General features: G+C 49.3%; 2 protein-coding genes across 6 annotated transcripts; one reads left to right on the top strand and one right to left on the bottom strand.

Moving 5' to 3' along the window:
- Positions 1-21,552: 21,552 nt before the first annotated feature.
- On the bottom strand, positions 21,553-28,668 carry LOC138504896 (autotransporter adhesin BpaC-like). The gene is made up of 6 exons (XM_069625301.1): positions 28,565-28,668; positions 27,134-28,146; positions 25,616-26,523; positions 23,757-24,620; positions 22,361-22,951; positions 21,553-22,032 (listed from the first exon to the last, which is right to left on the bottom strand). Exons 1-6 carry the CDS (start codon positions 28,666-28,668, stop codon positions 21,553-21,555), a joined length of 3,960 nt encoding a protein of 1,319 aa, XP_069481402.1.
- Positions 28,669-42,294: 13,626 nt separating this feature from the next.
- Positions 42,295-50,944, top strand: KHDRBS1 (KH RNA binding domain containing, signal transduction associated 1). 5 transcript variants are annotated; one of them, XR_011279568.1, is made up of 12 exons: positions 42,398-42,727; positions 43,519-43,649; positions 43,742-43,858; positions 44,535-44,681; positions 45,136-45,177; positions 46,193-46,332; positions 46,426-46,636; positions 46,844-46,911; positions 47,222-47,283; positions 47,663-47,839; positions 50,118-50,162; positions 50,781-50,944. XR_011279568.1 is itself a non-coding variant. In XM_069622495.1 (10 exons), the coding sequence occupies exons 1-10, from the start codon at positions 42,529-42,531 to the stop codon at positions 47,755-47,757; spliced, it is 1,212 nt and encodes a 403-aa protein (XP_069478596.1). In that variant the 5' UTR covers positions 42,295-42,528; the 3' UTR covers positions 47,758-48,865. The 5 variants fall into 5 exon arrangements, 3 of the variants coding, with proteins under 3 accessions (XP_069478596.1, XP_069478597.1, XP_069478598.1); XR_011279569.1 differs by lacking the exon at positions 45,136-45,177 and having other exon boundaries at positions 42,399-42,727; XM_069622495.1 differs by lacking the exons at positions 50,118-50,162; positions 50,781-50,944 and having other exon boundaries at positions 42,295-42,727; positions 47,663-48,865.
- Positions 50,945-71,570: the final 20,626 nt, after the last annotated feature.

The raw sequence follows: 71,570 nt of genomic DNA, 5'->3' as shown, positions 1-71,570 counted from the left end.
TGCTATGTCTCTCAGTAGGATTTGATTTAGTCTCCAGGGTGGTTTACTTTTGTGGTCTCCCTCCCTCCAGGTTACACCCACTATCACTGGTGCATGGTCTGAATGATATTCCACCCCGATTTCCACCCCGGTTATTTGCGGGATTAGCGTAGTAGAGACAAGGATCATATCTATTCTAGAATAGCCCAGATGAACCGCTGAATAGTGAGTATACTCCCTACTGTCGCCTTGAAAGAATCGGCAAGTCTCTATGACTCCCATTTCCCTAAAGAAGTGCCCAGTGCCCGTCTATTTCCTTGATCTGCATTTGTGGGGGGGAGCGTTTTATCCAGAACTGGGTCCATAACACAGTTGAAGTCTCCTCCAACAATTAGTTGGCCCTCACACCAGCTGCCCAGTTTACCCAGTAAGTTTGTTATAAACACATCCTGGCGTTCATTGGGGGCATATAAGGCCAGGATTGTGTGCATTCTACCTTTGATCAGCGCCTTCAAACCCATATAACGACCCTCTTTGTCTCTGCAGAGATGGGTTTTTTGAAAGGTTAGGGCCCTACTAATTAATATGGCCACCCCTCTCTTTTTCTCCCCGCTGGAAGCAAAGTATTGTTGCGGGAAAGCTCGATGTGCCATACGCTTTTCATCTTTAGAAAGGAGGTGTGTCTCTTGCAGTATCCCTATTTCTGTCTGCATCTTTACCAGCCTATCAAGGATAACCCGACGCTTAATTGGAGAGTTCAATCCCTGAACATTCAAGGAGACTATATTTGATTCAGCCATGTATATTTAAAAGACGTGAATTTGCCCTTTTGCATTGTGCTAGATTGCACTGATGTCATCTTTCTCCTACCCATTAGGACCTTCCCGGAGCCTTTTGTTTCATCTCCTTGTGCTGATCTCTGATAACTTTTCCCCACCCCCTCCTTGTCCCCCCTGCCTCCCCCCTTTCCTCCCTCCCCCCCTCCCTCCCTTGCGTTCCCAACAACCCGGATTCCATAGAATCCCCCCACTAACTACTTGGGGCGTCAGGTCGGTCAACAATTCACAAGGGACGAGAAACCCAAAGTTGTCGGGTCTCGTATTGGATTCCATGACTTGGCATTGCCTGCCTCCGCACTGACTGCTTATAGAGGCTTGTATATGGTACAGCGTCTAGATCTACAAATCTCAGTCGGAATATGTTTACGGCTATAGTGTGATACTACTAGTGCTTCTGGTGGTCCTGACACATTTGTGGATCACCTAATTTCGGTTCTCTTCTCGGTCTGCCTCTGCGCGCCGTGGACCACTCCCACGGGCTGAGCCCTGTGTCCTGTAGCTTCCGTGTCATGCCTTTATCCGGACAATTCGGGACTTCTTTCAAATTTAGTAGAGCTTGGCCCTCCTCACATGTACTTATTCACCTCTGTTTGCCCTCCCAGTTGAACATCAGGCCAAATGGATACGCCCAACGATAGGGGATTTGTTTCTCCCGTAGGGTTTCAGTCACTGGGCGCATGAGCCTGCGCTTGTGGAGTGTAGAGAGGGCAAGATCCTGGAACAATTTAACCTCATGACCATTGATTGTCAGGCCAGTGCTAAATCTAGCGGCCTTCAGGATGCATTCTTTTGTTATGAATGAGGTGAAAGCCACCAGCACATCCCGTGGGCGGGCACCGGGGTCACTCCATCTAGGTCCAACTCTGTGTATTCTATCGAATTCGATTGATTCTGGTGCTGGATCTCTTAGTATGTTACAGAAGGCCAGTTGGATTGTCTCACGGAGTTCGCTGTCAGGAATCGATTCGGGTAGGCCTTTAACCCATATGTTTGATCGTCTTGACCTATTTTCAAGGTCTTCTGCCTGTAGTTCCATATTGTACGTAGCAGTGGCTAGTTGGTCCAGCAGAAGGCTAGACTGCTTGGACTCTTCAGATAGGGTAGAGAGGCCGTTTTCAACTGTGTCAACTCAGTCACCGAGTTTGTTTACCTCCTTTCGGATATCCTGCAGGGAGGCTTTTATTTCTTCCCTCAGTTGACCTATTTGGGCCTGAAATGCGGTTGTCATTCTAGCCTCCATACCCTTCAAACAAGCCAACAGTTCCTCTTTATCTGTGTCCATGGCTCTCTGAGGCGTTTCCGGGGGTAGCTCAGATGATTCCGGTGGTGCTTGTTGGGGAGTGTGATCTTGTTGCTTCGTCTGTCCCCAGTATTTGTCTAGCTGATGTTCCTGTCTCCTAGGCGAACCTTTCATCCTAGGCAGGGCGCTTTTGGTTCTAGTGCCCGGCATCTGAATTGGGGACCTATCCCAGATGAGTCGCTTTTGTCTTCTGGATTTGCCCTAATAGAAGGGGAACCAGATGACTTATACTTTTAAGGTGCCAGGCTAATTGAAGTTAAGGTCAAGGTGGTCCCAGTTCTGTGTTCTTGTGTTCATCTCAGACCCCTATTCTCTGAACCAGACAGGGGGATGCGCTGGGGGCAGTCCCCTCACATCTGCTTCATCAGACACTTGGCTCGCGAAAAACCTCGGTCGGCACTTAGGTTAAGACCAGTTGTTATTAGCCCAAGATGGACACTGCAAGTTTCACCTTGCTTGTAATGTCTGTTAATTCGAGTGTTCCCTCTGACCCCCCAGAAGCGAAGAAGTTCGCCGGAGTGAGCGCGGCTAGCTTATTGTCTCAGCCCAGTGGGTCGTGGCACTTGTTGGGTTGATTGCGCTCTCCCCTCGGGTTGTGTTCAGTGTCTGCGCTATCTGTTTCTCCACTTTATGGGGGTAAATATGCGCAGACAGATTGCTCTGGGTTGCAGCCCAGTCAGCGGGGCCTCTGTGAAGTGTATAAGGAGAGGGCAGGGGGAACAACTCTCACCTTGACTGTCGCGGTGGATACAGCGTACGGGCCTCCAGCGGCAGCGAGCCTCAGCTCCTGTGCTTGCGTGTTATGTGACAGGCAGCTCCACCACTATGCTGTTCCACGACACTCCGGGACCTTGCAGGATCTTCACCGCTGATCACTTCTCCAGGAGGGACTCGCGTCAGTTCTTGTGCTTTTTATTCCTTCAGCTCCAGCACCGGGGCCCCCAGCCACCGCAACCCAATGGCGGAAGGAGACCCACACCTCCGTGTCACGGGATTCAAATATGTCGGACTGCCAGGGGGGGGGTGGTGGGTAGCGCATGGGCTCAGTCCCCGTAACGCCGCTGCTGCAGCTCGGTAGCTTTGGTCCCCGCCGAGACCGCTTTACTTGTTGCCACGGGTCAGCCTTGCCTCGAGCATGAAGGTGCCCGCTGTCCGGCTGTGGAGGGGCAGGAAGCTCTGTGTAATTGTCCGGCAGCAGACAGAGCCAGCCAGAGATCCAGGGGGAGGGGCGGCCGCTCTCCACTATTACAGTCAGATCAGCTTCATTGCAGGTCGCAGTATATTTCCCCAGATTACACCTGCTGTCTCACATAATCTTATCAGCCTTGCCTCAAGCGTGGAGGGGCCTGCAGACCGGCACCTTAGTCTCCGCTGTGAAGGCTGGAAGCTCCGTGTGACAGCGCGGCAGCCGACGGAGCCCATCAGAGATTCGCCAGGTAGGGGGAGAGGCGGCTGCTCTCCGCGAATATCGGCAATCCAGCTCCGTTACAAGTCGCAGTATATGTTCAGATTGCACCCGCCGTCTCACGCGTTCTTTTTAGTGTACACCTTTGTAAGCTTTAGTTTTATCCGCCGGTGCAGAGTGCAGGGGACGTGCGTCCACTTCAGCGGGCGGCCATCTTGGAACCTCCTGGGCAAGCATATTTTAAGGTCTGCTCATTTGACACATAAAACGTTTTGCTTTTTGTATACAAGCCAAATGTTTTTCTGCATGTTTATGAATAACAATTTCACAAGCAATTGTTTTGAAAGTACTTGAAGCTTAAAAGTACAAAAGACATACCTAGATTAAATCTGTTAAATCACATCGATTGGTATGCTGGTACTTATATACTTCTGCTTATATACTTTCCTTGATGATGGAGAGAATGAAGCTAGAATCATTCCCATTTTGCCTAACACCCTTCTGTAATATTTTGTTTTTAAATGTGATTTATGTACTTTGCAAGTCAGTTTTATAAAAATGAGATTGTTTTAGTACATGGTAAGAGCTGGAAAAAAAGTGTTCAAATGCAGAAATTGCAGAATTGGCACAAATCCCAGCTTCATCCCTTAAGCAATGTGTGATCCTGAGCATCTGATTTAATCTTGTATTGCCTAACCGCTCAGAATTGCCAGTCCCTAAACCTTTTAAAATTGTCAGCCCTTCAGATTAATTTCCTTCTCAGGGTATGATCTTCATAAAAGCCTCACTCATGGTTTCACTGGCTATATGGTTGCTTCCACTATTATAGTGAGTATTGATATATTGCACACCACAGGCACTTGTCCCCTTGATCTCTAATGGCAACACTATTTGAAAACCATGTCCCACTTCTAATCTCAGTCTGTCTGGATGGAGACACCTTCCTGGTAGCTTCTAATCTGCATTCACTATCCATGCTATGGTATGCGTAGCTTTCTCCTTCCTTACAATTGGTCTACTCTATCCATGCTTGAACAATTTTGCATTCTCTGGGGCAGCTAATGTGAGTTCTCTGCATATTCTGGGTTACATGGACCTTTTACATACAGTCCTGCATTAATACCACAGGCTGTATTCCTTCCCGGATGCTATTGTTATAAAGTCTCCTGTTTCTATACTAGAAGAGAAGTAACCTCTTCGTAGATTGCTAATGTTGGCCTACAAATGGCGACCTAAGGGGAGTAAACATGCTTATTTTGAATGCTGCGAGGCAGCATATCAACCTATGGGTTATGCTCACGGGGGAGGGGAGAGGGATATTAGATATTCTTGATCAGTTCATTCCTTTGGTTTGGTGGAGGGGGGGCAAGGATGTCCATGCCCAGGGCCCATAAATGCTTACGATGGCCCTGGGCATGGCTGGCAGCTGCTCTGGCCCCCGTGTCTTCTCCCGGGCCATTTTACGAGCACTTTCCTGTTGATATACTGTTACCTCGCTGCTAACCTCTTTATGTAGAGGCACTTGGAGGTACACGCTTTGCTCCTATGTGGAGGCACTTGGAGGTACAGGCTTGGATCCTATGAGGAATAAAGCAGTGTTGTTGGGCACCCTGGGGGAGAAAGGGCAAAGAAAATGCAAATCATGACACCCTAATGATGATATGGAATACTTGCAAGCAGCGGGCAGACTTTTTGTCAATAAATAAAACATTGTCCTTCACAAGATTAGATATCATTGACACAGGTGGGGGCGGGAGGTGCGGGGGTGACTCTTTAATTGATGGGAGAGGGCTACCTAGACATCTAGCTCTTCGCACATACTAATGAGACTATTCTGGTGCAGCTTCAATCTTACAAGCAGTTTACTCTCTCCTTCAGGTCTTCAGGACTGCTGTGAGAATGAAATGTCTCCTGCCTCCCTACTCTTCCAGTCACTCTCCTGGCATGCAAGTACTAACACCCCATCACGATTTCAATTGCCTGTGCGTTAGTAATTGCTGGACCTTTGTTAACTGTGCAGTGTTAGCCCCAGGCTGTGAAATAAATAAAGGACATACACCAGCTCTATCGAAACACGTCTTCTTTATTTCAACTGCAACAGGATACTGCCCTTTCTTTTTCTCCTCCCTTCAACCTCCCCCTTTCTTCCCATGTCATGTCCGCTCGTGACCTCTGGGGAGCGCACCGTCTTAATGGGGACAGTACCTGGCAACATGCAGCAGTAGACACCGTTTATTGTCTGTGTCCTGTCCTGTCTAGACACGACTCAGTAGATCAGTCAAGTCAACATAATCCAAACCTTCGGGGGTTGGGAGGAGGTGCTGGCGCTGTAAAGCCCGATCTGACAATGGTCACTGCGCCACTGCTACGTAGTCAAATTAAGGGAACTGATGTTGGTTTGCAACTTTAAAGACAGGGTAGATGAGACGATGAGGAACATGCAACCTGTGCACAGTAACAGCAAGAAAAAACAAGAAAACTATATCCAAGAGAAAGAAATATCTTTTGACAAGGCGCTAAATGTTGCTGCATCACTGGTGGAATGGATATCCAGGCCAATAGAAATAAATGCAGCCATACATCTACTAGATACAGGTCATATGGTACTCCGAAACACATGATTCAAGCCACGAGTCGTCTAGTCTATGCAGAGAACACGACTTTGAGAGCAATCGACCTATGCGATCATCCTTCAAACAACAGTGTCACAGGTGTGGCAGTGAACATCTCTTGGCCAAGGGCCGCATGTGCCCAGTAAGAAAGAAAGACAGCGCAGTGTGTGGCCGATCAGGCCACTTCACCAAAATATGCCATCAAGGAGCTAAATGATTGAATGGGTTGCATCCTTTCCGTGTCCTGGCCTGATCTAGTTCATGTCCTCTGTCCTCTCCCATGTTTTGTTGATGACGCCTCTCTTGCTCCATCTCTGGCCTGATCTGGTTGATGTCCTCTCCCATGTTTTGTTGATGACTCCTCTCTTGCTCCATCTCTGGCCTGATCTGGTTGATGTCCTCTCCCATGTCTTGTTGTTGACTCCTCTCTTGCTCTATCCCTGGCCTGATCTGCTTGACTTACTCTCCCATGTCTTGTTGATGACTCCTCTCTTGCTCTATCTATGGCCTGATCTGCTTGACTTCCTCTCCCATGTCTTGTTGATGACTCCTCTCTTGCTCTATCTCTGGTCTGATCTAGTTCATGGCCTCTCCCATGTTGTGTTGATGACTCTTCTCTTGCTCCATCTCTGGCCTGATCTGCTTGATGTCCTCTCCCATGTCGTGTTGAGGACTCCTCTATTGCTCTGTCTCTGGCCTGATCTAGTTCATGTCCTCTCCCATGTTTTGTTGATGACTCATCCTCTATCGCTCGCCTGATCTGCTTGACGTCCTCTCCCATGTCTTGTTGATGACTCCTCTCTTGCTCTATCTCTGGCTTGATCTGGTTGATGTCCTCTCCCATGACTTGTTGATGACTCCTCTCTTGCTCCATCTCTCGCCTGATCTGCTTGATGTCCTCTTCCATGTCTTGTTGATGACTCCTCTCTTGCTCTATCTCTGGCCTGATCTGCGTGATGTCCTCTCCCATGTCTTGTTGATGACTCCTCTCTTGCTCTATCTCTGGCTTGATCTGGTTGATGTCCTCTCCCATGTCTTGTTGATGACTCCTCTCATGCTCCATCTCTCGCCTGATCTGCTTGATGTCCTCTCCCATGTCTTCTTGATGACTCCTCTCTTGCTCTATCTATGGCCTGATCTGCTTGATGTCCTCTCCCATGTCTTGTTGATGACTCCTCTCTTGCTCTATCTCTGGCCTGATTTGCTTGATGTCCTCTCCCGTATTTTGTTGATGACTCCTCTCTTGCTCTATCTTCTCTTCCTCTTCAGTGCTCGGAGGCCCAGGGGTGTGTGGCGATTTTACAAATAATGTATTATAATATTAATCAGTGGAAAGTGACCAACAGCACCTTGGTGAGTCCAATCAGGAAGATGTGACCAGGCTAGATTTGGAACATAGAGACACGCACTAAGAGGTCCAGCCCCCCTTGCACTGTCTAATCAGATGGCCATGCCGTAGACATAATGACAGCTTCCGGCTCTGGCCTAATGGTAATCCCCATCAAAACTTACAAGGGAACAATTGGCAAGAAGATGCATTGAAGTAAAAAGCTAAATCCCACTGTTTACAGTAGAAACACAGTTTACTTGATGGGATCCTTAAGATGCCTATTAGAATGACACACAGCTTCTACAAAAATGTATTTTTTAGGACATTGTTCAGCAGTCCTAGACTGGGGTGATCAAGCAAAGCTTAACATCACACTAGACCCCAACAACAAAGACCATGTCCTCTGTGTGAATGACACCGATTGGAAAAATATGATTGAGAAATACAAAGACCTGTTTGGTGGAAAGCTATAGTACGTCAAAAACTACATTCATAAGATGAAAGTATGCCCAGGAACAGTCCCTGCTATGTATAGAGTTTGCCCAATTCCAGGAACCACCAGAGAAGCGCTCAAATAGCTTTTGGAACACATAATAAAACATTTAAAAAAAACATGGAGCCCACAGAAGCCTCAGAATGACTGAGCCCCGTGGTCCCCATTAAAAACCCTCAACACACTACACTTGAGTGTGGATCTAGCAGTTCAAATGAAGACATCATCGCAATTACCCGGACAGAGCATATCAGTACTATTAATGATGCAGAGAGTATCAGGTGTATTCCCAAAGCTAGATATGCTTGATATATACCACCAAATAAGGCTCCAAGAAAACTGTAAACGCTGCACCGCACTCATCACACAATTGGCACACGGGTGCCACTTGATCATTCATTGACTCCATGCTTATGGGTGTGTTCAATGAGGCCTACTTTTAAGATGAGTACCTCCTATACAGGAAAAATATGCTCACACTCCAGTACAGTGCTGGAGACCGTAATAACAAGCCACAGGAATAAAGAAAGGCGAGTATTCCAAGCAGAATCTGTTAAAGGGGAAGTTCGGTCAGAAATGTTATTGGCCTAATGGATCGGGTATGTAGTACATAGCATACATCGATCGTTCTTAAATACATTTCCAACGCAATTTACCTGAGTTTTCCTCACTTTAACACATGTGAAAAACGACGGCTTGGGTACCGCCATCGTGTGCTATTCTTATCGGTTGATCTATCGCCCTAAGTTCAAGTGCCCTCGCGGCACTGATTCGGATCGCCCGCCCCTAACGCTTACATTACTAGATGCTTCAGATCAGCTCCACCTATTCCAATGACGTTAGTGGGCAGCATAGCCAAATGTACCCTGTCATCACCAACATCATAACGTTATGTAACGCAGAACCAGGAACTTAAATACACACATCCACAAAAAACATAACACTTTTGTATCTTTTTACAAAACTGATGGAAACATTTCATTTTGAAGAAAACAGCAATAGTCGGGAGTGTAATAAGTAGTTTTCATTTTGACAAAACAATGATAATAGTAAAGTCCACTAAAGGTTTGTTACATTTTTCAAACACTGTTCATCATAGCTAGCAGACTTTGCATCGTCTTCATTTTTGGTGTAATTGTTAGCGCTGATCTTCGTATACCGAAACCGATCATCGATCAATTAATCCTAGTCTTTCCATTCTTCACAGAAAGTTATGTTCCATGACCGACAAGTAATCTATGCGCATGGCGCTCCTTTACAGAGGAGAAGTTAGTGCTTTAAAATTGAATTAAATCCAACACTTTCACATCTGCACGTTTCTAGAACCTTTAGGCTGCCATGTTGCTCCTTGTTGCTGCAACCGGAAAACGACAGATTTTGTCTGGTGATCGTCGCAGATGATACTTAAAATATATTCGTAGTTGATCATTATTGTCCAAATACTGTTGAAGAAGCCGTCAGCCGGTAGGCTGTACCCATGACAGGTGCACATTGGGATCTGATAACTATGTAAAATCGAGAATGCAAAAACATATTTCAGTACCAACTTTATAATTGAATATACACAGTATATTCTTATGTTGGCTATAAATTTAAGTTACAATGAACACGCACAATGTCTATTCTATGCGTCACATTGAACATTCATCCATCACAACGCTCATCATGTAGCGCACAGCAGACTTTCCATCCACACTTGGATAAATATTGTTTAAAATGTTGCTTACATTGGGCCCCATTGCACGGATGGCGGTATGTATTTAACGTTACCGGTAATGGAATACCGGTAACGTTAAATTCCCATGCGGATTACGACCCGGCTCACCGCCATTAGCGGCACCGCTAATTACGGTGCCACTAATAGCGGTCAGTCCGCGTGCGCGCGCCCCGCCAACCTGTAAATAACGACATACCGCTAATAGCACACCATCACAAGGCCAGTGCACACGGCAATAGCGCCATGGTAAATACCCCAAAACCCCTTACCGGCATGGCGGCAATACCGCCATCGCAAACCACCCGTTAAAAGAACTAAGCAGTGTCAACACCTGCCACAGGTGGCCAAGATCAGCACAGGTGGAGGCAATGGAGAATGTGGCTGCTCAAAAGAAGCACACCACACCCTTTCCCACACCCCTTCCCACACCAAGATGGTTCCAATACAGGCAGCATTACATGGCCTGGAGGACCTGATTGCAGTGCTGCTGCTACAACAACAGGCTGCACAGAGGAGAGGCAGCAGGAGGAGGAGGGCCAGACAGGCACAGCAAGCACCACCACGCCACCTAATCATACCACAGAGGCACCCACCAATGCCCCGGATCAGAGCCAGTCCATTTAACCTAACACCTGAGCAGATACACACCCTGTAACGTCTGGACTGAGACACCATCACCAGCATCGTGGACATGATACACAACGACATTGTGAGCCTCATAGATATTCGAACTGCCATCCCCCCTCTACTCAAGGTGGTGACAGTGCTCCACTTCCTGGCCACAGGAACCTACCAGCATACAGTGGGGCACATGCATGGCATCTCCCAACCAGTATTCTCATGCATACTGAACCAGGTACTCAATGCCCTCCTGAAGCATGCACCCAAACACATATCCATGCCACGGACTGCCCAGGAGATTGCAAACACCAAAGTTGGGTTCTAATCACTGGCAGGCACCCCAAGTTGCATTGGGGCCATCGACTGTACACATGTGGAATTGGTCGTCCCACATCACAATGAAGTAGTCTTCCGAAACAGGAAACAATTCCACTCCATCAATGTCCAAATGGTATGTGACGCAAACAAGATAATCACACATTGCTGTGCCCGATTTCCAGGATCTACCCATGATTCCATGGTCCTGCGGAACTCAACTATCCCCCGCTACATGGAGCGACAAATGGGACAACGTTCGTGGCTACTTGGTGAGTTCCATGCTAAGCACATGGCAGTGTGATTGGTGGGGGGGATAGATAGATACTCCAACTGGGTGTGCATTGGGGGGGGGATAGATAGATACTCCAACTGGGTGTGCATTGGGGGGGATAGATAGATACTCCAACTGGGTGTGCATTGGGGGGGGATAGATAGATACTTCAAATGGGTCTGCATTGGGGGTGGTAGATAGATACTCCAACTGGGTGTAGCCTGTAGTCCGTCGCCCAAATGCACGTACAGATGTACACCAATGGGCATCTGTGAGGGCAGCAACGTACTTGGGATGAACGGGCATGCAAGTATATGCCACACGACAGAGCTGACAACCCAAATCTGGTGACATCAAACATCAATCCTCATCCACATAGCACGACACTCCACGCCACGAAATACACAAATGTCATCCATGCCGCCAACATAGTCATGCAGCATTCCTACAGCACAACATCAACAATGCATTGTGCCCTTGGATGCATGCAAAGGTATACCCCCTAGCTATGGCAATGCACCACAAACCCATGGCACCACTGAAGTGTTGCCTCTCAGCATGGCAACAGCAATGTCGGAAGGACAGTACACCACCAGTGTGGTACCAAATGTGCCTGCCCACAGGGACACCAATGACTTGGCCTCACCCAGGACATGGCAGTCACTGTTGGAGGCATCAATGGGGCATGTCTACTTGCATGCTTGTGCTCACCTTTGCACAAAGCAGTCACACAGACCATATTCATTGATGCAGTTGAATGTGTACATGAATCACAATGGTAGGCCAAAGTATGTGACATGAACAAGCCACACATGTGTCAAAAAGTAACAGGAACCCATTCCTCCCCCCATGTAGGTGATGCGGGCTAGCCCCTGAAGAGGTGGCTCCTCACACCTGTACGGAACCCACAGAACAGGCACGAAGAGGAATACAATCATGCACATACCCGTACCCGCCTCGTCATCGAGCAGACTTTCGGACTGCTGAAGTCACGGTTTAGGTGCATCAGCAGGTCTGGTGGCGCCCTCCTGTATGGCCATGAGAAGGTTGCAAAGATCACCACGGCATGTGTCATGCGGCACAATATGTGTATCAGACGGAATGTGCCACTGCCCCCTGACGTTGAAATGGAGGCACCTGATGAGGATGATGATGGGGATGAGGATGGAGGTGAAGGGGATGCAGGTCATGCAAGAGGGGATGGCCAGGAGGGACGTGCTGTGAGGCAGCATTTGATTAACCAAATATTCTGAGTGACATGTAGTCATACTGTCACCTGTATATGGCTGGTGATGCACTGGTGTCTGTTTGTTACCTCACAATGGACCTTGCCGTCAATAAATTGATCACACACAATGAAGGAGTCAAGGCCTGTGTTTTGCTCAAACAACATTGTATTAATGAACAGAAAAAGGAAAATGTGCAAGGCCCCAACCATCCCGCCACCCTTCCCCCTGCCCACAACTGTCCCATCACACCCTTCCCCCCACCCCCCACAACTGTCCCATCACACCCTTCCCCCCACCCCCACAACTGTCCCATCACACCCTTCCCCCCACCCCCCACAACTGTCCCATCACACCCTTCCCCCTACCCCCCACAACTGTCCCATCACACCCTTCCCCCAACCCCCCACAACTGTCCCATCACACCCCCCCCCAACTGTCCCTCATGAGTCTCCAACAATGTATGTGTCCAGGCATGCACAGAGGCCAATGGACATTCACGCCCTATTGTTCATTGCCAGGGCCAGCATTTGGGGGCTGGCTGGAGGTGCGCCTGGTGGTGCGTGTCGAGCCTCTGATTGGGCTTGTCTGCCGCGAACTGGTGGTCGAAGAGGTGGCAGACTGTCCTGGTGGAAATTGGCGCTCCATAGCATCTGCGATGCGTGTTAGTACCTCACGGACGCGTATCAGCTCCCCACACAGCCTGTCTGTGCACGACTCCATTCACTCCCTGGAGTGCCTGGATGTCTCCCCGAGGTCAGCCCTGAGACGGGCAACCTCCTCCACATGTTGACCTACGAGGTCTGTGAGAGCCTGCTGGCGCTGGATGACGCTGGCCAGGTCAGGGGAAGTGGCGGCCTGTGGTGGTGTGTCTGCTGCGCATCCTGATGCTGGCTGGTGTGCAGATGCCGCCTCTGTGGGGCTACTGAAGGCCTCCATAGACTTGTGAACGGTGACGTGCGAGCAAGGTGTGTGTAGGGGTGATTGCTCGGGGGTTACAGCAGGGCTTGGGGTGTGCATCGGCAGATCGATTTCCGTGGGCTCATCCACGTCGGACAATGGGGCAATGGCTGCTGCCTCCCCTGCCGAACTGGCAGCAGCTGAGGGTGGACCCTCAGTGGCAGTGATTTTGGGGGGGGAGTGGACCTCCAGAGGCGGGGCAGTAGGGTTTTGCGTGGCACTGGCAGTGGCGCACAGGAGTTGTTTTGGGCGCTGCAATAGGGGCCTTGGCCTTTTTCCACCTGATGTTGTTGGTGCGTCCTTGCTGGGCTGTGGCCTTTTCTTCTTTTGCACAGGGGGTGCCTGGGGTGCTCCCTCGCTGTCTGTATGCGACCCTGTCGGGGACAAGAAGGGGGATGTCATTGGTTATGGTCGCATGTACTCAATGCAGGCTACATCATGAATTAATTTGGGGCCGTTTGAACTTCATTGTGGATGAAGCAGGTGAGGTGTCATTTCAGTGCCTCATCCATGCAGTGTTGTGTGTGGTACTTGGCTCTGTTGATGTATGCATGTGTGTGTGTTGGGGTCTGGCGCTGACATGCGCAGGGTGGGATGCATGTGTGGATGCCGGGCCATCCATGCAGTGATCCAGGGCTGCCATTTGTGGGGACTTGTACATTCACATTGCATGCTTGCATCAGTGCACTTACCTCCATCAGAAGTGTCCGGCACGCCGTGCTCCATCCTCCCGACTCCCTCATAACATTCTACCCCGATGAGGTTTGCACATGTTTTCTCCCACTCCTTCAGCTTGATTGGTGACCCTGATCCTCCAGCGGTGGCAGTCTTGTGGTTCTCGGACAGGATCATCCTGACCCGGAGTCTCAGGTCGTCCCATCGTTTTCTGCACTCGCGTACAGTGCGCGTGCTGGTGCCTACAGCACTCACTTTTGTTGCCACTTCAGCCCAGATTGATTTCTTCTTTAGGAGGGTCTCCCGCCGCATGTCATTTGCGAAGACCACTTCTGCATTGTCCGCTAAGGTTTGAGTCAGCATAACTAACTCCTCGGTGGAGAACTTCTCCTTTCGCTGGCGGTCTGTTGTTTTTTTTAATGCCTTGGGCATGGTGACAGTGTAGAAATGGGTCTCAGGCAGCAAGGTAACACGAACAGGTCCAGGGGGCAGAGGATGGCAATGGATTGTGTTTTTAAAGATGGCCGCCGTGCTCTTTCCCGTTCCTGTGAAATGATGCTATTTCCGGTATTTAACGGTCACCGCTATTAGCGGTGGCCGCTATTTGCACGATGTGTCAAGGCGGAGTCGCTATCTGCACTGTCGTGGAAGGCGGTAAGTGACTTTTGGGGGAGATTAGCGGCAAGGCTGGAGGGGCATTACCGGCATGGCGCAAAGCTCGTGTCCGCGTACTCGTAATGGTACGCTATTAGCGCACTCCTACGGAGGCGGACACGTTAAGGGCGCCATGCCGGTAATTTGCGGATTTTACCGCACAACGTGTAATGAGGCCCATTGTGTTTAGTGATTCCATTCTTCCGATGTGATGGAGGACTAACCGCTTCGAAAAACAGTTTTCTGAAATAGAAACTTTGCGGTGTAAGCTTTCAATATAGTGAATATTATAATTTCTTTGTGGATGTTTAACACATTTGGTCCCTCAAATTCTTAGTGTGGTGGATTCAAGGACACATAACAATGGGACCCTTCATTTAACGTTCACAGCGTGCCGAGTCAGTTTAGTTTTCGGTAACACATGCCACAAAAATGAACCATATTAGTGGCAATCAGTGTGCTGAAAAACAATTAAATATTTCAAGTAAACCACATTTGATAATATTTACTTCCATTTTGATGGTATCAATGCCCCAGTTCCCACTACATAGTTTGTCTGGCAGAATGGATGGGGCCTGAAGGGATAATAGTGAGGGAGAGAGAGGGGTACAGGCATCATGGAAGAGTGTACAGACACAAACAGTCCATTCCAGGCGTACAATGAAGTTAAGAAGAAGGAATAGTTTGGAGGCAGAAGTTACAGGAGAGGGTGGGAAGTCATCCCATTCAGAAAGGAAGACCGACACAGGGCCAAGGGGTATGCACATAGTGGCAAGATTGAGTGAGTCAGAGAGATACCCATTTTACAGACAAGACTTTCAAAGGAGAAATTGTGCTGGGTGCGTATGAGAGAGGTAGGGACCAACTGAGGGGAGATCAGGGCTACTCTACTGCCAGATCGGTTGGTCCAAGGCTTGGAGAGGATCTTGTAGACATCATGGATGAGGGAGTCAAAAGCAGTGACAAAGGTGGCATTGGAACACGTCTCGTTGAGAGCGAGGACGCCTAGATCAAAGTTTTCAAGAGGGAGGCAGATGTCAGTAGAGGCTTCCTAGCTTCTGTGTAGATCTATTCCCGCAATCATATTGATTTCTGCATTGATGTAGGCGTGTCTGTTTGTCATCCACATATGGGCCTCCACAGTAAGATGTAAACGTGCAAAGGCCACCGGCAAAGGTTTATAATGCACATTGGCAATACATATTCATTCCACCGTTATTTAAATGCTGTACAGAGGTGTTCCTAGGCGCATCCAAGACAAGGAAGAGGAAGACAAAGGGGAACAGAACAAACAATATTACTAGGCCTTGTTTTATTCAGATTGTGCAAGTTCAAGGGGAATGGAGAGGAGAAGTACCAGGGGGAGGGAAGGGTAGAGTGCAAAATGCTAGCTCGAGTAAGTGCCGCCGGGGTGGCCGGCTCTAAGTAAGTGCAAGTAGGCAGGGGACTTTGGGGATTGCAGATATAGTACATAGTGCACCGTAGGGAGGGAGGCAGTGCATGGGGCTACTCGTCATAAGGGAGCCTGGTCCCCATAAACTGTGGAACCGCTAGCCCTATGGGGCATGCATTCTATATAGTAAATACATAACACAATACGCAGAAACTTGTTTTGTGTTGGTAATAAAAAGGCGGGGGCTTTTTATTAAACCTAATACTACTAAAAGCATAACTTAGTATTATGGGTATTCCCCAACAACAGGTGTGCAGTGTTTTCTTACTTCTTTACTTTTAGGCACTTGGGCCAGGAAATGGAAGTTGCCCTTCTTTGCTCACATGGTGTCCCCAGCGTGAGCTCCCATATCTGTGTGTTTGGCACCTGTAAATTGGCCGGTGAGCGCTCCTGTGCCTGATGGCAGTTTCCTTCCAGGCCCATGCCGCCTTTCCTGCTCGTCTTTTCCACGACTTTGGTACATCGCCCTTGTCTTGTGTTTGCCCAAATGTACCTTTTCCAGGGGTGGGTGGTATCTGGGCAAATGAGAAGCTCGGTCTGCAAATGCAGAGTCCAGATACACTTAGGTCAGAGTGTTCTTTCTGCAAGTCTGAATTTGGAATTGAACTCTGGCCTTTGAAATACGACGAAGATGACATCAAATCTAAAATTACTCTCAGTAAGAATTTGTGAGCTCCTGGTCCAGATGGGCTGTCAAATGTTGTTTTGAAAGAAGACTCAATCCTCTGGGCCTGACTATTTAGAACTATATTTGGAGTAACTATGGTGTCTAAGTGCCTTCCTAAATCCTAGACAGAGTCAATTCTGTTTCCTATAAACAAGGAGGGTCCTAGTAATTATCGCTCAATTGCATTATTGAATATGCCAGCGAAAATCTATGCATCCTTGATTTTAAACAATTCTATTAAAGTACTACCATTTGGTCACCATGGTGCCCCAGCAACATCACAGAGATTAATGGATAAGATCTTACAACCCTACTCTGACTTCTGCTGGGCCTATATAGACGATATTGTGATTCACATTAAAACTTGGGAAGAGCGTTTACATCATCTTTACACAGTCATGGGAGTGTTGAGAAATGCAGGCTTAACAGCTAACCCAAAAACATGTAAATTGGCTCAATCCGCAGTCAAATATCTGGGATTCTTTGTGGTTAATGACACTGTACAGCCCCAGCAGGACAAAGTTAAAGCTGTCCTTGTTACCCCCCACACCAAAAACCAAGAAAGATATTAGAGCCTTTTTGGGATTGATCGGCTACTACCACCGATTTATCCCAAACTCCTCAAGTAAAACCGCAAGACACACAAATAAACTGCAAAATGCTGAGCCCCAAAAGATCAGGTGGGAAGAGGAAGATGAAATGTGTTACACTACATTAAAGCAGACCCTTTGTCAGAGCCCTATTTGAGAAGTAGCTGACTTCTCTAACGAGTTCATTATACAAACAGATGCCTCTTTAATGGGGCTGGGAGCAGTTCCCTCTCACGATCATGACGGATTAGAACACCCCCTACTCTACATCAGTAGGAAGTTGTTTCCCATGGAGAAGAATTATTCAGTTTTTGAGCTTGAGGCCCTGGCAATTAAGTGTGCCATACTCCATCACAAATATTACCTACTGGGTCACAAATTTAGATTAGTTACCGATCATTCTCCCTTAGCGTGGATCAACCAAAGAAAAGAGTTAAACCCAAGAGTTATATATTTATTATTTGTAAAGCGTGCACAAACCCTCAGGGATCCGGGTGCTACGGAGGCCCAGTTACATGAAGCCCTTAGGCACAGGAAAGAAATCGTACACAGTTGCAGATGCAAAAAAGAATCATGCAGGGATTGCAGTCAGAAATAGAAGAATTATGCGGCTAAGTTAAATAAGCTTTAGGCAGCTCAGACAGGTGTATTAATTGAAGAGCCATGTTTTGAGGCATTTACAGACGGCCCAGTAGGAGTCCTCTGATCTTAATTTGAGTGGGAGGGCATTCCATTGCTTTGCTACTATAACTGGGAAGTTTATTCCGCCTGCTTTGATGCATTTGAACTTCGGTTGAACTTGTGTATGGTGTTCTGATGGGTCTAGTTGAATGGGATTGGGAAATTCTTTGAGTAAGGTAGGGTGGTGCCGATTTGGCGATGCATCTGTGAGTGATGGTTAGGGTCTTGAATAAGATCCTTTCCCAATAGGGAGCCAGTGAACTGCCTTCTGGGCAGCTGATATATGTTCTGATCTATGTTCTGATCTTGGAAGGTTTACAGCAGCTCGTAGGGCTTTATTTTGGATGGTTTGGAGTTATTTTAGATAATGTGCTGAGGTACCTGCAAATAGTGCATTGCAATAGTGTAGCCTGGCACCCACCACTGCATGGGCAATCATCAGGCAGCTGTCTGTAGATAAGAAGGGTCTGAGGTGTTTAGGAGTTTGGTAGAGTAGGCTGCTGAGGAGGCGATGGCGTTGACTTTTCTGGATAGGGATAGTGTGGCGTCCAGGTAGACCCCAAAGGGTTTTGACAGCAGGAGATACAGCGATTGGTGTGCCATCGATGATGAAGGCTGAGTATTCAGGGTTGAGTTTTTTTAATGCAGATGCGTGACCAATGATGAGAAGTTCAGTTTTGTCATTCAGACAAAGGCCATGAGTCAGCATCCATGCATAAATGATGACAAAGGTGGAGCTTCGCAAGGCAGCGTCATCAGTGTATATGCCAGAGAGCAGGAGGAGAATCTGTGTGTCGGTGGCATAGTTAGTTTATGCTATGCTGAGTGAGTCTAGGAGGTGGAAAAGATGCTTTGCAAAGATGTTGTATAGAGTTGGGGGGACGCAGGATCCTTGGGGAACTCTGCAGTTGATAGGTGAGGGTGTCGCACTGACATTCTCTAAGAAGACTTTCATAGTTCTGCCTTCTAAGAAGGAGGCAATCCATGAAGCTGCTTCCGGTGAGAAGGAGGCTGCATGGGTGAGGTGGCAGCAAAGTATGTTGTGGTCAACCATATTGAATGCTACAGAGAAATCTAATAGCAGCAACAGGGCAAGTTTACCTTCATCCCTTATGTCATCTATCTGATTTTTTAAATCCAGAAGGACTGATTTGGTACCGTGCCCTGGATGGAATCCTGATTGGTGAACTTCAAGTATATGGTTTTCTTCTAGATGCCACTGAATTCGGACAAAGGCTGCTCTGCCGAGTATTTTTAGCAGAACTAGGACATTCGTGATGGGACGATAGTTGTATGGTGAAGCCAGGTCAAGGACAGGTTTTTTAAGTGTGGTTAGAGCCAGGCTTCTTTGAGGCTGTTGGGAACCACACTTGTTGTGAAGGATGAGTTAATGACCGCAGTGATGAAAGGGGCCAGTGCTTCTGCGCAGTCTTTGATCAGGGGGGCTGGCGATACATCGCCTTTACAATTGGAAGGTTTTATGTTTTTCATGATGTCTACGGTTTCTTGGGCAGAGATGTTGTTGAAATTGAATGGTGGGGGACTTGGAGCATTCAGAAGTGGGGAGGTGGTGGCCTTCCAGTCAATGTCGGTGCGATTCATGGTGGTTTGCATGGTGTGATTCATGGTGGCTTGTTTGGCGAGAATGTTCTTTTGGAGCATGGTGATTTTATGCAGGATGGCATGCTGTATACTGTCACATCAGGTACAGTCTTTGGTTAGTGTGAAGGGGGTGGAGACTGCGGTGTCTAGTTCCCTAAGGATGGAGAATAATTCTCTAGTGTTGAAGGTGGCGTTGGCTATTCTGGCGTTGAATGTGTTGACTTTGGCTAGGATAATTGCGTTTTTATATTGCTTTGAAAGGTTTATAAATTCTTGTTTGAGTGCATAAAATGGATTGTGTCTCCAAGAGTTTTCGGTTTGTCTTTTTTCAGATCTGAGTGCTATAAGGCCCTGGGTGTACCAGGAGTTCACGTGCGCTATTGATTTGGCTTTTTTGGGTGCTACCGGGGCAATAGAATCAATTGCATCTGCCAGGGTTTAGGTGTAGAGACCCACAAGATTCTTTGTGTCAGAGATCTCTAGGAGCACTGGGTTGAGTGCATTAAGGAGCGGCGTGAGATTCTCTTTGGTTAGCCTGCAGGCTAGGGGGGTTGGCAGTGCGTTGACAGGTGTTTTCATTTATAGGCCGGCAGAGGATGGTGAACGTAATGACATGGTGGTCAGACCATGGCCATGATATATTAGATGTTATAGAGATGTGGCAGTTGAAATTGGCTATCCAATCCAAGGTGCGCCCTTTATCATGCGTGGGGTTATGGATGCAATGAGTAAAGCCAAAGGCGGACAGCGAGTTGGCAAGTGAAGTGGATGGTAGGTTGTTGGGGTCATAGAGGCCTAGGTTCAGATTATCCAACAGGAGCACTTGTGTGGGGGCTTGGTGGTTTCTTCTAAGATCTGCGGAAGGTGTTCTACGAATGTGAGGATAGGTCCAGGTGGACGGTAGACCAGGTGGACATTGATCCTTTTTGTGGGGGATGTGGACAGTTTTAGAGATAGGATGTGAGGTGGTGAGTTCGATAATAGGTAGATGGTGTTTGCTTAGGATGGTGACTCCGCCACCTCTGGTATTCAGTCTGTCACTCCTAAAGATAGGTTGTGGTGGTGGGGTGGCAAGGGTGAAATCTTGCCCTGCGGCAACGTGCAGCCAGGTTTCTGTGATTGCGAGGTCATCTAGGTTGTTGGCTGTTAGGGGGCCGTGGATGTCTCAAGCATGTGCTGGTATAGATTGAGCGTTGATTAGCGCAAGATTGAGGGAGGGCAGCTGGTTCTTTGCTCGAGGAGGTGGATGAGACGTGGAGGTGACAGGACTGAGTGTCAGTGACATTGGTGGTTGGCAAGCAGGCACTTAGATTAGGCAGCCCGACATCAGTGATCGTGGGCATATGAGCATTAATATTGGGCAAACAGGCGCTAGCATTGGGCACACAGGCACTAGCATTGGGCACACAGGCGCTAGCATGGGCACACAGGCACTAGCATGGGCACACAGGCACTAGCAGTGGGCACACAGGCACTAGCATTGGGCACACAGGCGCTAGCATTGGGCACACAGGCTCTAGCATTGGGCTCACAGGCACTAGCATTGAGCACACAGGCACTAGCATTGGGCAAACAGGCGCTAGATTTGGGCAAACAGGCGCTAGCATTGGGCACACAGGCGCTAGCATTGGACAAACAGGCGCTAGCATTGGGCACACAGGCACTAGCATTGGGCACACAGGCGCTAGCATTGGGCACACAGGCTCTAGCATTGGGCACACAGGCACTAGCAGTGGGCACACAGGCGCTAGCATTGGGCACACAGGCGCTAGAATTGGGCACACAGGCGCTAGCATGGGCACACAGGCACTAGCATGGGCACACAGGCACCAGCATTGGCACACAGGCACTAGCATTGGGCACACAGGCGCTAGCATTGGGCACACAGGCGCTAGCATGGCAACACAGGCACTAGCATTGGGCACACAGGCGTTAGCATGGGCACACAGGCACTAGCATTGGGCACACAGGCACTAGCATTGGGCACACAAGCGCTAGAATGGGCACACAGGCACTAGCAGTGGGCACACAGGCACTAGCATTGGGCACACAGGCGCTAGCATGGGCACACAGGCACTAGCATGGGCACACAGGCACTAGCATTGGGCACACAGGCGCTAGCATTTGGCACACAGGCGCTAGCATTGGGCACACAGGCGCTAGCATGGGCACACAGGCACTAGCGTGGGCACACAGGCACTAGCACTGGGCACACAGGCACTAGCATTGGGCACACAGGCGCTAGCATTTGGCACACAGGTGCTAGCATTTGGCACACAGGCGCTAGCATTGGGCACAAAGGTGCTAGCATTGGGCACATAGGCGCTATCATTGGGCACACAGGCACTAGCATTGGGCACACAGGTGCTAGCATTGGGCACACAGGCACTAGCATTGGGCACACAGGCGCTAGCATTTGGCACACAGGCGCTAGAATTGGGCACACCGGCGCTAGCATTGGGCACACAAGCACTAGCATTGGGCACACAAGCACTAGCATTGGGCACACCGGCACTAGCATTGGGCACATAGGTGCTAGCATTTGGCACACAGGCGCTAGCATTGGGCACACAGGCGCTAGCATTGGGCACACCGGCACTAGCATTGGGCACACAGGCACTAGCATGGGCACACAGGCACTAGCATTGGGCACACAGGCGCTAGCATTTGGCACACAGGCGCTATCATTGGGCACACAGGCGCTAGCATGGGCACACAGGCACTAGCGTGGGCACACAGGCACTAGCACTGGGCACACAGGCACTAGCGTGGGCACACAGGCACTAGCACTGGGCACACAGGCACTAGCATTGGGCACACAGGCGCTAGCATTTGGCACACAGGTGCTAGCATTTGGCACACAGGCGCTAGCATTGGGCACAAAGGTGCTAGCATTGGGCACATAGGCGCTAGCATTGGGCACACTGGCACTAGCATTGGGCACACAGGCGCTAGCATTGGGCACACAGGCGCTAGCATGGGCACACAGGCACTAGCATTGGGCACACAGGCGCTAGCATTTGGCACACAGGCGCTAGAATTGGGCACACCGGCGCTAGCATTGGGCACACAAGCACTAGCATTGGGCACACCGGCACTAGCATTGGGCACATAGGTGCTAGCATTTGGCACACAGGCGCTAGCATTGGGCACACAGGCGCTAGCATTGGGCACACCGACACTAGCATTGGGCACATAGGTGCTAGCATTGGGCACATAGGTGCTAGCATTGGGCACACAGGCACTAGCATTGGGCACATAGGTGCTAGCATTGGGCACATAGGTGTTAGCATTGGGAACACAGGCACTAGTAATGGGCACATAGGCGCTACCATTGGGCCCACAGGTACTAGCATTGGGCACACAGGCACTAGCATTGGGCACACAGGCGCTAGCATTGGGCACACAGGCTCTAGCATTGGGCTCACAGGCACTAGCATTGGGCACACAGGCGCTAGCATTGGGCAAACAGGCGCTAGCATTGGGCACACAGGCACTAGCATTGGGCACACAGGCGCTAGCATTGGGCACACAGGCGCTAGCATGGGCACACAGGCACTAGCATTGGGCACACAGGCGTTAGCATGGGCACACAGGCACTAGCATTGGGCACACAGGCACTAGCATTGGGCACACAAGCGCTAGAATGGGCACACAGGCACTAGCAGTGGGCACACAGGCACTAGCATTGGGCACACAGGCACTAGCATGGGCACACAGGCACTAGCATTGGGCACACAGGCGCTAGCATTTGGCACACAGGCGCTAGCATTGGGCACACAGGCGCTAGCATGGGCACACAGGCACTAGCGTGGGCACACAGGCACTAGCACTGGGCACACAGGCACTAGCATTGGGCACACAGGCGCTAGCATTTGGCACACAGGTGCTAGCATTTGGCACACAGGCGCTAGCATTGGGCACAAAGGTGCTAGCATTGGGCACATAGGCGCTAGCATTGGGCACACAGGCACTAGCATTGGGCACACAGGCGCTAGCATTGGGCACACAGGCGCTAGCATGGGCACACAGGCACTAGCATTGGGCACACAGGCGCTAGCATTTGGCACACAGGCGCTAGAATTGGGCACACCGGCGCTAGCATTGGGCACACAAGCACTAGCATTGGGCACACCGGCACTAGCATTTGGCACACAGGCGCTAGCATTGGGCACACAGGCGCTAGCATTGGGCACACCGGCACTAGCATTGGGCACACAGGCACTAGCATGGGCACACAGGCACTAGCATTGGGCACACAGGCGCTAGCATTTGGCACACAGGCGCTATCATTGGGCACACAGGCGCTAGCATGGGCACACAGGCACTAGCGTGGGCACACAGGCACTAGCACTGGGCACACAGGCACTAGCGTGGGCACACAGGCACTAGCACTGGGCACACAGGCACTAGCATTGGGCACACAGGCGCTAGCATTTGGCACACAGGTGCTAGCATTTGGCACACAGGCGCTAGCATTGGGCACATAGGCGCTAGCATTGGGCACACCGGCACTAGCATTGGGCACACAGGCGCTAGCATTGGGCACACAGGCGCTAGCATTGGGCACACAGGCGCTAGCATTTGGCACACAGGCGCTAGAATTGGGCACACCGGCGCTAGCATTGGGCACACCGGCACTAGCATTGGGCACATAGGTGCTAGCATTTGGCACACAGGCGCTAGCATTGGGCACACAGGCGCTAGCATTGGGCACACCGGCACTAGCATTGGGCACATAGGTGCTAGCATTGGGCACATAGGTGCTAGCATTGGGCACACAGGCACTAGCATTGGGCACATAGGTGCTAGCATTGGGCACATAGGTGTTAGCATTGGGAACACAGGCACTAGTAATGGGCACATAGGTGCTACCATTGGGCCCACAGGTACTAGCATTGGGCACACAGGCACTAGCATTGGGCACACAGGCGCTAGCATTGGACACACAGGCTCTAGCATTGGGCTCACAGGCACTAGCATTGGGCACACAGGCACTAGCATAGGGCAAACAGGCGCTAGCATTGGGCACACAGGCACTAGCATTGGGCACACAGGCGCTAGTATTGGGCACACAGGATCTAGCATTGGGCTCACAGGCACTAACATTGGGCACACAGGCACTAGCATTGGGCACACAGGCGCTAGCATTGGGCACACAGGCTCTAGCATTGGGCTCACAGGCACTAGCATTGGGCACACAGGCGCTAGCATGGGCACACAGGCACTAGCATGGGCACACAGGCACTAGCATTGGGCACACAGGCGCTAGCATGGGCACACCGGCACTAGCATTGGGCACACCCGCACTAGCATTGGGCACACCCGCACTAGCATTGGGCACATAGGTGCTAGCATTGGGCACATAGGTGCTAGCATTGGGAACACAGGCACTAGTAATGGGCACATAGGTGCTAGCATTGTGCCCACGGGTGCTAGCATTGGGCACACAGGCACTAGCATTGGGCACACAGGCGCTAGCATTGGGCTCACAGGCACTAGCATTGGGCACACAGGCACTAGCATTGGGCAAACAGGCGCTAGCATTGGGCACACAGGCACTAGCATTGGGCACACAGGCACTAGCATTGGGCACACAGGCTCTAGCATTGGGCTCACAGGCACTAGCATTGGGCACACAGGCGCTAGCATGGGCACACAGGCACTAGCATGGGCACACAGGCACCAGCATGGGCACACAGGGACTAGCATTGGGCACACAGGCGCTAGCATGGGCACACCGGCACTAGCATTGGGCACACCGGCACTAGCATTGGGCACACCGGCACTAGCATTGAGCACACAGGCACGAGTATTGGGCACACATGTGCTAGCATTGAGCAAACAGACGCTAGCATTGGGCTCACAGGTGCTAGTATTGGGCACACAGGCACTAGCATTGGGCACACAGGCGCTAGTATTGGGCACACATGTGCTAGCATTGGGCAAACAGACGCTAGCATTGGGCTCACAGGCGCTAGTATTGGGCACACAGGCACTAGCATTGGGCACACAGGCACTAGCATTGGGCACACCGGCACTAGCACTGGGCACACCAGAACTAGTATTGGGCTCACAGGCACTAGCATTGGGCACACAGGCACTAGCATTGGGCACACAGGCTCTAGCATTGGGCTCACAGGCACTAGCATTGGGCACACAGGCGCTAGCATGAGCACACAGGCACTAGCATGGGCAAACAGGCACTAGCATTGGACACACAGGCGCTAGCATGGGCACACCGGCACTAGCATTGGGCACACCGGCACTAGCATTGGGCACACCGGCACTAGCACTGGGCACACAGGCACTAGCATTGGGCACATAGGTGCTAGCATTGGGCACACAGGCTCTAGCATTGGGCACACCAGCACTAGCATTGGGCACATAGGTGCTAGCATTGGGCACATAGGTGCTAGCATTGGGCACACAGGCTCTAGCATTGGGCACACAGGTGCTAGCATTGGGCACATAGGTGCTAGCATTGGGCACACAGGCTCTAGCATTGGGCACACAGGTGCTAGCATTGGGCAAACAGGCGCTAGCATTGGGCAAACAGGCGCTAGCATTGGGCACACAGGCACTAGCATTGGGCACATAGGTGCTAGCATTGGGCCCACAGGTGCTAGCATTTGGCATACAGGCACTAGCAGTGGGCACACAGGCGCTAGCATTGGGCACACAGGCTCTAGCATTGGGCTCACTGGCACTAGCATTGGGCACACAGGCACTAGCATTGGGCACACAGGCGCTAGCATTGGGCACACAGGCGCTAGCATTGGGCACACAGGCTCTAGCATTGGGCTCACAGGCACTAGCATTGGGCACACAGGCACTAGCATTGGGCACACAGGTGCTAGCATTGGGCAAACAGGCGCTAGCATTGGGCACACAGGTGCTAGCATTGGGCACACAGGCACTAGCATTGGGCTCACAGGCACTAGCATTGGGCACACAGGCACTAGCATTGGGCACACAGGCACTAGCATTGGGCACACAGGTGCTAGCATTGGGCTCACAGGCACTAGCATTGGGCACACAGGCGCTAGCATTGGGCACACAGGTGCTAGCATTGGGCACACAGGTGCTAGCATTTGGCACACAGGCGCTAGCATTGGGCAAACAGGCACCTGATAAGAGTTATCCAAGCCGCATGCTCTGTTACCATATACAGATATAGCACCTATACTTAAGTTACCTTTCCTAACCAATTAGGTTGCATGATGATTTTTTATAGAAATTAGACGTCAGTGATGACAAGTTTTGCCTATAAGAATTACTGTTCTACCAGAGTTTGTGGAAGTCGGAGCGAGACCGGTGATCGCACTACAGCTGATTCCCATTTGTTTCTCTGTTTGATGTATGTATCATTAAACGGACTTCCCTTTGCCAAACTACTGAGTCCTCATTATTGAGTCGTGTTGGAGTAAGTGAATCCTGCACACCCTGTCCTCACATGGTGCAGCTATCTTGTCTTACAGGTTCTTGAGGGTGAGCGCTGACCTATGGGCCGTCAGTGAATTCCTCTCCTCGTGAACACAGGCGCTAGCATTGGGCACACAGGCACTAGCATTGGGCACACAGGCGCTAGCATTGGGCAAACAGACACTAGCATTGGGCACACAGGCGCTAGTAATGGGCAAACAGGCGCTAGTAATGGCCAAACAGGCGCTAGTATTGGGCACACATGTGCTAGCATTGGGCAAACAGGTGGCACACAGGCACTAGCATTGGGCAAACAGGTGCTAGTATTGGGCACACAGGCACTAGCATTGGGCAAACAGGCACTAGTATTGGGCACACAGGCGCTTGTAATGGGAAAACAGGCGCTAGTATTGGGCACACAGGCGCTAGCATTGGGCACACAGGCGCTAGCATTGGGCACACAGGCGCTAGCATTAGGTAAACCGGCACTAGCACTGGTCACACAGGCACTAACATTGGGCAAACAGGCGCTAGCATTGGGCTCACAGGTACTAGCAATGGGCACACAGGCACTAACATTGGGCACACAGGAGCTAGCATTGGGCACACAGGCGCTAGCATTAGGAACACAGGCACTAACATTGGGCACACAGGCACTAGCATTGGGCAAAGAGGCACTAACATTGGGCACACAGGCACTAGCATTAGGCAAACAGGCACTAGCATTGGGCACACAGGCGCTAGCATTAGGAACACATGCACTAACATTGGGCACACAGGCGCTAGTATTGGGCACACATGTGCTAGCATTGGGCAAACAGACGCTAGCATTGGGCTCACAGGCGCTAGTATTGGGCACACAGGCACTAGCATTGGGCACACAGGCGCTAGCATTGGGCACACAGGTGCTAGCATTGTGTAAACAGGCGCTAGCATTGAGCACACAGGCACTAGTAATGGGCACATAGGTGCTAGCATTGGGCACACAGGTGCTAGCATTGGGCACACAGGCGCTAGCATTGGGCAAACAGGCGCTAACATTGGGCACAGGGGCGCTAGTAATGGGCACATAGGTGCTAGAATTGGGCACACAGGCACTAGCATTGGGCACACAGGCACGAGTATTGGGCACACAGGCACGAGTATTGGGCACACATGTGCTAGCATTGGGCACACAGGCGCTAGCATTGGGCAAACAGGCGCTAGCATTGGGCACACAGGCTCTAGCAGTGGGCTCACAGGCGCTAGTATTGGGCACACAGGTGCTAGCATTGGGCAAACAGGCGCTAGCATTGGGCACACAGGCGCTAGCATTGGGCAAACAGGCGCTAGCATTGGGCACACAGACACTAGCATTTATGCCACCTATGCTTCTAACTCTGTAGTCAGAGTCAACTGCATCCCGCCGCCGGATCAGGAGTTTTCGGATGTTTTTGAGGATATAGTACCAAGGGAACTACCTCCCCACAGATCTGAGGATTGCGTCATAGCACTGCTACCGGATGCCATAGTTCCATTTGGTCGAATGTATTCTTTGACCATTCCAGGGAAGAATGTTTTGAGAAAATACCTCAACGACAACTTCAGGGAACTGACACCTGCGTCCTTCAAAAACATCGGCGGGAGTGTCTTTATTTTTCATTCCAAAAAGAGACACCAAGGAACTCTGACCCTGTATTGACTTCAGAGGGCTGAATAAGGTTACCATCCAGGATCTCTACCCCATGCCCTTAATTAAGGACATACTTGAAGCTGTTCAGGGAGCAGGTGTGTTTAGTAAGTTGGATCTCAGAGGAGCCTACCATTTGTTGAGGATCAGATCCGGTGATGAGTGAAAGACGGCTTTTCATACTGCGTTATGGACTTTATGAGTATAGTGTTATGCCCTTTGGACTCGTCAATGCCCAATGTGAGAATCTCATGGTGACAACAAGTAAGACAGACACAAGTGATCACAGTTCAAGGGTGTTTATTGAACAATGAAAGTGGTATGCGGATTGGAAAAATGCCTAGTCTAAACCTAAATTTAAGATGGGGACAGGTGTCGACCATCAAATGAAAATAAGGCAGTCCTAATGTGTCAAGTCAAATAAAAGGGCCTATACTAAAAAAAAACTATTGCCAATTCCTTACGCTAAATACAAAGGGTGTGGGGTTAAGTTTCAAGAAAGAAAGAAGTGTTCTCAAATGATAAGTCAGGAGGCGGTAGCCTTGGTCTCCCTTCCCCACATTTTAGATGCGGGACAAGATGGGAGCTTGGAGCACAGTACAGTCTCAGGCCTCTCCAGCATGAAACGACAGTTCCAATGGCCGTTCTCAGGATCGTCTATGGCTAAGTCTCGAGTCCTCTGAAAGTCTCTTGCCTTCGGACCCTGATGTATTCAACCAACAAAAACAAAAGTTCCTTTAACAAATGAAAGTTTGTTCCCAATCTTCGCTGGGTGATGGCTTCACCTCTGGATCCCCCTCTTCTGGGCTAACCCTTTCTCAATCATATTTTTTTGCATCTTTTATTCTTTTATCCTTAAACTTTGGATGATAGCTTCACTCCTTGGAGCTCCCTCGTTCGGGCTCGGACCTCACTCGACTGCCAGCACTTGGGTGATGACTTCACCCCTGGATCTCCCTCGTTCAGGCTTGGACCTGTCTCAACTGCCAGTGTTGTGAGTCTTAGCTTTACCCTGGATCTCCCTTGTCCGGGCTAAGACCCTTCTTAGTTTCTTAAAGTCTTTTGTCAAACAGTTCAGTGGATCTCCCTTTTCTGGGTTCACTTCAACACTCTGTTTCTCGGTGCCTTTAGATTTCGTCCCTCTCCTCCGGTATCCCTCCTCGAGGTTCACTATTGCCTTTTCAAAACTGTCCACTGGTTTCAAATGTTTGTGGGATTCACGTCCCCTTCCTTCATTCACAATTCGGGATCCCTTCCCTTGCTTTTAGCCAACTTATGGATCAAAGTCTTTCGATTGTACAGGGTTTTTTCTCAACCCTCATGTATGACCACTTTGAGTTCCTTTGGTGGCCTTCCTATGGCCGTCTGGTTTCTGTAGGTTTTTCTCATATGGGGCTCGACCAGAGTCTCTCGAATTAGCATCCACGTGGTGCCGCTGTCCCTCTGCATCTGGTCTCCCCTTCACAGTTTTAACAGTTCATTCAAAGTTCAATAGCTTTGGTTCGAAGCTTTCCACTCCTGCGATTGTCACTCAAAACAGCACGATTCTCATCAGTTCTCCCCTCGACTCACCGGTTGTGATGAAAGCACTGGGCTTTTGGCTTCTCTGGAGTCAAAGCCGGTACCACGGGCACGGGAGCTTCCCTCACTCCTGCTTATCGGCATGAGCTTGCCCTGTAACGTTGACATCTGCTGAAGGACACTTGTGCTACTGTTCGCGGTTTTAGGCTTTCCTCTACAAAGGTTCTACAAGCCTGGGACGAAAAGAGCAAGGTCACTTCTCTCCTTGCCACCCTCTCGATTCCCTGTGCCTTTTTTCTTTGTTTCAACTGCCGCGTGGTAGCCGTCTCATCGTGCTGTCTGCTGTACTCGCCTTGTGCTTTCTTGATCCACCTTTTATTCCTATGGGGAAAAGGAAGGGCCGTCAGGTGTGTGTGATTAGAAGTAATTGCCTGATTTTGCCTGACCTTCATGTTGGGACATCTCAGGTAAACAGCATTATTACCAGTGCATACAACAGTATGCTTGTTGGAATTTCCTACGGAATAGGATTGGGAAACGGTGCTAATGTAAAAAAAGGGTTGAGGGGTAGACTGAGAAGAACAGAATGGGTAGGGTTTGTGAAATGGGCGAGAATGCCCGGTATGGAGGACAGAACATAGGGAATCCTGGGAATTGTAGTATTTTGTCTGAGCAGATTGGGTGTTCGGATGATGACAATCAAAGGAATGGGATTGATAGGGTTCACATAATAAGCAAGGGGAGTTGTGGGAAGGGTAGTATTTCTTCTGTGCAAATGGGAAGCCAGGATATACTGACTAGAGGGGCGTGGAAAAGAATGGCCGGGAGTATGCAGGTAGAGAACAGGGAAACAGGGGTTCTGGGTGATACGGTTTTGATATGCCATTGGGGTTGGACTTTTAGTTGGTTTATCACAGGTGTAGGGTTGATAGGACATTACTAAAGGATCTTCTATGGGTGGAAGGGAGGAAGAAATTGAATAACCAAAGAAAACCACAGGTAGTTCGCCCTCCCTCTTCTTGCTCCTCGGTAGAATACTGCTTCTCACCTTGGGTATTCCCCCTAGAAAAACCCCAGGTTCCCCTATCCAGATGATCCTCCCCCACTGCTCCACACCCAGGAACTTGATCCAACAACGATGGCCGTGTCCCAGACACCTGAATAATGGAGTCTTCGAGGTCTTACTGGGAGAATACGCCCAGGTTTCTCCCACCCAGCCATATTCCAACGATTCATGGACCGCCTATTCGCCGATCTTCTCTATCTATCGGTGACAGTATATTTGGATGATATATTGTTTTTTTCTTATAACCCTGAACAACACCAAGAACACCTCTCTGAAGTGTTATGCAGAATATGGAGCAATCGTTTGTTTGCCAAACACGAGAAGCGTTTGGAGTTACAACGGTACCCTACCTAGGATTCATACTTTTGGACAAAGGAGTGGAGATGGACTCTAGCAAGGTATCTTCCATACTTAAACGGCCTTTCCCATTATCAGTTAAGGACATAGAGAGCTGTCTCGGTCTAGCCAACTTCTGCCAGTTTTTTTCTTTTTAACACTTTCTTTATTGATTGGTTTACATCTCAAGACATTCAAAAATATTACAATATCGTGCAGAGGTATAGCAACAAGGCTCAATACAGATAACGTATCAGAAGGTAAGTAGGAAGGCCCCATCCAACACAATGTGACATAGAGGAGCAGGTTTGTCCATGGGCTGCATTCCAGCCTGTTGATGCATTCAAAGAGTGGGCCGGGTGCAGTTTTTAGTCTATGCGGTAGGTGTTGCCTCCCCCACTTCCAAAAAACCGGGCCCGAGACAAAAGATAGGACACAAAGTGGCCCAAATATTCTTGGGCCTAGTCTGCGGGCCACACAGTAATCCATATTCCTTGTTGTGTCACTCAAGCCAAATCAAGTCCCTAAGCCAGTTCCTTACCCCAGGGGAGGCAGCCCCAGTCCATATCATCAGGATGCATCATACATGTCGCCAGTAGTTTCCCACTGTGTTAGGAATCCCGGGAATCCAGCCAAACATGCAGCACATTAACTCACACAGCACCACCCTCCCTAGCATAGCAGAAACTGCATCCACCACCCCCTCCCAGAACTCCCGCAGTTTGGGACACATCCACAGCATGTCAATAAAGTTAGCTGGTTCGGTGTTACATCTTGGGCAGCTACTTGCCCTAGCACGGTTAAACAGATGAGGCGGGCCAGAGTCACGTACACTCGGTGAAGGGTTTTGAACTGGATCAGTTGTAGTTGTGTATTGAATGCCCAATGCAATTTTTTTATTTGATTTTGAGCCATTTGTAAATGCACACGCAACGAACCAAATCGAATCGTGGCGCAGATGGATAACTTAGTATGATGATCAGTCAACCATGGTGGTAATGTCATTAAGATCACAGAACAAGAGCGCTTTTATTTGAAAAGATGGGTTTTAAAACCTCCTCGAAATGCTAGAAGGGAGTTGGTTTTCCTTAAGTTCAGGGGAAGGCTGTTCCACAATCTAGGCGTAAAGACTGAGAATCTGCAATCACCACTCGAGACACATTTTGGGCCTCATTACAAGTTAGGCGTAAGAAAACCAGTGTTACCGTGATGGCAGTGGCACCATTTCCGTCACCGTGTGATGGTGGAAACAAGGTTGAATTACGGCTTGGCGGTCGTGCGCATCATCAACGTGCAGAGCTGGAGCCACCACCATTACAGTAACACCGGTGAACACGGATGCACCGCCACCATCCATGGCGGTACATCCGCCTCCGTTGCGTGCATGCCGGGCATAGCGGCATCAGAAACACTGGAGCCGGAAATACCGTTGTGGTCGAAACCGGAAAGAGAGCGGTGGCCATAACATAAATCGCAATCCACTGCAATCCTCCGGTACCAGAAGGCCCACAGCTACTGTGACAGTCAAAAATCACAGAGGGAAATGTCTTCCAGGATTCCAGTGAGCCGGCAGTGCAAACCTTGCTTCAGTGAAGCGGAATTCACCCTGCTTTTCGACCACATAGTCAACAATGCAGGGGTGTTACTCACAGCAGACTAGAGGCAGGGGGGTTATTCACAGCAGACTAGAGGCACACCATGCAGCTGAGGCGAAAGGCCATATGGGCTGAGGCTGCCCAGAAGGTGTCAGCTGTGGGGGTGACACCCCATTCGGTCAAAGACTGCCACAAGAGGTGGGATGACCTGCGCAGCAGGGTGCGGAACATACTGGCAGCCCACAGACAGCAATGCAGTGCTACAGGAGGTGGACCACATTCCCCACTGAAGCTGCTACCGTGGGAGGAAAGGTGTAGCAGCGTGCTGCACCTCAAAGGCATCGAAGGAGTCGGTGGAGTGGAGGCTGGAGCAGTGACACCTGTCGGGGCTGTTGAGTACAGAAAGTGTGAAGACATGAATGTGAATCAAGCTAAACCTGCCCCCCCCAGCAATGCACAAAACGCCACGTATAACAGTCCCATCAACCTTAGCACACCCAGTACCCCATGGGCCGCTCCCCGGACAGCCAGATGGCGTGCAGAAAAGTGGAACCCCATACACACCCACATGACCGCAGCACACATCAATGCATGTAACCACATTTTGATGCTGCATGAGGAGTGTGTTGCATGTAACTTTACCATACACTTCCTGTGACACCACTAACATCATGCCTTCCAATCTCCGACGGGGGTCATCCGGGGACATATAGGGGGACTGGACATGCCCATCGTCGAAGACGTCAATTGAAATACGGTGCAGGCACCTCGGACACCCGTGTTGTAACGGCGGCCCAGGTGCACCACGCTCAGGAAACCACCACCACTGCAGTGCTGGCACCCCAGCAGAACATCCCTGCTGCCACAGCACCCCAGCTGGCACCCCAGCAGAACATCCCTGCTGCCACAGCAAGTACACCGGGAAGTGCAGCACCACCAACAGACCTGTCAGAGCCTGATGGCGTGGACAGCACTTGAGAGGGACCTGTGAATGATGCACCTGCATCAGGGTGTGATGCGAGCCCCCACACCTCAGATCAACTGGGCATATTTAGCCCAACCAGCATCAGGAGTCCCATGCACTCCCCAACACCATCATTCCAGGAGTTAACCAGTTGTCTGCAGCGCATAGAGCAACATAAGGACACGCTGGCCGCACTGGTGGAACGACACCTGGAGAAGTCCAGGCTCCAACGGGAGGAGTCCTGGTTGCATTGGGAGAGCAACCAGAGTATAGGCTGCAGGGTTGCACGTGCCAATGGGCGTTGTGCCACATCGAACATGTTGATGTCACGACGGGTATGTGATGGAAACAGCGTGCAGTCCAATATTGTAGAAACAATGTCGCTGGCCCTGCAGGCCATCATGAGCTGCCTACCCACACAGAACCCCACTATGCCCTCCACCAACACCACTACATCCAGCTCGCAGACTGGCAGCGCCAGGATGAGGTCCATGCGGCTGTCTGGGCCGAAGAAATAGAGTGTAGTGTGACATAAAAAAGTTTCACATGTTGCCATATTGTGTCTTGGGCCTGGGCGGTGGGTGGGTACATTGAGGAGGTGGGGGTGGTCCATAGTGGAAATAGTTAGTTGGGGCCTGAGCGATGGGTGGGTATGTAGGTGAGGTGGGGGTGGTCCATAGTGGGAATAGGTAGTTTGGGCCTGGGTGGTGGGTAGGTACGTTAGGGAGGTGGGTGGATACGTGTGGGTGTGTATTTTTGTTGCACCTGTTCCTATATTTTTTTCCATAATACACTGGGTTGAAAATCATAACTGCGCGTGGACAATCTTCTTCCGTGTGTGTGTCAATCATTTAAAGCAAGTGTTACAAACTAATGTGCTACATGTGCAGTTGATTTTGATTTTAACAAATTGGCAGTAAGTGCTCTCTGTGCATGTAGTCCATCCATGGCACCCCGCCCTGGTTGTACACCCATCCCATCATCATCATCCTCATCTTCTTCATCCTCATCTGCTGGCTCAATGTCTGGGGGGCAATGGAATTTTCACATGCCGGCACAATTTTGCCAACCGTTATGTGGCTGTACAGCAATACCCCACCGGATCGGCTGAGGCAGCGGAGCCTGGCCTTCAGTAGTCCAAAGGTCCTCTCTATCATGCCCTGTGTCCGTATGTGTGCCAGGTTGTAGGCCTTTCCCGGGGTCGTTGGATGGGTGTCATGAGCCATGGCGTGAGTGGGTATCCGGCATCACCTGCATGGGAGTGAGAGTAAGGTGATAGAATGTTTGTGCTGGTATTCTTTTACTCCCAATGATAGCATGTACACAGTCTATGTATTAGATCAGCACACAGCATAGTACAGGTCACAGATTTCCATGTGAAATATGCTACAATGACCTTGATCACAGGTCCGGTAGCCGCAGGACCTGTAATGAGTTCCTGCAGCCTGACTTGCCGGAAACACTCGGGCATTACAGCCCTGATGGTCCGGTAAGTCAGGCGGCAGTAATTGCTAGGCCCCATTCCCATTTGAGCCCCATGCGACGGGAATAGGAACCACTGAAACCCTGGCACTGTATAATTACGGTGCAGGTGTTGCAGTGAAAGTCTACGGCTGTGAGCCGTTCTGCTTGCCAGGTTCATCCTCCAAGCACTGGGCAATTTATTCTTGTTAGCCCCATACTGTACGTTTGCAGGGCCCTAGGGGATTGGGCGCGTTAGCTGCTTCACCTTTGTAAGGATGGACAACTCAGTGTCTTTCAACCATCTCAGATCAGCAATCCAATGGGAGAATTTGATTCTCCCGCTTTCTGCGAGACAATCGCCCTCCAAAGTGATGCAGAATGTTCACATGTATGCAGGTGTCACCCACCGTGGAATCTGTTAATTCACCTGCTTAGCCCCTAACTCGGCAATGCAATGGACTCTCACCCGCCACAAATCATAGTGCTCAACTGACACGCCTTTGCAGACGTTAAGCGCATTGTAATCAGCTGTCTTGTTCGCCACGCCTCATACCTGTCAATACGCTTCAATTGATTCTGTTATGCTATGTTATGTTAAATGAATTTATTGAGCGCACATACGCCCAAGGCATCTTGGCGCTGGTTGCGAGAAGGAATATCCATGTGTAAATTCAGCCTAAAATAATAGTCTTTTCAGCAGCCGGCAGAAAGTAAGATGACCCTCAGTCCCACGAAGAGTGAGAGGCAAATTATTCCAAACTTTGGCGGCAGCTACGGAGAACACACGTCCCCCCTGTACGTAAGAGTCTGATCTGGGGAACCGCCACCAGAAGGGCGGATCGAGAGCGCAAAGAAATTTCTCCTGCAGATATTCCACCCCAGGCCATAAAAGGCATGGTGTACAATACACAAGGCTTTAAAGAGAATGCAGTTTTCCACAGGAAGCCAGTGAAGCTGCCTTAACAAGGGAGACGTATGGGCTCTGAAAGGGGGGCGAAGAATAGATCTGGCGGCAGCATTTTGGAGTAACTGGAGCCGTTTAACAGATAGCAGGGTTGTGCCAGATAGAGCGAGTTGCAATAATCAAGCCCACCCAGGACCAGTGCTACCACCACCGGGGCCAGACACTCTGCAGGAATTAAAGGAACAACCTTCCGCAGAGTCCGGAGCTTAAAATGCCCGGTTTTACAAACCGCCGCCACCTGCTCGCCCATAGCAAGGGAAGCAGAGATTTTGACCACCAGGTTGTTAACCGACGAGGTAGGCATGGGGAGAGGTCCAAGGGAAGTAGGCCAGAACTCTGCAGTCCAGAAACAAAGTGGGGAGGTAGTCCCAACAACCAGAACCTCAGTTTTTCTGTTGTTTAACTTTAACCAGTTGGTTCTCATCCATGCTCCCAGATCCTCAAGGTACTTTCTCAGCCGGACCGCTGTGTCAGCTTGAGTAAGGTCCAGGCGAACCAAGATTTCAGTATTGTCCGCGTACAAATAGTAACGGAACCTGTGGGACAGAATTAGTAACAAAAGAGGCCTAATATAAACATTAAACAAAATGGGGGAAAGCGCAGAACCTTGACGGACACTGCGGAAAAGTGACACCGGACTAGGAAAAAAAAGGGGGGAGAGAAACTGATTGGGAATGGCCGGCCAGGAAGGCCACGAACCAGTCAAGCACTCGGCCAGAAAGACCATCATTAGAAAGGCGGGAGATCAGGGTAGGGTGGACAACCGTGTCGAAGGCAGAGAGATCCAGCAACATGACCACTCTGACACCCCCCCGATCCACCAAGTGCGCTAGGTCAACTAGAACTGAATTCAGGACTGATTCAGTGCCTCTCTCAGGCCCGGAACCCAGACTGAAATGAATCAAAATAATGAGAGGATTCCAGGAAAGTGGAAAGCAGAGGGGAGACCAGAGCTTCCAGAACCTTCATCAAAAAAGGCAAAAGTGAAATCGGGCGATAATTGGCCAACACTTCAGGCTCATGGGAGGGCTTCTTTAGCAAAGGGATAATCAGGTGTCGGTGGGATCATCCCACTACTAAATGAGGCATTAACAGCAGCAGTAATATGAGCAGAGCACCCAAGGCTTCCTTCAGAAGGGCCAAAGTTATGGCATCCCCAGGGGAGTCAGATTTCAAGCGCTGGATAGCCCCTAGTTTGTCTGTCTCAGAAAACGAGGGGAACATAGACCCCAGGCCCCTGGGCAGGAGGAGGCTCAGCAGGGGCCGTGTGGCAGGGTAGCTGAGAAAGCTCCCTGTTTAACCATCCCGAATGGCGCAATTTTAGTAATAATAAATGAAGGGAAAGAGTCACACAAAGCCTGCTATTGCAGCACCTGAGCTTTTGCCTTCTCACCTGTCAAAGCTAAATTGTGTGTTTTCACCTCCGGTGGCGACAGAAAATGTTGAGAACTATGAAAAGGGAAATCTTCTGCTTTCTCCTGCCCTGGGGGCAGAATGTTGGGAGCACTGTGGCACCCGCCAAAAGCAGATGAGTTTACCATGGCGACAGAAAAAGTAGAGCTATGAAAAGGGAAATCATCTGCTTTCTCCTGCCCTGTAGACAGAATGTTGGGAGCACTGCGTCACCCGCCAAAAGCAGATGAGTTGACTATGAGACTAACTCTCAACTCACACACTTTAGGCCAGTATTACCCACGTTGGAATTAATTAATTCAGCCAACTAACCTCCTACCTATATGTCCATTCATTTCATTGGGTTCTCACATGCCCTAAACAAAATTGCCTTGTCTTTCAAGGACTCCCCCGAGCTGGAGTAGTGAGAGAAGGCGCGACAGGCGCCCTTTTGTTATTAAATGCGCCCACGGCGGCGGGCCACATTTAACAATAATAGGGTGCTGATGTTTTACATTAGCACCCTATTCACATGATTACCTCCCCGCTCTGACATGGGAGCAAGGCGGTTTTCATTGCATGAGCGCCCTATTCCAGTGATTACCTGCCAGTTGGCGGAGCGGGAAGAGTTTAAACAAATGTGGTGCTCCTGTCCCTGCCCCCCAGTTGAGACGGGAAGGGGAGGGTGCCATTCCTGTTCGGGGCTCTACTGCCGCTAAGGCCGGCCCTGCCCTTTTACCCAGCTTGGGGAAATAAATGGTTGAGCACCAGGTGCTTTCAGGAGTGCCCAGGAGTGCCAAGTACATCATCTCAGCCTGCCGTGGGTTCCCCTGCTGTCTGTATAGGTCTCTTACCTATGCTCCACCCCTTTTAGGTACGCTGGTGTCACTGTATCTTGTTTGCTCCCTCTGCAAATTGCCTTTTGGGTGTTTCCTTGATTATAACCCTTTGCCTTACAGCACTCAGGGGTCCTTCCGGCGTTCCCGGTACCAGGCTGACGACGACACTCCCCACCTGTGGCCTCAAAGATTGCTAGAGCATTGTTTACATTCTGCTCGAGCGGTACTTGGGGACGGAGGCATTACATAACTGCACGACCATCAAGTCGGACCCATCGAGTTAGAACAGAAGCTCCGGCCCAGGGGAAGTCCAAGCAATATAAGAAGGAGAAACAAGTGACTGAAGCAAGAGAAGGGAAGTGGGGAAAGAAAGAACCAATGAAGTCTCACAGGTGCACCAGCACCAAACACTTGGCCAATGACAGGGAATGGACAGCAAGAGACAAGGAATGCTTGGTGTGCAGAAAAATGTGAAATTTTGATTAGTATTCAGGTGGCGGTATAGAAGAGTTACGGACATTAACATGGAACAGAGTGGATATTCAATTTAGAAGTGGAAAAAACTCATCTTCCCTCCTTGCTGTCGTTCCCACTGCCCCTTATCACTGCACCTGCAGTGTGCTCTGACTCCCTTTCTAGCTTGTCCTTCGGCGGACCATACAATAACTATTCTCCCCAGCTTGGTCATCTGACATGAATATGTGACCTTGTCTCCGCAGCAGAGTACATGTTTACTAGCTGAGCCGAGGAAAACGTAGGCTTTCATTAATGTTTTCTTGCGGTAAATGGAAGTGAATATCCAAGATGGCTGTGCATCGGCGCCATGTTTTCACTATAGGGAGATCAAATGATACCACTGGTGGGAATGAGAAAAATCATCCTGTGCAGGGCCCACTTAGGGCATTTAGGAAACACCATGATGCGGCGAAGGGTGAGAGAGGCGCACAGGTGGCCTACCATGGACCAGGAAATACACTCCATGATTGAGAGATGCCAGGAGTGTCTCAACAGTGACAAACACTTGAAGACCAGACAAGCCCTGATGATTCCCACGGAGATCCCAGAAGCAGTGTGGCACAAAGTGGGGTTGGATTTCATAGGACCATTAGAGGCAATGGCTCCCGAGCATTGGTATGGCATAATACTGGTGGACTACCTGTTGAAATGGGTAGAAGCAGAATGTGTCCCCAACATTACCACGGCCACTTTCATAGAGGTCCTCACATCAATTTTTCGGAGGGAAGGTCTCGCCAACTATTTACTCACGTACAATGAAGTACAGCTCCTGTCAAGGGAAATGGAGCCATTCCTGCACAAAAATAACATAAAACAGAGGAAGGCTGCACTGTACCATCCCCATGCAAATGGACTAGAGGAGAGGGCAAATAGGTTCATCAAAGGAGCCATCCAGTTAGCAACCGCTTCAGGTATGGATCCCCTCAAAACAGTCAAGGAGGCTGTTGCGGCCCACAGATTAACTCCCAACGGCATCACCCAAATTTTGCTGTTTCGGATGCTGAGGGGGGGGGGGGCAGCATCCAAACTGGTGCTACCATGGTTGACCAGAGTAAGAGAAGATGATGAAATAGATATGGCTGAAGTAGTGTGGGGGCTGGAAAACAGCAAAGCACGCATGAAGAGATGGAGTGATCAGAGAAGAACGACCCAGGGTAGCAAAGTAAAGGAAGGCGATTGGATCAAAATACGACTACAGAGCAAGGACCAAATGACAGGTTTGAAGTTTAGTCAACCAATAAAAGTAATTCACAGGGGGACTAATCATGTTCGTATGGATGGCCGCACGTGGAACATGGAGTGGGTGGCAATGTTTGAGAAGCACTGCATAGCAGAAAGAACCCAAGAGGAACTTACCCCTTGTAAAAGCCCTGACAGAGAGGCTACTAGAGAGCGAGAACTAGAAGTCACCACAAGGGAAATCACAGAGGGAGAGACAGAAAAAGAGGCGTCAGAAACATCCCATGAATGGAATCAAGCACAGGACACATGTGCATACTTGCCAACATTCTGTGACCAAAAAGATGTAGGATTTTTCAGGTTTCAAAAATAATAATTCCCATAACAATGACATCACAGGAAAATACAAAACATACATTGTTGGCACCATTGAAGCATTCTAAAATACACAACCCATCAAACAGCACAACATGGAAAGATGTTTAAATATTAACAATGTATAATTCTGAATGGTACCTTAACACCAAATTCAATTACCTAACCTCATAGAAGGTAATCACACAGAGCTGGTAGGCAGCGCTTGCCACTGCTCTGTAGCAGCAGCCTTGGCAATACGTACATATCTAAGGCAAGTTGAACACTGAATGACATGGCGACTGATACCCCCCTCAGTCTGATAGGCAGATGCTGTGTGATGGTGTTACCCTCTGCCACTTGCCTTCACTGGTGGTTCACCTAAGGGTTGGCCCGGCAAGAGTGCAAGACAGAGCCAAGTAGCAGTGGATTGGTCTGAGCCAAATCAAATTATTCACCTACCAGTCCGCTTTACAGAGAGACTAATTAATGTGTTGCATGATTTGTTCTGGCGCCCACTGTAAAAAGCAGCAGGATCTGTCACTGAAGTCTGTAGGTGGTTGGACTGCTTAGAAAGCAGTAGCCTACTGCCTAAATCTGTAGGGTTGGCAAGTATGCAGGTGGTGGGAAGGAAGATCCTCTGAAAAGGGACCACAGTAGGCTGGTGAAGTATGATTACTTTGTAATGCAATAAACTTTTCTGTGTTATTAAAGGGAGTTGTGTTGGGATCTCACGAGACCCGCTGCCACGTAGTCTCGTGAGACTTCCGGTGCAACCTGCCGAAAGCCGGGAAAGCGTGCCAGAACATTTATTGATGGTGCAAATGACACGGAACAGGTTGCGCTCCACATATGGTAGTAACTAAGAGACGTTACATGCCTTTATCTTTTGCACTACTCTGTACTGTTTACTTTCAGCAGTTCCTGGACTCATAAAGCACCAGTCATATTTTGTTGTACCGCTAATGTTACTGTAGCATTAAAGATGCTAAATCCAGCTGGTTTATCCCCTCCTTATTTACTACAGGTATGTATGCGTGGTAATTCAAATATGTTTCATTGATAATTGAAATGGGACAAAAAAATACCTCTGATAATGAGCCAGAAAGCATATGATAAAAGTAGGCAGGTCTACTAGCTGACACTAGTTTATACTAGCATACATGCCAACCCTGCAAAGCCCCTCCAAAGTGATGCAGAATGTTGGCATATATGATATATGTTATGTACTATTAAAATTGGCGTTCTCAGGAATTGAAAGAGGGGTGTCCTTATTGCCACATCCCAGTGACGTAAATTGTACTGAAAAAATATTTAGTTGGCACCGGGCACGAAATTTTTAGAGAACAAAATAATGCCAATATAACAAAGGGCACAGACTGTGTGCCTCGCCGCGCCTGCAGCACTGCGCATGCGCGAGTAGCCGCGGCCTGGTAGTACAACCCTATCCATCTAGGCCCAAAGCCTGGTGTACGCGCGCTCCCGCGTCCCATGCCCGGACACTTGGCAACGAACAAAGACATTCCACGTGCGCTCCCCAACTGCGCACCACGTGACCCTGCGCCCGTGCGCCTGGCCAGACCGTATTTCTTCCTGCGCCATGTGTCTCGGGCATGCGCAGTGGCGCCACCCGCACCTATTTGTTAAGAGGCGGTCGCCGGTAAAGGCTCCTGCCATTGGTGGTGACGACACTTCCTGTCCCGCCCAGGCTGTATTAGGCGCGCCGCCGCGTTCTGGATTCTCTCATCCTCCTCGCGCCCCTTGCAGCTTCGCTTCGTCCCGGCCCTCTCTCCCGCGACCTCCGCCAGCGCCCCTCGCCACCAGGTCTCCGCCACCCCCGCGCTCGCTACCATGCAGGGCTCGAGGAGTATGCTCGGCCGGGGCTCCCGCCGCGGCGGCTTCTCCAAGGGCTCCCGCGGGGGCCGCTCAGACCCGGCCCCTTCGGCCTCGTCTTCATCGGAGCCGGAGAACAAGTACCTGCCCCAGCTGCTGGCGGAAAAGGACAGCCTGGACCCCAGCTTCACCCACGCCATGAAATTGCTCAGTACCGGTAGGTCGGGTTGGGAAGCGCGCGACATCTCTGGGGGTGGAGGGATGGGCTCGTGTTTTGGGCGGGGAAGGGTTGTTTGTAACGCGCTGGCAGGCACAGGCTACCGGTTCAGGTGCCTCCTGATCGCTTTCGGGCATATTTCCCCCCACCCCCGTAATGGTGCCCCCCTGTCTGCAGCTCCGCCGCCTGGCGGCGTCTCGTGCGCGGACTCAACAAAATGGCGCCCGGAGCCGAGTCTCAAAATGGAGCCCAGGGCGCCTCTTCCTTCCGCGTGCAGCGCGCGACCCCGCGATGTGATCTTCCCCCCCGTGTATAGCGCGCGACCCCCGGGACCTGCGATGTGATCTGCCCGCCCGTGTGCAGCGCTCTGCCCCGTGTGCAGCGCTCTGCCCCGTGTGCAGCGCTCTGCCCCGCGATGTGTCCTGCCCGTGTGCAGCGATGTGTCCTGCCCCCCCGTGTATAGCGCGCGACCCCCCCGGACCTGCGATGTGATCTGTCTGCCCGTGTACAGCGCTCTGCCCGTGTATAGCGCTCTGCCCCGCGATGTGTCCTGCCCCGTGTACAGCGCTCTGCCCCGCGATGTGTCCTGCCCGTGTCCAGCTCTCTGCCCCGTGTACAGCGCTCTGCCCCGCGATGTGTCCTGCCCGTGTACAGCGCTCTGCCCCGCAATGTGTCCTGCCCGTGTACAGCGCTCTGCCCCGTGTTGGGATCCCACCCTCTGCGCCATTGTGCTGTAGCGCCATCTCCCCGCACGCCTTGCCCCGGGGTAAATATCTCCCGCTTCTTTGCAGAAATCGAGAAGGTGCAGAAAGGCGACAAGAAGGGCGAGGACGATGAGGCGGACACCTACCTGGACCTCTTCTCGCACAAGAACATGAAGCTGAAGGAGCGCGTCATCATCCCCGTCAAGCAGTACCCCAAGGTGAGCCCCCCCTGCCCGTGTTCACCCCCCTACCCCAATGGCTGTTGGGGCGCGCCGTTAACCTCCCGTCCTTTCTTGTCCCTATCCCGCAGTTCAACTTTGTGGGCAAGATCCTGGGGCCGCAGGGCAACACCATCAAGAGGCTGCAGGAAGACACGGGCGCCAAGATTTCCGTCCTGGGCAAGGGCTCCATGCGGGACAAAGGCAAGGTACGTACATCTCGAGAAAGGGGGGCAGACCGTGTGCAGGCTGGCCTCACAAGCCCGGCTTCAGTGCCTGTGTACGGAGCGACCGCTAGCCACACGTTTCACCCAACTGCATGCCATAGTTTCATCTAGTGAACACGGGAAGACACGCAATGTGTGCAGGTTCCTGCATGGCCGGAAAACTAAACTACTGGCTCTATGTTGAAGTGCTGAAAGAATATGGACATGTGGGCGTGGCATGATTGATGTGGAACTGGAATGTCCCAACTACGATTTGTAGTTCTGGTCTCCCCTTTCAGATGTGGGGAACCATGTAAACAACATAGTTCCCTAAGGCAGCCCCATTTTGTACAGGTCACTGGCAGTTGGTAATGTATAACCGTTTTGTATAAGTGTCTTTCGCTGATTTCAGTACCCAATTAGTCCCGAACCCCACCTCCTCACTCGAGCTCTCCAATACGTTGTGTTGGAACTTCACTCTGCTCTAGGCCAATCTAATTGGTGGAAAAACGCATCAATCACTTTAGTTGGCCAGTACATCGACCTGCAGGGCAGTTATTCCAGCTATAACGAAGCAAACTGGCTACTTGCTGCAAACATGTCCCCCTCCTCCCCAGAGTACTATGAAGGTGGAATTCGGGGATGCTTCTCGCTTTACACAGATTTTTTTTTCCCGTAGGAGGAAGACCTTCGTAAAGGCGGCGATCCGAAATATGCCCATTTGAACATGGACCTGCATGTGTTTATTGAGGTCTTTGGGCCCCCGTGTGAAGCCTACACTCGCATGTCTCACGCCATGGAAGAAGTGAAAAAGTTCCTGGTCCCGGTATGTATTAAACACGCTATCACTTGCACACGATTCATCACGAATTCCTCTCCATTCGCCTCTTGTTTTTTGGCTTTTTGGTTTTGTGATTTTTTTTTTTTTTCGTGTCCTTTTTTCGTTGCATCATCCCTCCCATTCCAGTGTCAAAGGACAGAGCTGATGGTTTTGATGCGGCACTTAAGTGCCTGCAGCAATATGCGATTTGATGTGGGCGTTACACGAAGTAGGGCGTGGGCAATGTGGGGTTGATCAACCCCTTTCAGTCTTGGCTGCGTGAAGTGTTAGCTTTTGTTTGATCGCAGCTACTGTAAAAAAAATATACATGTACTAACTTCTGTGCCCTCGCGGGGACCCTATTATATAGAAGGTGGGCGGGTGTGGGGTCGAGGCAGCCATGTTACTGAGTTGGGCTCTGCCAGCAGGAGGGCAATAGTAATATCTCGCCTTGTTCTAGGACGGGATGGTCCAGTGGAGAGGGTTGTCAAGGAGCTCCCATGTAAGTATGACTGTACCTGCTAGTGTAATGTACTGTAGCAAGCGCCCTGTTCCCCAGTCCTGTGTAGTACCGTGGGGGCCCGGGCTAGTGCATGCCCTCTTTCTTGGGATTACCCCCTTGGCACCCCTTCCACAGTGAACCAGCCTTCTCTGGTTAGAGCCCGCTCTGTAAACATCGCTCTCACGGTCGACTGCAGACTGCCGGTGAAAGGCGTCAGGGGCGTGTTTTTTTCGTTGACTTGGGGCCACCAGCTTTCATCGGTGGCGCATTTTACTGCGCCCCCCACGCTATGTGGAGATTTCGGTTTCTTGTGGCGAGCCGTGATGGGACTGGGGGAGGGGGCGCGAAGAAAAAGGGAGCGGATTCAAAAGCAGCAACCGAATTCTTGTCTCTTTAACACATGTTAAACAATCCGTATTTTCTTGCCATGAGCTATACATCTTCCCGCCTGTTTTGGGGGGGGGGGGTAAAAATCCCATGCATGATTAATAAATGGATATAACCAACATTAGGGCCATTTCGAACTTACTTGGCTATCTGCACTTTTTTTTACACTAATTGCCAGTGCAAATATTGGCGAGTTTCTTGTTGAACACTCGGTTCTGAGACTTGCAATCCGTAGTACTCTTTTCCAACGTGTAATAGGTGGTTTACCGTTTACTGCCGCGCTAGTGCTCGGATTTTGCCGTCGCCCTTAAAGTAAAGCGCCTACAAAGCAATATTGTATTCCTAATGCGGTTTTTTTTTTATTTATTTTTTTTGTTGCCTGAATGAGCGAGTGGCCGTCGGTTCCACCGTCACAGCCGCAGGTTGGGCTGTTAATTCCCACATCCCGTTTTGACCAGATCCCTACAGTGCAAAACTAGCCAGTGAAAGGCGTGGTCCTCGTGGCTACATGTAACCCACCCCTGAGTGTTCCCTCGTATCTGGAATGCATGCACTCGGATTTTGCTGCGTTTTCGTAGTTCGCTTGTGTTTTATCGTGCACTGTCTTGACTGGATTCTCTCTTACCAGGATATGATGGATGACATCTGCCAGGACCAGTTTTTGGAGCTGACCTACCTGAATGGGGCTCCACCAGAGTCGTCACGTGGTCGCGGTGGCCCACCGGTCCGTGGCAGAGGCGCCCCTCCACCTCCCGCCCCCGTTTCCAGGTATAGTGCGATGCGTTTACGTTATGCTATTCCGGGGTAATGGTGGTGCGTGTCGGGTTCTAATGAACGGTGTTTGGTTGTTGACGTTTCCAGGGGTCGTGGTGGACCGCCTCCTCGTGGATCTCTAGGACCCCGTGGGGCCCCTCCGGGAAGAGGAGGGCCCCTCCCAAGAGGTGGCAGCTCAGGTCGTGGTGTTCCCCCTTCTCCATCGGGCAGAGGAATGCCTTCAACCAGGGCGAGGCCGCCAGGCATTCAGAGGATACCACTCCCACCGCCCCCTGCTGCAGAGCCCTACAACGATTACGTGAGTGGCTTTGTTGTCTGGTAGTGAGGAGTCGTCGTGTGCTGTTTGTATTGTCGACTTGAGTCTGTTCAACTTGTATGTGGCTGCATGTTAACTGGGGTTAGCTGTACATGCCCATCATCCCATGTGTAAAAGTGACTTCATCCCTCCAGTGCCCACACACTTCCTGGCTGTGTTAGCTGCGTCTCACTGTCCTTTCCATTTCAGGGCTATGAGGATACCTATGCTGAGCAGAATTACGAGGGGTACGAAGGCTACTACAGCCAGGGTCAAGGGTGAGTGAACTTGCAGGGCTCGAGTCCTACATTGTCCTGTCTGTCATACCCGTCCGTTGTCTCCACCCCATCCCCTGCTGTCAAGCATGTTGGTGTGTGGGGGGGTTGTATTGGTAATGTAGCTGTCAAGTTCCCATGATCACACATTTGACAAGAGCTCGCAGTCCCCTTAATGCGCACGCCTAACACGCACTTGACTGGGTGGAGGGGGCAGCACAAGTTGTATGCATGCTGGAAACGTAGCGTTTAGATGTGTTCCGGATGGTGGTGGCTCTTGGATCGATATTTCTAAACTGCTTTTCTTTCTTAGAGATACAGCAGAGTATTATGATTACGCGCACGGTGAGACGCCGGAATCCTACGACAGTTACGGTAGGCCCCAGCAGATGTATTGGATTTCAACAGCGTGTGCGTGCCTTTTATTTTGATGCAGGAATCGTTCTGACTTGGCTGTTGGGGGGGGGGGGGGGGGTCGTTGGTTTGGGATGGGCACTGAAGCTGTGCGCACGCTCGCATTACCCAAATGGTCATGGAAACGGCGGCCTGTGCTTCCGAATGATTTTGTTAGTGTGGGCGGTGGCTTGGAGGCAAGATGTTGTAGTAAGCCATGATCTGTGCGTAGAGTAGCGGGCCGCTGAGGCTTGAGGATGTAAAGGATCTAGCAATCTCCTGCTTTCACCCATGCCGATCGCTGCCTGCTCTTTACCAGTCTGCTTGGCTGATCTCGGTCTTACACGCTTTCTTTCCTTAGGACAAGATGACTGGACCAGCTCGCGTCCCCTGAAGGCCCCACCGACCCGGCCCACGAAGGGCTCCTACAGAGACCATCCTTACGGACGCTATTAAGCAGTTAATGGCGGCTGGCATATTGTGCACGTTCCCCGAATACCTGTTTCCGGACTCATCCTGTTGCTTTTCAGGCAGACAAGTAATTGTCTATATTCTTTCGTGCTCTCCTTCATACCGGCTTCTGTACTAAGGAGTGTTTTAATGGAGCTCAAAATAGTCGTAGAATCCATTTAATTTTTAGCTATGTGTAGTGTAGCGAAGATTCGCTCTACAGTAAACTACTGTATTTCTCAAAATTAGTTACTTTCGGGCTAATGCTTGGCTGTGAAGTTATTGGTTCGCTCGTAAGTTTATTTATTTTTATACTTTTTGTTACACGTAAATCTTAGAGCTGTAACTACAGAACCCCAAGCCTAGGTTGCCTTTCAAAATCCGTTTCTTTTTAATTTTTTTGTTCGGTTGTAAAAGCAATGAGTAAAATGTCAAAAGTAACATCTTAGCTCGATGGCAGTCTTCAACCATATTTGCAAATTATCGTATTTCACATTTTAATAGTTAAAAGTTCGAATACCTGGTTATACAAATGTTGGAATATGGGCCCCAACTAATAGTTTTGTATAAAAAAAAATTGCCTTTGTGGGGTGTAGGTTGAAATGTGACGCATTACGGTTGTGTTGAGATCCTGTTAAAGCAGGTACCTCATTATGCAATCCTTGAAGTACCGGTGTAGGTTTGGCCAGCCCCTTTGTGCCTGCATGCTGTTCCTTCGTATTACGGTTGAAACCTTGCTGAACAGGGAGCTAACCCTCCCTGGAGTGACTGGGAAATAGTTTGGACCAATTGGCCTCGTTCAGCAGGAGTGATCCGTGGCCTTTTTGCCAGGGGTGCAGCACACACGGAGCAACCCTAGTGGTCGTCCTGCAAGCTGATCTCAACACATTGATTAGATTAAAAAAAAATGCAGGTGAGGGGGTGTGGTGTCAGAAGCGACCCATAAAATCTCCCATTGTACATAGTTGCCAATCCTGTGGGGTTTGTACTCGTCCTTCCGGTTTGTGAGTAGGAGAATTAATGTGTGGAGACTGCCTAAATAGGTAGCTAAACTTCTGTCAAAATGTCTGCCGCAGTTTTGTCAATAAAGTTTAGTCCTTTTTTTTAATCAAAACAGTGCTGAATTGTCGTTTTTTGAGCAAGCTAAAAAGTTGTGTAATTGTGTTGTAAAATAAAAAAAACGATTGTTTTAAACATTTGGACGAGGTATTAAAATGTTAAACCAGTCTTACAAAATTCTAGTGTTATAACACGTATAGTTAATGGCAAGTTAAGTTCAAAATCAAGCAACACTTTGCTGTTTAGTCCTTTACTTTTTCACCCCCTGGACTTTGTCAAAGCAGACAAACGCAGTCCCCTTAACATTTGTGTTTAGGAAGGGGCTGTTAAATCACGTCAATTTTGGTCTGTCCCTGGTGTAAACCACCAGGGTATATTGCCTTTTCTAAGCATTAAGCTTGGCAAGTCATTTTTGTTTGTCCACCCACACCACTAACTGGTTTGGATCGCTCTCCCCTGTTCGCCTAACGTAAGCCTTCTTAGGAGGGCCCGTATTGTCTGGTACACAAAATAAGGACCTGGGACCTATCGTGGATGCTATAACCTGCGGGAAAGAGCAGTTTCTTCGTAAAGGAAAAAGTCACCACCTTTCTTTATTATTGCTCAAATGTCTGCTGCATTATGGTCTGAAGCCACACTGCTCGGGGGTGAAAAACCTAGCATTAAAAGTGCTGTCATAAATGGTTGTAGAGAAATACTTTAAAAACAAAAACTAATAAGAAAAACATTGTTTTTGTAGTTTGTGACTAACTGACATGTAACCAATGTTGCGGAGATGGGTCTAGGGTCCTTGTGTGACTGACACAAAGATCCTCACTGCCCCTTCCCCTATTTAAAGGAAAAATACTGCAGGAGCTCAGGATCTGTAAAGCTAACAAGCAACGCAAACCAAGGTAACACAAAAAGTGTATCATTCTAATGTTCTATATCGTTTTCTTAAAATTGTGACCACTTTGTAAAATTGTGAAACAAAAATATGTCAGATATGCAACACAAAACCAAATGTTTAATAGCGCGAAGCCGGTTTAAAAATGCAAACAGTAAATTAGTGTTAAGGCTATAATGGCATATGCCTATTGTAATTTCCTGAAGCCATACACAAAAATACCCTTAAAAGGCGCTATGGCCACTGAATTAACATATCCCCCAAAATGTAACATTTTATAAATTAGTTCCGGCATTAATGTTAAAACAATTTGCCTTATTACATTTTCCATGTTCCGACTTAAAATGCATGTGCTTTTGTATTTGGGTAATGGGGGCAGAGCTCACTTCGTGATATTAACTTTGTTTCTCTTGCCTGTTAGGGTTTTGCCTTTGGACCTTTGAGAACACGAGTGGAAAACCTGCAGGTTTGTGTTTTTGGTGATCTTGGCTTGTGGCTCTCTGGACCCACCTTTCCACTTGAACATTTGTTTCTTGCTCCCGGCACATGTGCCAGCTAGTTAGCCATTAGAATTGTAGCAGACTCTACTATAGTATAGTGCTATATATGTATTTGTCATTAAGCAAGTTGTGAATGACTGCCATGTGCCGGGCTCTGTTGCAAGCTATTTGTTAGAAGCTCTTTCCACCGCAACCAAATATATGGTTACATGCCGGGGCCCCAATTGGGACACGATCGTTAAGGCTGCAAGTCATGACTGCGATTTGAACAAGGTGTGTGGCTGTAGCCACATGCCCTCGCCCGCCCCCCCCCCCCCCCCCTTGTGTTTTGGCAGAGGGCCAGGAGGAGGCTGAGGACTGATTTAATGCTAGGTCTTTGCTTTTGCTCGACATTATGTCGCACCACTAACATTTCAGCGCCATAGTCTCCTTTACCGAGAACTTGGTTGCCATCTCTTGTTGGATTGGCTGAAAGAAGGCTGGTACTGTTCCTGTTGAATATTGCGAGTTGAAGAGCGGGGCTTAAGTACCCTCTGCGTTCCTTCAATATTTTAAAACCATGATCACTTCTGTTTGCCTTGTAGGTTAACCAAGGATTGGCTGGAGCTGTGGTGTTCTTGGCTAAAACCAGAGGGACACTGAAAGAAAACTCTCACACTGAGGAACCGGGTTGGGGAGGGGGGGGGTGAGGAGGGGTTCGTCATGGGTTCTTTACATTCCTTGTAATTAATAAATTGCTTTTTTAGTATTTCGGATTTATTTTCTGATGGTAGTGTCGGTGGAGATGTACAATACTGGAAACTTGCGTCCCTCGCATCTATGGCCACATACTTCTGCATGTATCAGACTAGAACTGTTTGTGGTATGCCTCCAGTTTAAGCCTGCAATAACAGGGATGTTGCATTTAGCAGCCTACTCTGGACTATGACAAACGTGTTGCAGGTGTTGGCAGACATCCCACTACACTGCTAGTGTAGTGGGAGCAGACACCAGGCTACGCGGTTTGCTAAGCAAGATGATCCAGGGCACGTGTGGGCCACACTAGTTGTGGCTTTAAGTAGTGGACATAACAATTTGTCCTGCTCGTGCGATCTAGCATGAACCACCACTTAAAAATCGCCCATTTTAGGTTTTCATGTCTTCAATTGGCCTAGTCATGGTCTGCCAGTCGCGTGGGTTTTATTATAACAATGTTTGGGTTATGAGTCAGAAAAATGAGGGCTAGGGAAGCTGAACTGTCATAATACCACGTAGGTGCATTTTGTGTAGGTGTGAAGAACCATACATTAAATCGGTTGCAGTGTCCTGCCTTCTGGGAGTACACTTGAGGCGAAGGGGTAGGATGGTAAAAGTAAGGTTGGGGGCCCTGGAAAGGTATGATTTACGCTCTCACCAGAATTGGTACTCTCCGCTAGGGAAATGAGGCCAAAGGCGATCTTGCAAGGATAATCTTACAGATGAGGATGGCAGCAAAAGGCGCTACTGCCTGAACGTTCTCATGTCCCGTTCTTTCCTGACAAAGTGGTTTCTAGCGGGGCTTTATATAGGTCTGGCTTGCCATGTTGATGTCGCTGGATCATGACTTGAGCCAAATCCTTCCTTTTTTTCCATAATGGGGCTGCTCCTAAGACGCCTTTCTTCGTTGTCAGCAGTTCGGGGCATTATAATCTACATTTTGCTAGCGATGTTAAAGGTATTTGTACCACGCACTGTCGCCAATGGAATTGGTCCCCAGGTGCTCGGGCGGATCTGCAAACGTGGTGCGGTGGAGAGTGAGTAGTGAAGTGAGTGCTGTCCTGTTGCAGCTAAAGTTTTCGCTGAGCATGGGTGCGCATATCGGATCACTGAGACCTCGTGTGCTCTGTGTTAATAATTGTGAAGTGTGCCGTTTGCAAGGGGGTGGTTGTGTGGATTTTTAAGAAGTTTGAGCTATTGAGGTAGTGTTAAATGTTAAAGGTATCTATAAACGATAAGGTGAGGACGGGGTTAGTAAGGTGAAGGGAGTAGGATGGTGAGAGGAATAGTGTTCCGTTGTCAGCTTCAACTCTATATACCGGGTGCTGAGCTTTGGTGCGGGTATTGGATTGGTGTCAGTCTGCGTGTGCTGTTGCTCTGGATTATGTGTTGTGAAGTGCGTGCAGCTTGTGGTGCGAGAGATGGTTGTGAGTTTTTGGTCGAGATAAGTATGCAGAATTTGAGCTTATGTTGGTTAGTCGGTTACCTGACCTTTAGCATGCTAACATTCACAGTTTTGTCTAAGTTTGGCGATGCGGCGCAGGCTAGTGTTTAGAAATCTGTGTGGGTATGCTGCTATTCTCAATTTTATCTGGATGCTACGCAGGCTGGTGTTGACAATTCTAAGTGTGGCACATGTTAACATTCACGTCTCATCTAGGCGCATGCATGCTATCCTTCAATCAAAGTCCCATCTAGATGACACGCAGGCTAATATTCACAATTCCATTTAAGTTTGGACATGGTAATATTCAGTGGGTTATTTATGATCTCTGGTTCCCTTCCTATATATTCCGTCTGATCTTACTGTGTAAGCCTGTGTTTACAACAGGTCAAGATATTTTCATATATCCCCCCTACCTACTGCTCTCCCTGCTTGTTCTGTGGTATGATTTTAGCTTTCTAGCGTCCAATTGCCCGCGTTTGCCTTGGAGGGGTAACGTGGTAATGGTTTTTGGGTGAGATGTGCAAACGTTTGAGGTATTGGGTTGGGTTATGAACCATCACTGGTTCACTTTCTGTCTATTCATCCATTGCTGCTTTTTTACTTTGCATGCCACGATGTTGTTCGACAAATTATCCTTCCCCTTCCATCCTGGTCTCTGCTCGTTCTTTGGGTTTGCTTTACCTTTCAAATGCCTGGGTTTACGTTGCACAGGTCAAGGGATTATTTACATATCCTTCCCCTTTCATCCTGATCTGTCTCTGCAAGCTGTTGATACGATTCTCGCTTTATATGCCGTATATTGGTCTAACCTTGCTCCAGTGTGTGGGCGGTAGCGTAGTGAAGGCAAGCGTCCCCAGATAGCACAACCCTCCCCCAATGAGAGGCAAGAATGGACTCTCCCACAAATGGGAATAAGGCTAGGACCAAGTGCAGGTGAGCTTAAGGGAAGCTTTATCTAAGTCAAAATAGGGCATGCAAAGAACTCTGCAAACTGAGTGCTCTCTCACAATTGCAAAGACAGGCGTTTATATTTACAAAAAGTGTCACAGGCACCTACACACTATAGGGGGCACATGTACATGGGGATTGGTGCCGTCGACTAACTATATGTGCAGCTGTGATGCGTCGCTCTGTGGTTGGACACCGCCGGGTGCCAACGTGGGGCGGGCAGGTCAGCTGGGCGCATCTGGGAGGCGCTGCCCGGTCAGGTGTGGTCAGTCATTGATAGGGCAGAAAGGCATCTAAGGGGCAGGCACCCCCATTCATTCAGTGCTGCAATGTCAGTTGTCCTGTAAATCCTACAATAGGTTATTCTACAGGTTAATAGAACACAGAAGGAATGCGCATTAGGTGGGGTACTTTGGCGATATCAATACAGGGTTGCTGTTATCCTGTTCACTAGTTATCATGGGGTAAGCTGTCCGGGCTTTGGGTCTTGTTAGAAGTCATGACGGATGCTTTTACACAAAGTGGGTGCAATATTAGGTGTCTTTTTACAAGCGTCATTAATCTGGGGTGAACTGGTGGGTCGTGGGACCTATGAGGGGGCACCTCTGGTTATGGCCGGATTTTTGCTGCTGGGCTGTAAATAATTCAGGTGGCTGTTCATGGACATGTGAGCTGCGGGGGAATCATGAATGCCTGAAGCGGCTCCAGCCGAATAGGGGGAGGTGAGGCGGTGTTGCTCGGGCCTTTGCTTTCTCTGGCAGGCATCAATGGGAAGGGAGGGGAGGTGGCCTTGGATATGCCCACAATGATGGTCTTCACAAGCTGCAAATTGTAAAAACGAAGGGATTTGCATAATGTAAAATGGCTAAGGGGTTACACATCTATAGTGTTTACATCAGTACATATTCATTTCAGAATTCGTTACCCTATAGTGACTAATGGAGCTGTAGATATAGTTAAGTATTTGCAATATTAGCAGTTTTAGCATCACACTAAACACGATATGTGAGGTAGCATTAGGGTTGGTGGAGCACGCAGGAGCAACAGACCAATACGGTTGGCAGCAGTAATACACATTAAACACGGACATTTACATTTGATGGAATTCTATGTATCTCGTTGAACAATTTCCATGAGCTCACAATACTCTTGTGCTTGTGTTCCTTTGCATTCTAGCAGCACCAGGGTAGTCATGGCATAAAGACTTGGTATCACTCTCTTTACATTACCCCTAGAGGAGGACAGGGGCCCAGAGTGTGTGCGCATACTAAGGTTTAAGTCTTGTGACCATGTGGTCACACAATGGCAGTCTTTTGTTCGTACAGTGTTTGTAGATTTCTGACACAGGTCGTGCCGAAGGGATATCATTGCGATGCAAAATATGTATAATATAATGTATGAGCAGTTTCTTGGTGTGGGATTTAAGGCCTTTGTTTCTTCAAGGACAGTTTAGTTATTTTCCAAGCCTGCCTGGGTCACACAGAAGATAATGATGCACTGCGGAAGGTGAAAGATGGTGTTTGCTCTAACACTAGCTCATGTCCGACTGGTCGTGGGAATGGGCTTTCAGCGTATCTGCCAGGGAGTGGAGGCAACAGGGTAGACGAGGACTCTCTGAAGCTGGGGGCCGTGCTGCAGCACACAAGGGGTCATGTCTTAAAATGGTGTTCTGGTTTTCAAAATGGTTTCCTAGACCTAGCCTAATACAGTATGTTTAGTCGATGTGTCAGCCAGTGGCTCACCCACCACCTGGGGCCTGATGAACCCCCCCCCCCCCCCCCCCCTGCCACCAGGGCTACAATGCATAATGTGACCTACCACCCCTACTAGGCCTGCATATTCCTTGTAGCTCACTACTGCGTAATTGAAGTGCTACAATAGACTACTGTCAGCATTTTTGGCACATACTTTGAATAAACTATTGGCTTTCAGCGGCTAATGCTGTCATCTAAAGCCCTGATTGGCAAATTTGCAATTTTGTGTATCACTACATCCTGTCGGGTAATACCGAACATGTATTTTCTTCCCAAAATACAGGAGTTTTCTCAACTACCACAAGTCAGACCTATAATGGGCCACTGAAGGACTTTTACAATACATAGGCACTGCCATTAAAGACATGGTTCACATTCTCCCAGCCTATTTGCAAGACACCTTACAAATACTCCAATCTATTCAATGGTCTGAATATCTGCTAGCTGGCTTTGATGTCAAATCTTTATACACTTCAATTGAGCACCGCTTGACACTATAGATTTCGCATTCAGGAACCACTCTTCTTCGTACATGGAGCATGTAACTATGATAAGAGTTCTTGGCATTTGCCCTAGATCACAATCAGTTTTTGTTCAATGGTCAATATTCTGTGCAAACTAAAGGTGTGGCCGTGGGGGCTAAATCTTTTCATGGGATATTTTGAACATCATTACATTTTCACCACACACCAATTCAATGCTAATATCGTGGAATGGAAAAGATGCATCAATGATGTTTTATTGGTTTGGAATGGCACCATGGAATCTCCAAGAAGTTGCTGGTTACTTAAATGTGAATACATTTGGGATAGTTTTCTGCACATTGCAGTCCCACGCAAATTGAATTCCTTTGTTAACCAGAAGATGCATACTCGGCCATTTAGAAAACCTACTGCTGTCAATTCAATTTTGAATGCAACAAGTTGCCACAAACGTGCAGTGATCCATAACATTCCATTTGGGGAATTTCATCAAGCCCATAGGAATTGCAGTTCACAAGCTGCCTATGAGAATGAATGTGTGCAGACTAAGGAGTGGTTTCTGAAACGTGGGTATTCCAAACAATGTATACAGAAAGGTGTGCCACGTGCGATGACATTTCACGTGATACTATACTAGCAGTTTCTTCAACAAAACCACCCACTGATTGTTCTGAAGTACGAATCATTAGGAAATGTGTTCAAAATTCACACGTTACGATTGCTCAACAAACACTGGTACATCTTAAAATTGGATGCAGATATAAGCTCTTACATCACTGATCGACCTAAGTTTATTTTCACGCGCAATCAGACACTCAGTGGTTAGTTTTGTCCTTTCTTGGACTTGGAGTCTGTTTAGGTTTTTTGCTGATATGCCCGCTAGGAGGGCATTGCAATAGTCCAATAATTCAAATGCATGTTTTTGCGGATATTGGAATGCAAACATTTTCTGGTTGTATTGTTTGTATGGAATCCAGATTTTTTGCCCTGAGAGAGACCGCAGAAGGTCGAAACACGTGTCAGCAAATCGCTCTGGCTAAATGAAAAGTATCTGAATACAAGATACATTGGACATTCATTTGCGTGTCTTTGTTGGATCACAATTTATTTCATCTGTAGTTTTCTTGAAATATGGGAGTCTAGCAGCGCAACATACTTAGTGGAGCTTAACCATTTTTGGTTCTGCTTTCTGATGTTCTATTTGCTCTTCCTACACTGACCATGTTTTTGCGGAACAAGATTTAATACAATGGCGGCGTCTGGTCTGAGGTGCCTGAACATTTCCCACTGTAAATGAGATTGTAGGCATCCTCATTCACCTTGTCGTAAATATGCCTGGCTTTCAAAGCAACATTGCACCAGTGAGATCTTTGTTATTGTCAAATTGTGGGCGCCATGTAGACCTATGTGTACCACTGCCATATTACCGTACTAAAGAGCTGTTGGAGAAATGTGCCAATTCCCTCCACCTTAGAGACCCCTAGCAACGTTGCTGGATATTTATTTTTGCCCTGGAGAGTGAGACCAGTTTTCCCACTCGTATTTTACTGTGAATTTTACCTCTTGTCTCTTGTTTGTGGAGTCTGACAAACTCCATAATCTTTTACTGTCACACAGCACCTTCAGAGCAATGACACAGGGAAGTTAACTACCTTCTCTGAGATAGAGTATGGTTTCCCAGAGCAGCAAAGTGAAATTGACTTTATTCACCATTGTAAATCTTACAATAGTGCTGGAGGTGTTAGGTATCTCCTTTGTCTAGCTTCTCATGTAATATTTCTCATTGAATGGCTGGTGGCAGTGGTTCCGTTTGAACTACCATGGTGTGCATTTACTGCAGGCTGTTTAAAGCTGCTGTAAAGCAACTGTGGGCGCCATCTTTGTCAAAATGGCTCCCAGTCTTCTTTTTTTTGCCATTTCTTTGTGAAAAGGTTCTTGAGATTTACTCAGTGTGCCAAACCAGGTTTGGTTTCTTTGTTTATTTTGCCTTTGGAGGGCTTCACGAGTGAAACCCGCCTATGGCTCCAGAGTATCGGGTAGGAAGGGACGGAGGTGCCCGAACTCCCTGTGCTTAGTCTCCTCAGAGACCCAAATACACTCTGATTGGCTGGCTGACTGTGCAAAAACGACCACCCTGCTGGGTGACTGACAGCTAGGCTGGAATGAATGGGAGTGAACTGAATAAAGGTCGAGTCATTTGGCTTGCAAGACAGTCACACCACTAGACGAAGGAACCAAAGAGCTTGGAAGAGTTAGTTTTCCCAGTGAAGCCCTGCTGCAAGTTTGCATCGGCAGAAGCCCCTGCAAGGATGGCTTCTCTCTTTTTGATTTGGTGGGACCAATCCACTCCAAAGTAAGCCACCTGGACTTCCATCGTCCAGGTGGCTTGCTTTGGCAGAGTTGCTGCTGGAAACCGTATGGCCAGGGAGGGGAACACCAGATTGTGTACTTTACTTTAAGCTGGCCTAGAGCTTTTGGGAGATACTCCAGACTCTCCAGGAAGCAAGACTGGCCAAGCCTGAGCCCCCTTAACCAGAGTGTGGGACCCGTGAAGCAAGGAAAGTCGATCTCGCCTGCCAGGAACTGCAGTGTTAATATTTGCAGTAGACGCGAGGAGCTGAAACACTGACCAGCCACCGAAAGTGAAGTTTGCTGTTTGCAAGTTTTGACTATCCCAGTGCATTGCAGGAGTCCCCAACGTCCTCCCTCTTGTCTCTACGACTGAGGCCCAGGAACAGTGAGATCTGCAGAGCTGCACAGGAACAGTAATCGTTGTACCTCCACTGCAGCTCACATTTACCCCTCTGAGATAAGCCTGGCTGCTCAACATGCTACCAAAACTGTAGTACAAGCTTGTACCAAAGGTTGGGTTTCCTATACCTGTAGAGTTGTGTGTAGTGGTCCAGAGGGTACTGCATACAAACTTTGCCTCTAGAGCCAGCTCTTCCTTTTTAGCTCGTTGGTCCACACGCACATTGCAATCCAATGGGAAAGCTCTATGGCGCAGTGATGTTCCTGGTCTGTGCTTGTGTATGCCATTGCGCGTGCCATGATCCTGCACACTTTTTTTCCGGATGGCCATGAACCCTCTGCTGCGTCTGTAGATATACCCGTTCTCTTGGTTCCAGATAGCTGTTGTGTTGGTCATTCAAAAACACTTCCTACATCCCCAGGTCTCCTGACATTCGCATTCCTGCCCAGTCTTTCGTAGTAATATTGTGTTGCTGAACCCGTAGTTTTTAGCACTATAATACTCTGGAACACCGGTCCCAGTGGTATTCGCCTACCTATAAAGTTGAGCTTGCCTGCTAATGATTTTTCCCTTTTTCATCTTCCCCTTATGGTCTTTGGCAGATCTTCCACTCTGTTGCTCCCCTTTTATTGAATCGATCTAGAAATATATCTCGGATGGGGAATGTGAAGACCATCTAGAATGAAACTGGCAGTTTTTTTGTCTGTGAAAATGGTTACATGTGATTTTGCTAGTGAAACCACTCACTCATGTTTTGGGCTCCCGGGGGTGAACAATTGGCTAGATTTTGGGCACTTGCTACAGCTATGCTCTACACTGGCGTTGGTCTCTAAATCTGTATTCTTTACCCCAATAATACTCCTGTTTCCAACATAATGGGGAGCCTGGCCCACCAGTCTCCTCTTGCGATGGGGTTGCAGGTATGTGGTGCTGTACTGCCTGTTCTGCTGCGATCAAGTAGGCTGCAAGTACCACCCTCTGGATTATTGGAAGTTGCTGCTGCTGGGCTTTTAATTGAAATGTCAACTTGCATCATGTCTCTTATGGCCCCCCCCCCGCCGATGCCCTGTTGTGTTCTCTCTATACACCCCGCCTTCCCTTTCCATGGTGTCCATCTTGGTGAAAGATATTCCTTCCTACACCGGGACGCCACAGGCGTTCTGGTTTGGGAATAAAAATCTTTTTTTTTTACCATCCCGGGTTCCCACTTTGAGAACCTAGGATGCTAGTGGTCTTCATCCATTGAAAAGGACGTTATGGTAAAGTTGCACTAATAAAAACCAATGAAATTCAGTGAAAAAATGTTGTTAAAGTGACGCTATGGTTCCAAGTAAAACCGAAAAACCATTGAAAGTTATGGTAAGCTAAGCAACCATAACCCCACCATTGTGCACTGCTAAGCCTAACACCCAGGACATCAAAGATGACATCACAAATGTCATTGATGACATCACATGTGCATTTACCTTACATGAAAAGTCTGTACAAGGGATTCTTAGTGTGAAGTTAATAAAAAAAAGTGTAAAGGATTTAAGTGCTAATTAGTGCATTAAGCTATGCATTGATATAAATGGCATTCTATTATTAAGTTCAATCCAGTATACTAAGGTACTCATGTAGAAACATAGGCATTGTGTGCAGCATACATGATGGAGGTGCAATATTCATAAGCTTGCCATGTTGAATAGTGAAATGATAACTGTTTTCTTATTAGAGTTTTGCGTACTGTGAAACATGTGATAAGTAGGTAATAAAGCACACTACATAATTGCATTATTGTAGACAAATAATAGCTAATAGCGCCAGCGTTACCGCCAAATTCTTGATGAGGCCCAGTGTCTGCTTCTTTCAGCGGCTAATCAGTGCTGCTCCCCCTCCTCTGAGCTCTCTCCAGGAGCGTCAGCGGGTCCTGCTTCTTCTTTGCCTCTGTTTCGCGGCTCTGGGCAGTGGGGTTACCGCCGGAGCCGACCGGCAGGATCCGTATTGCGACGGCGACGCATGTTCGTTTGCCTCGTTCTTAGGTGTGGGGGTGAGGGTAGAAGCGATGTTTCTCTGCTTGTTTATGCTATTTTATTACCTTTCTTTTGTCCCGCCTGGATGGTACTCTGGTCAAAGTTTGCTGTTTTATTAACAATTATCTAAAAGCGGGAGGTTACAATGGACATCCATGAACGTTCGCTCAAGCAAGTGGGATTGTGATAGGATCAAGGGGAACATCTAAGTATACTCTCCAAAGGGAGTGGGATTATGATTGGATCTCTGTCAGGTGGACAACTTATGCCTACCTCTAAAACATGTAATCTCTAACACTATTAAGTACACAGTATATCATTGGCTCTAAAACTATAAGGCTCTTCATTATACTGCCCTATTCAATTGGTTGGCATGCTTGTGCCATCTATGGAACATTCGGTCCATTTAGCAGCACGTAAGCTCAGACCCAGGTGCCAGGAGGTGGACTTGACTTCACCTCCACACCCAATTAGCCCATCGTCTCTTATCACCCATGCCTTCTGCCATGCAGATTGTCTTTGAACTTTGCCTTGCAGTGTATTCTTGTGTCTGGGAGTATAAGGGAGTATGAGCACATGCTATCGTTGTGCTAGGACGACAAGCTCAATTCTAATTTCATCATTGAATCACGTGACTGGAGACCACAATTTCGTCCTGTAGTGAAAAGGGGAACCCGCACCCCCCATGGGGCCAGCCCTTAGTGCAATATAACTCCTAATCACCTTCTGTCACAAGTAAGAACTATGCGAGACACAATGAGCTCAGTCTGGAAGAAAGCCACTCGCTCAGAAGATTTTATGCTTGCATTTATTACTACAGTGTCTAATGAGAACTAAGCAGCATTTTACAATAATATGGGAATGAAAGTGCAAGCTGGATAATACCAATTATCAGTCACAGATGAATATTCAATTATTGATCTTATGCTCCTAGATATTGTGGAAGAAGATACGATCGAATCACACCCAGGACCCTCGCCACTCAAAGTGCCCGGCACCCCCTCGAGAAGGGAGGGGAGGACTGGCCAAGCCCCCCACAGGCCTGCACCAGAGCGGGGATGTGATGCTAGGAGTCTCGGCCCTCTAGTGCACGGCTGGTCGTCCAGGCGCTGTTCCTCTCCGTGCGCGTGTTTCATAAACAGACCAGGATGAGTCCCTCCCTCACTGGCCCAGGTATAGTTCTCTTCTCCAGCATTGGATCTTTCATGGAGTCACATGCTTAGAATATTCCCCGTCAGACTGGGACCCCTCGGTACACATATATATATAGCCTTTTCCTATAGGAAAACTTCCGACACTTTTGTGTCCTATCTACGTCCTTTTAGGACCCGCCTACGCATGCTCCGTAGGCCGTCCCAGTATAAGAGACCCACCCCCGTGGCTCCCCTTCAGATTTCAACCGTCTCCAAAGTAGTGGGATCTCCTCGCGTTGTCTTACTATTTTGTACAAAGTTGTATACCTGGAGTTGGAGTTAGAGAAATGTCCTCCATGTCAGGAAAAGCGCTGTTCCGCCCATGCGCGACGTGTGGCTTGAAAAAGTTTACGAGGGGGACGGACATATGGATTGTATATATTGCCTCCACCCTCATTCGGCTGATAACTTCGACCTATGCAAAGGGTTTTCTCAAAAAACCCTCAAAGACCGGAGTCGACGGCTGGTGGCATGGCTGAATGATGGAGCGGGGGCATACCCCCCTTCGGAGGTAGGCTCCACACAATCGGCAAAAACATCACGCCGCGCTACCTCGTCGGAACAACTGGTGAAGAAATCTCGCCAGACGGAAAAAGAGTCATCTGGGAGTCACTCAGCTAGAGACTCCTCGTCAAAAAAATCATCTTCATCAAAAAAGCATGAAAAGGAAAGGCCGAAATCCTCCTCGGGCGATCATCGATCGACCACGAGTCGAGTAAAAGCAGGCCAAGCGTGGAAAAGGTGGGACCGCCTAAACCACCTGCTAAGTCACCGTTGTCGACGGCGGTCCAGTCAACGGCCCCCACCCTGCCACTGACGCAGGTGGCATCCACCGTCTCACCGACAACGGCGGCGACGATGGCCTCGTCGACGGGGGTTCTACAGGGGGCCTGGAGGCCAGAAGTTTTTGATCTGATCCCCCCGGATACTTTACTACAAGAACAGGCTGTCCTCGGAGGACGAGAGCGAGAGAATAGCTGGCCCAGCAGACCTAGGGCTACGAGTGGCCGACAAGTCGACGACGAGGGGATCCGGTGTACCGGTATCTGCCCCTCTTCTCAATCCTCAATCTGTTTTGTCGCTGGAAATCCTGTCCACGCTTCAGTCCTTGCTACAATCGTTGGACCAGAGACTACCTCTGGCAAACATGCCACAGTCACCCGTCGATGAGCCGGGCCCGTCCCGTCCACCGACGCACCTACGCACGCCAGATTCGGAGTCCGACAGGGGAGCCATGTCGGACATCTCATCATCCCCCTCCAGGGATCCAACTTGGGAGTCAGAGGTGGAGCTGGAAACCCCTAGAAGCCCAGCTCACCCGTCCCCTCCGGACGACATTGCATCATTCCATTCTATGATGGAGAAGGCGTGTAAAGAATTTGGTTTGTCCCAAGAAGAATAGAAAAAGGATTGTTTTTTGTTCGACCACATGGGTAAGAGAAGGAGGTCTGTGTTCTCAATACCAATACTAGACCACGTGTGGAAGGAGGGGTCGCAGACAATGCGTCACCCTTTTTCAGAGCCGGCAGTGAAAGGACGCCTCGAGAAAAAGTTTAAGGCTCCAGAGTCTACCCCCAAGTGTTTATCCTCCCAACCAACGCCAGACTCGGTGGTGTCGGCGGCAGCGGCGAGAAAGGCGAAGGCCCAGCACAAGTGCACGACTCCGCCTGAAAACGAAGCGAGACGCCAGGATGCCTTTGGCAAAAAAGTGCTATCCGTGGGAGTAACCACGGTAAAGGCTGCAAACTCTGGCGATCGTAGCCAGATACGACAGAGATGTGGCACAGGCTAGCCCCGTTGCTTGATCATCTTCCGGAAGAGCATAGGAAGGTGTCTGTGAGGAAGCCTCAAATCACACAATGAACATCGCGGTGGACCTTGCTGAGTCAGGTTTCAAGCAAGTCCATAATGGGGTCGTATACGACGGCAGTCATGGGTTAAGTGTACCTACTTCAGGCCAGAGGTACAATACAAAGTATTAGATATGCCTTTCGAGGGAGACCTTCTATTCGGTGAGAAGGTGGACGAAGCCCTAAAGGGAATGAAAGAGGACTCGGACACGGCACGTTCATTGGGTGCCCTCCAGAGTGGCTGAAGCTACAAGGCTTTTCGTCCCTTTAGAGGGGCTTCAGGTAATTCCAGATTCTCTGCGTCTGGAGACGGATCCTTTGGCAGGTCGGCTTACCCCTCCCAGGGATACAGACGTGCTTCCCAAACGGCAAACCGACGCCGTAACTTCCAGACGTCCAGGAAAAGCCCATCCTATCCGTCGTCGAGAAACAAGCAAAATAAAGATCAGCAGTGACATACAACACGCCGTTCTAGGGGGAAGAGTGTCAGCATATGTCGACGAATGGGAATGAATAACGACGGATCAATGGGTGCTGGACACTATAAGAAACGGACACTCTCTACAATTCAAGCACAGCCCTCCGCACATTCCACCTGCGTTCACTCATTCCCATCTGAGGATACTGCAACAAGAGGGTAACACTCATGTTAGCAAAGGGCGTGATAGAATTAGTTCCAACATCACAGAGAGGTCAAGGAGTCTACTCAAGATACTTCGTAAAAAAGCCGAACGGCAAATGGCGTCCCATTTTAGACTTGCACGATCTCAACAAGTCTTTAAAGAGCCTAAAATTCAAAATGCTCACTCTGCAGGAAGTGATCCGCGCCGTTCAAGAGGGGGATTTTCTAGCGTCCCTGGATTTACAGGACGTGTACTTCCATATCCCAATGTGTCGGAAACACAGGAAATTCCTGAGGTTTGTAATAGGGCGGACTCACTACCAGTTCACGGTTCTTCCCTTTGGGCTCAAGACCTCCCCCAGAACGTTCACAAAATGCCTGTCTCCAGTAGCGGCCTAGCTAAGGAAACAAGGCCACCATGTATACCCATACCTCGACGACTGGCTGGTAAGGTGATCCTCCCCAGCGTCGACCAACACAAGTTTACAAGCCACCATGCAGCTTCTACAACGGCTGGGATTTGCCATAAACTTCAAAAAATCCTCTCTGCGGCCATCGAGAACGCTGGTATTCCTGGGGGCACAGTTCGAGACCCGGTTAGGGCTAGTGAAACCTTCTCTCGACAGAACCTCAAGACTCATCAGCTGGCGAGCCGACTACGTCGAAACACCAGGCTCTCTGTGAGAAAATACGTTTCGGTCCTAGGGGCCATGGCATCCTGCATCCATCTGGTGGCAAACTGTCGCCTATTCATGAGGCCAGTCCAGGAATTCCTCGCAGACCGATGGACGCAGGCCCAAGGATCGTGGTCAGACAAGATAACCATTGACGACGACGACAAGCTGCTTCGGACCCTTCAGTGGTGGCAGAGTTTCCACAATCTAAACGACGGTGTACCCCTACAGGAACCGGTATTTCAGCGAACCATAGTCACGGACGCGTCCCTAACCGGATGGGGAGCTCACATGGGTGCTCTCCTAATGCAAGGTCGCTGGTCTCCAACGGAGTCACTCCTACACATAAACGTGTTAGAGCTCAGAGCAGTACGATGGGCCCTGAAGGCATTCCTACCACAAATCAGGAGATCGCGAGTACGAGTACTGACCGACAATACAACGGCCATGTTTTACCTGAGGAAACGAGGGACGCAATCAAGAACTCTTTCCATAGAGGCCTAGAAAACATGGCATTGGGCACTAAAGCACGAAATTTCCATCGTGGCTCACCACCTCCCGGGAGTGAGGAACTCGCATGCAGAAGCATGGCCCAGATACACAAGTGGGAAATGGACACAGTCCACCTGATGAAAGTGTTCGAGAAATGGGGTCACCCCCCTCTGGACGCCTTCGCGACCAAAGACAAGAAATGCAAGCAATTCGCAAGCAGATGGCCTCAAGAGGGTTCCATGGGGGAGGCATTCTCCTTCCCATGGACGGACATGTTCCTTTATGCCTTTCCCCCGTTTCCCCCTCATACGGCGGACAATACAGTGGATACGCAGATACAATTGTCGGGTAATTCTAGTGACACCATACTGGCCGAGGCAACCGTGGTTCTCCGACCTACTTCACCTGTCGCTGGAACATCCTATAGCGTTTCCCAAAGCCCTGAACCTACTATCCCGGGACAAAGGCACTGTGTGGCATCCCGACCCGGACAGTCTCAACCTTACAGCCTGTCTCCTGACTTTTCGGAGTTCGGTGCTTTAGACGTGTCGGAGGATTGTCAAAAAATTCTGCAGGCGGCTCGAGTCCCTAATACAAACAAATCTTACTCCTATAAGTGGCGGAGGTTCTGTGAATGGTGTTGAGGACAACAAGGCTTACAACCGTTGTTGGTGACGCCGGAACAAGTTCTACCTTACCTGCTCCTCTTGGCGGAGAAGGGGTTATCCTTCACATCGATAAAGGTGCCCCTGGCGGCCATCTCGAGGTTCACGAGGAAGAGGCAGTCTTCTCTATTTAGCGACAGACTTGTGAAGCACTTCATGAGGGGTTTATTTCGAATTTTTCCCCCGGAAAAACGTTTCCCTCCAACTTGGAGTCTCAACACTGTTTTGGCAGGCCTAATGAAACCGCCTTTTGAGCCTATGGCCACGTCCGACAAAATTTATATCGTGGAAGTAGGCATTCTTGATTGCTATCACATAAGCTAGGAGAATATCAGAACTGCAAGCGCTGGTCGTAGACCCGCCATACCTAAGATTCTTTAAGGACAAAGTGGTCCTGGCAACTAATCCTACGTTTGTGCCAAAAGTTCCGACAGTGTACCACAAACACTCGTCCATTGCTCTCCCTACTTTCTTCGTGACACCATCATCGACAGCAGAAAAAGCTCTTCATACCCTGGACGTTAAGAGGGCTCTGAAATTTTACCTACATCGTACATAGGAACTCAGGTCTACGCGACAACTGTTCATCGCATATGGTCCGTCGACGAGAGGAAAAGCAATCTCTAAACAGGGATTGGCTCGATGGGTCTCATCGACGATTGCTTTGTCACTCCAAGGCCGGAAGGCCACTGCAAGGACATCCTAGAGCCCATTCTACAAGATCAACGTCCTCCTCAGCAGCATTATGGGCAGGAATTCTGCGGACGGACATATGCCAGGCTGCGGCATGGTCAGTGCCCCACATGTTTACCCGCCACTACTGCCTTGCCAGGCAGCATGCGGACTGAGGTGCAAATGGGAAGAGCTGTCCTGCGCTATCTGTTTCAGTAAGGTAATTTTCTACCTTTTTGATGACAATATACTTTATGTAGGTAAGGTTATATGAGTTAACTTATTCCTACGGTACATATGCATTGTGTAGTATGGTGAGGGTATATTACATTACATTCTCACCGCCGTCTCAAGTGTTACTGCTATACAATCTATTCTAAGCATGTGAATCCATGAAAGATCCAATGCTGGAGAAGGGAATAGTTTCTTACCTGTAACTCCATTTCTCCAGCATTGGTATCTTTCATGGATTCACATGCGCCCGCCAACCTCCCCGGAATGCAATGTATTTGATAAGTTTAACCCTTCCTACTTTGAAGGGGCCGAAATCTGAAGGGGAGCCGCGGGGGCGGGTCTCTTATACTGGGATGGCCTACAGAGCATGCGTAGGCGGGTCCTAAAAGGACGTAGATAGGACACAAACGTGTCGGAAGTTTTCCTATAGGAAAAGGCTATATATGTGTACCGAGGGGTCCCAGTCTGACGACGGGGAATATTCTAAGCATGTGAATCCATGAAAGATACCAATGCTGGAGAAATGGAGTTACAGGTAAGAAACTATTCCCCTATTAGGGGCTGCACGTCAATCACTATGACGTACCAGCTCTTCGAGAATCTTCTAGGCTCACCCTTCCAGGCAGCAAACATGTTTTCGCCTGGAAAGTTACAAGACTGGAAACAACCAGTCTTGGTTCCCAGGCTTCGTGTACGTTGTTTTGGGAAGGCCTGACATTCCTGTGTTATCAGTGCACCTGACTTGCAGAGCGAAGACGAGCAAGGCTGTGCCTGGCTCCTAAAGGCTGCGCAGAGCTTCTTGCAAAGGTAGATGTTTGTCTTTGGGAAGGGCCTTCGCAGTTAACCCCTCGCAAGCATGCTGGCTCACTCAGTTCGAAAGGCCTGGCTGGTTCAGCATTTTTCCTCCACACTTCGAATAAGCTCTAAATACACGCAAGATAGCTCAGTAGGTTAGTGCAGGTTACTGCATGCGCCTAGAGTCTTTTCATGACAGCCACTCACTCAGAAGATTTTATGCTTGCATTTATTTACTACATAAACAAATTAGAAACAAGCAGCAATTTTCAATAGTATGGGAATTATAGTGCAAGCTGAGAAATGGGAATTATCAGTCACAGATGAATATGCAATTATTCTTACGCTCCTAGGAATCGTTGATGCTGATAAGATAGAATCACACTCAGGACCCACGCTACTCAGTGCCCGGCACTGCTCGGGGACTGGCCTAGCCCCCAAAAGACTGCACCCAAGCGGGAATGTGATGCCAGGAGCCTCTGCCCTCTAGTGCTGGCTGGTTGTCCAGGCACTGTTTCTCTACGTGCGCGCTTCTCTCAAACAGCCCAGGAAGAGTTCTCCCCTAACTAGCCCAGGTATAGATCTCTTATTAGGGGCTGCATGTCAATCACTATGATGTACCAGCTCTTCGAGAATCTTCTAGGCTAAACCTTCAAGTCAGCAAAACATGTTTTTGACTGGAAAGTTACTGCCAGTCTTGGCTCTCAGGCTCCGTGTACGTTGTTGTGGGAAGCGCCGTTTACATTCCTGGGTTATCAGTGCACCTGACTCGCAGAGCGCAGAAGAGCATGGTAGTTCCTGGCTCCTCAAAGCTGTGCAGGGCTTCTTGCAAAACTAGATGTTTCTGTCTCAAGAAGGGTCTTCCCAGTTAACCCCTCGCAAGCATGCTGGCTCACTCAGTTCCAGAGGCCTAGCTGGTTCTGCATTTTCCTTCACACTTCGAATAAGCTCTAAATACACGCAAGATAGCTCAGTAGGTTAGTTCAGGTCACTGCAAGCGCCTAGAGGCTTTTCATGACAGACACACACTCAGAAGATTTTATGCTTGAATTTATTTACTATATAAACTAATTAGAATCAAGCATCAGTTTTCAATAGTATGGGAAGTGCAAGCTGAGTAATATGAATTATCAGTCACAGATGAATATGCAATTATTCTTAGGCTCCTAGGAATCGTTGATGCTGATACGATAGAATCACACCCAGGACCCACGCCACTCAGTGCCCGGCACCGCTCAGGGACTGGCCTAGCCTCCAAAAGCCTGAACTCAAGCGGGATCGTGATGCCAGGAGCCTCTGTCCTCTAGTGCTGGCTGATTGTCCAGGCGCTGTTTCTCTACGTGCACGCTTCTCTCAAACAGCCCAGGAAGAGTCCTCCCCAAACTGGCCCAGGTATACATCTCTTATTAGGGGCTGCACGTCAATCACTATGACGTACCAGCTCTTCGAGAATCTTCTAGGCTAAACCTTCCAGGCAGCAAAACAAATTTTTGACTGGAAAGTTACTGCCAGTCTTGGCTCTCAAGGTTCCATGTACATTGTTGTGGGAAGCGCCTTTTACATTCCTGTATTATCAGTGCACCTGACTCGCAGAGCGCAGAAGAGAATGGCAGTGCCTGGCTCCTAAAAGCTGCGCTGGGCTTCTTGCAAAACTAGATGTTTACATCTCAGGAAGGGCCTTTGCAGTTAACCCGTTGCAAGCATGCTGGCACACTCAGTTCGAGAGGCCTGGCTGGTTCAGCATTTTCCTCCACACTTCGAATAAGCTCTAAATACATGCAGGATAGCTCAGTACGTTAATGCAAGTGCAGGTTACCGCAAGTGCCTAAATGCTTTTCACGACATTCCACCCCTTTCGAAGTGAGGCCTGAAAATGCTGTCTCAGTTCCATGATCTAGAAGCGTGTACGGTGTGCTGTAGGCTGATCAAACGTTTTTCTAGCGCAGTCATTCTATTATAGAGGAAAGTCATTCTGCGCAAGAGCCCAATGAAAACTATAGCAATTAGTATTAGGGAAATCAGCAGCCACAGCAAGGGATGTAACATTATATTAAGCAGCCTTGTGGGGGAGGGTGACCATCCAGTGAATACTGGTGAGTAGTAACTGATTGCAGATGATCGGCAGTTTTAATTAATTGATTCCTGTCTATCATCATCTTGCACTCTGCAGAGATAACATAGGTAGCTAACGTTTGGAAATCTTTCCAAGCGGTTTGAGCAAATTGTCTTATAGCTTGAAGCCGGGCAGTAATCACCCCATAGGGTAGAGTCTAGTTAAGCAAATGTGAGCTCGGCATGTAGAGTGGTGTGAGACCACCTGGTCAATGAATATAAGGTGTCAGTAACAATGTGTAAGACGGTCACAACCTGATCTACGCAAAATACTGAGGGTTTCCTAGCAACCTGTAATTATTAATAAGCAAGGAATGATTAGTAACTATGCAGGGCTTGTGCTGGTCTATCTGGAAAATGTCAGTCCCATTAATGTGGTACTACAGCCAGGTGCACTCCCCTGCTATGGGATGCATGCATGGGTCCGAAATCCTCCCAGTTTGGGGACATATCCACCCCTGATCCCAGGGCATACAGGTTTGACTGTGGATGGTGTAGTTTTAGCTGTCCAACCAGCCAGAGTATGATGTCTGGCACTGCCACAGCTAAGGGCGGCACCTTCTTATTCAAGGGAAAAAATCAATTGTGAGGCTCCACGCCCCATCTGGGCGGCGGATGGGCCAGATCGGAGAGTTGAATGGACTGACTGCTGGCCTCATTATGCCAGCTTTCACCAATGACTCCATAGTTTCACCAATCTTTGTGCCCTCCTGGCAGCCTGTACTGTTTCACGCACACTGGCTCAGCAGGAGGAGGTAAATGCAAGGGGGAACATTTTGCATGCCCAACCACCACAGGGTTAACAACTCTCACATGGATTTTCCGATTGCCAAAAACAAATTCACCTAAATCTGTAGTCACACTTTTGCCCAACAACACATCCATTCCCAGTATTTATTCGGGTATGTCTTCAATCGGGACATTAGCGGTGATGGGCAGTCTCTCGCCAATTGACATCTTTACATTGAATGCATTTAAAACAGTTTCTGCTCCCCCATAACCATTAACCAAAACTCTGGGACCAGATCATTTATTGGGGTTGCCATTCAGAATGGTTTCCTCCACTCCCGTGTCTGATAGAGCCAAAACCTGTTTCACTTTGTAATTCAAATACAATGTAAGTGGCACAAATGGGCTTCTGTCTCTGGGACTGGTTCTCTTTATTAACCATACCTCAAAGTCAGAGCCAGCCCTTCAGTCACAACAACCTGCCTGCGGCAACAGCGCTCCACCCCACGTGCCACGGCTCTCTAACATCCTGAGACAGCTGCCTGCTACGATCTGCCGGAGCGTGGGAATAGGAGACCCCCAGCTGGGGCCGCAGCGGTGTGGGCGCTCGCACTCCCGAGTTACCCCTCTGGGTCAGAAACTGCTCGCCCAACCCACAACGATGGGCCTGGGAGTGCCACCGGCATAATGAGGAGTAACAAGAAACCACTGAGGAGATCATGAGAGTGCTTGGGACCCTGGAGCCACACCACATGCGGACACAGCGAGGCACCCAGAGGAGCTCCTGCCATCCTGTCTAGGCGGCTGTGGCCCACTGAAGCGAGGGAAGGAGGAAGCCACCACCAACAATTCCACTTCCCCCCCCCCCCCCCTGATGTAACAGTGGCCGACTGGCCCTAAGAGTAAAGCTGCCGCCTCTGGACAGCCGCAGTCGGTAAATATAAAGACAAACGCATGCACAGATCTCTGGGCATCCGCATGCCATAAGCACAGCCGCGGCGACTGTTGCTGCGATCCAGTGGCTACCTGGCGGGCAGGAGGCAGTAAATGGAAGCAGTCAGGCCCGTGCCAATACCCCTCCCCATGCACCGGGTGGAAGCAATGTGAAAGGGAAGAAGCGGACAGCCCTGCCAGATTGCCGAGTGCCACTACTGGTGGGGCCTACATAGAGCAAGGACCAGAGCGAGACGGACACCACTCCCTGTT

The sequence above is a fragment of the Ambystoma mexicanum genome, chromosome 11 (assembly GCF_040938575.1).
Source record: "Ambystoma mexicanum isolate Mex_15411 chromosome 11, UKY_AmexF1_1, whole genome shotgun sequence".
NCBI lineage: Eukaryota > Metazoa > Chordata > Amphibia > Caudata > Ambystomatidae > Ambystoma > Ambystoma mexicanum.
The sequence above is the reverse complement of the archived record's forward strand: the minus strand, read 5'-3'. Positions and strand labels throughout refer to the sequence as shown.

Bases quoted from the DNA above. Each gene is read 5' to 3' on its own strand.
- LOC138504896 (XM_069625301.1), bottom strand. From the start codon at position 28,668: ATGAAAAGCCGTCTTTCACTCATCACCGGATCTGATCCTCAACAAATG. The intron at 26,524-27,133 runs GTTTGCCCAATG...AACTCTTATCAG, and splicing joins TGTGCCCAATACTAGCACCT to GTGCCTGTTTGCCCAATGCT. The intron at 22,033-22,360 runs GTGTGCCCAATG...GCCCAATGCTAG, and splicing joins GTGTGCCCATGCTAGCGCCT to TGCCTGTGTGCCCATGCTAG.
- KHDRBS1 (XM_069622495.1), top strand. From the start codon at position 42,529: ATGCAGGGCTCGAGGAGTATGCTCGGCCGGGGCTCCCGCCGCGGCGGC. The intron at 44,682-45,135 runs GTATGTATTAAA...GCCTTGTTCTAG, and splicing joins TGAAAAAGTTCCTGGTCCCG to GACGGGATGGTCCAGTGGAG. The intron at 46,637-46,843 runs GTGAGTGGCTTT...TTTCCATTTCAG, and splicing joins CAGAGCCCTACAACGATTAC to GGCTATGAGGATACCTATGC.